Source organism: Tyto alba, unplaced genomic scaffold, assembly GCF_018691265.1.
Source record: "Tyto alba isolate M040663 unplaced genomic scaffold, T.alba_DEE_v4.0 Super-Scaffold_45, whole genome shotgun sequence".
Taxonomy (NCBI): domain Eukaryota; kingdom Metazoa; phylum Chordata; class Aves; order Strigiformes; family Tytonidae; genus Tyto; species Tyto alba.
Genome location: NW_024881321.1, coordinates 23,151,340 through 23,223,428, shown reverse-complemented (window position 1 = coordinate 23,223,428; position 72,089 = coordinate 23,151,340). Strand labels below are relative to the sequence as shown.

Sequence of the window (72,089 nt, the reverse complement as noted above, 5' to 3'; positions counted from 1 at the left end):
AATCTCTGGACATATGTCAAAATGTCATATCAGATTGATTAGACATTTATAATGCCCTTCATTAAATAGTCTTAGTATATAAAAAGAGCATGGGATTTTTCATCAGACATGAATCTATCCTGTTTATGCTTTGAGCAGATATAGTTTAATCTGCTCACACTTTCAGTAGACTAGGAGCTGCTGAATTAAAATGGTAACAGCATTGAGCATGAACTAGTGGCATTGAAGGTAAAACAATTCATGCTGCAAGTGAAGATTATGAAGTGAGATTTGGACAACTACATTAACATGGGTTCTGGTTGGTTTAAACCATGAACAGCCATACTAAGGAAACATATACCAAAATTTTAGAGGGTTAACCTCCTTCATCAGTTTTCCTGCTATACAGGAGGAGGTCTTCTGCATCAGGACTGACATTAAATCAGTCCACCATTGTTTTATTTTTCCAGAAAGGCATAAAATGAGAACTTGGAGCTAATAAAATGTAATGAAAACTGTAAGCATGTGTTTATAGTGCGTATACTATTCTTAAGATCTTACAGATCGTAAGAGCGTGCACAGCTTTTCATGAACAAATGGAGAGTTAAATGAGGCATACTGTTAAGATTTTAAGGTCAAGCTTTAGGGTGATTATTAACAAGACATTGAAAACTTAACTTCAGTTCTGTTCATTGCACTTGTTACATTTTTTTCTATTTTTAAGATCCTGGAAATTTTCATTGTGATATGTTCCCTGCAGAAGTATGCTCACCATATGTTACAACACATACTTTGCATGCTGTCTTCAGGAAGCATACAGTAAGTTACAATGACTTCCTTGCACACTATTTTCAGAACTGCATTATTCTTCTTGTTCCACAAGACCTTCAAAAGCAATTAATTCTTAAGAAAACTGGTTGAATAGCTCTAATGTTCTGAATAGTGAAGGCCCCTGTGAATGGAATCCTGTGACATAAAAGACTGTATAGAAATTCAGGATATATTAATTGTTCTATAAGTCACATAATTAAGCATGTATTTACCTGTGTATCCTATTGCCATTCAAATGTCAAAATGTATTATTTATTTTCCCAGATAATATTACAATTTTAAAAATTTGAGTATGGAAATCCATAAAAATATTATTCATAGACAGAAAGATTTGGACCATCTTTTTTATTTTAAAATTATAGTCAGCCATGCCATCAAAAGATAAAAGGCCTCTAGATATCTTTTGCAAGTTCTGTGTAACTGTAATCCTAGCTGACATTTGACAGATTCCATGTCAGATTTCAACGTTTTATCTTTCCCCTCTGAGGTTATTTTTAAAGTGTGGCTATGAAAACTGTGCTGTATAGAAAGCTTATTTGTAACTAGCATAGTGCCACAACCACATATGGAGGTGTGTAACATATTGCAATATTCCACAAATGTGAAGTACTTATTAGAGAAATCTTATTACACATATATTTAGCAACGCTCTGCTTTTCACAATGTAAGAGTCCATTTTAGGTCTATGTATTAAAAAAGTATAAGCTATTAGTTATTTAAACTAATGGATGCATGAATATTATTTCTTTTTAAGTTTGAATATGATATCTATTGATATTTCCATTAATATATTACACATATATAGATAAATTTACCTAAATCTCATCTATACATTTGTGTACCAGATGGGAATTGTCTGTCTACATCCCTAGGCTGTGTTACATTGAAGACATTAAAATTAATTAGATAACTTCCTGTTTAATTTGAAAGTTTTCCAGGCATGTTTAGAAATTCTTATCCTAAGGCAATAGATTTCTTTCCTCTATTTGGCAGTCCATTATATTAAAGATTTTGGTGGATAAGCCTAGTTAATTTGTCACAGTGGTACCATATCATCATAATATTCATCTGAACTTTGAGATACAAGCTGTTAAATTCTATGTAAAGACCTACTGCACAGAGGTTCCCTAACTATCATGCATCACAGCATTCTCCACCTTGCTGTTCCTGTAGAAGCCAAGCCATTGCACAGATACGTATGCTGAGGAGCTAAGATAGAAATCACTGACTACACACAAAAAGGAATATACTGGGTGCAGTTGCCCAGGTGTTGGCACAGGGAGGGATGCAGGGGAGACGCCTCCATGAGGAGAGGCCAGTGCTGCTCTGTGATGGACACAGCTGGTTCCAGAAGACAATGGACTCACTGCAGGACACAACTGAGGCCAGCAGACAAGAAGGTGACACCTTGGAGAAAACATGTTTAAGAAAGGACAAAGATTGCAGAGCAGTGAGGAGAGCACTGCTGGGGTTGTGGTAAGCTAAAATGAGTTGGGAATGAAAGAGTGAAGTTGATCTTGGGAAAAGGTGGGGACAAAGGTGTTATTTTAAACTTTTGTCTTTGTTTCTCACTGCCCAAATCCATTTTAATTTGCAATAAAATATATTAATTTTCCTTCAGTCAAGTCTGGTTTGCCCTTCACAGCAACTGGTAAGTGATCTCCCTGTTTTTACCTCAGTTTACATTTTTTTTCATCTTATTTTCTTTCTCTGCTCTGTTGACAAGGGAAAGAGTAGGTTGGTGTGCATTTGGCCATTAGCCAGGGTGGGTCAATCTTCCATGATCACTGGAACAGATATCTACACTTAAATCAATTATTTTAGTCTCCCTTCACTCTGAGAGGAGACAATGAGGCACTTACAAGGTATTGAGATGTGTTTCACCTTGTTTTAACATTGATTAGATAGAATCCTTCCCAAAGGTGCCTTTTTTTTTGTATTTGTTGACTGTAAAAGAAAGCTGAGGATGAATACCTCTGATTTTAGCCACAGAGTCTTCTATGAAAAGTGTGGAGCCTTGTTACCCCATAAATAGTTCCCCTTTTCTACCTCTCTATCAAAACCACATTACATTATTTGCAACAAGGCTGTGTGGCCATGTCATGGTTTGTGACCAGAGCGCCCCCTCCCCTGCTACCAAAAACTCCTGCCACACACACAAACCCAGCACAGGCCACAAGTGCTCTTGGGCAAGAAATTAAGCAAGGGCAGCTAAAGCTGACACCTCTAAGCTATCATTGGTTTCAACTGAACATGTAGTCCTGGACTTCAGTACCATATGTCAGACCCCTGAGCGATATGCTTGGGGGCTCATCTGCTTGTGCTCAAGTCTTCTCTGATCCAGAGCTGCTGTGTGGCCTTGGATCAGACTGCAGTGAAGAAAGCTTTGTGGGAAAATGTTGTGAGAAGGATCTTATTTCTTTTAGCTGCGTTCAAGTTCAGGCACTATCCTTGCCTGTGCTATATAGTAGTTATATGACCTTGCCTGTCTGTATTGTGTTGTTCCTGGTCCTGCTCTTTGACCCATTGATGTGACTTCCTGGCTTGATCTTGAGACCCACCTCATTGCTATGGACATTTCTGGCCATCTGGCCTTTTGGCTGATTGAGGTTACTGTCACCAAACTTGCTCAGTGACCCTTGCTCAGGGTCTGTGGGACTGCAGAGCTTGGTGAGGGCACTGTCCTTCCTACCTTGGGCCACCCTTAGCTCCTCTACCCTTACAGAGCAACCCACACTTGCTGCTCCCTGCCCCTGAGATGGGGATCTTCAGAAACTGCTGTTACTCTCTCACAAAGTGTTTTGGTCTATATGCTGTGGTCTGTGTGAGTGTTCAGGAATTCACTTTATAGATAAAGTCACGATGTCTATACTTATAAATAAACAGCAGTGAGGGACAAAGACCTGGCTCGGAGGTCTGATGGCACATCAGGCTAGAGTCTGTACTGTTCAATGACAGCAACCTGTATAGCAGATTCATTTTGGTCAAAGCTACTTAAAACAGAGTCAGGGAATAAACTAGCAGTTAAGTGATGAAAATAATAAAGAATATAAAGGTTACTCTCCCTAGTCCTGTTATATTTGCAGAAGTATACATTTCCCTGAGACAAAGTAGACTGAATCTCAAACATACAGAAGTTCTTAACACTTCCTACCTGTTTTCAAAACTCTTAGGGGACAGATCTATACTTAATTACAGATGTCTGGATTACACTCTGGAGACATAAAAATAGTAAGATCCTCTTATATCAATTATTATTTGTCACTGTAGGTATATTAATTCTATAGGGAATAATAATTATTATGAGAGCCCCACTGTTTTGTCTCTTTCTCTGAGCAAAATTAATTTCCTCTTCTCTGGTGCCATGCATGTAAATTAAATATCCTGCCTTGGCAGACTCTTGATTTAGAAGCTAAAGCTTCACCATCTATACTATATCTATACTATCTATATCTATACTATCAGTACTATACTAGTGGCAATTCTGATAGAAACAGAAATAGAGAGATACCAATTTTTTTGTTTCATATTTCAAATTATGTATATGGTCAGACTCCAGTAAATAGCAAACACCTCTTGTATTACAATACATTTCATTACAATAAGCTCAACATTATAGAATGATATTAATATCAAATAAGGAGATTTGAATTTGGGAATAAAAGTAAATAACCAATAATAAAATGTTATTAGAATCTTGATGGAAGAATAGAATTAAATAATTATTAAGGCTTATATTTTTGATACTATATAAGTATTTCTTAAGCTGTTTTGTTCTTCCAAATTGAAAGCACTGCGATTTAGTGCAACCTCAAAAAAATACAGCAGTAACTAAAATAGGCAGTTATCACTTTTATGAACTTGTTTTCATCTCATAGTTGTATATCTAGTAAGTTCCCTTTGTCACATACATACATTTCTTTAAGAAAATATGATTTCTAGATGAATTAGGAAACTTCTACTCCATAAACATAAAAGGCATGTAAGAATTCCAGTGACCAGGGCCTATTCATTGGAGATATAACAAATATCTTACTCACTTATTATATATATTTAAAAAAAAAAAAAATCTGAGAGAATCCTGCATCAATCTTTAAAAAATAGATTAGTTACAAAGTAACTTAGAAAATCACAAAATTATAATTACAAAATTATAAGTTACAATTTCCTCTCACTGGGTCTTCTTTTTTACAGGCTTCTTTAGAGTAAGCACATATATTTTTCCAAGCATATATACACAGCATACGTACATAGCATACAGAATGCACAGCAATCACTTATTGACTAATACTCTTTGCAGTTAGGTAGGACTAATATTGTATTAGGAGAAGCCTGAATACTATTAGAACTACCAGTGTAAATAATGCACAGGTTTTTGTTGATTTTGCTGATTTAGCAGTTGTCATTAAATTTGGGATGCATTGGTTGAATTGCTGACTTTTAATCCTCTCCTTTTTTTAATTAAGTTTTTATACTTTTGCATGAGTATTTTTCTCCCGAGTCTGTAATTTCTATGTGGTACTGTCTCAGCAATTCCATTTTTGTTTGCTGTAACTATTCTTATTTTAAATAGCCTTGGTGCTCAAGATTTTTTTTTCTTTTTCTTTGTTTTCAGTAAGGCTGATCTGAGTTTGCACTGCACACAGATGGACTTCCAGTCACAAGCAGTAGAATTTCTGGGCTTTTGGTTATAATATAGTCAAGAAATTTCTGACAATACCATTGTTTGACTGAAGATGCCAATTTCACTAAGTTGTAACTTTTTATAACACTGTATGTGCTTCAACAAAATTTTTAACAATTCTTGAGATGGAAATTCTGGTCAAAATCAGACAAAAAGTGGAAATTACTCCTGTAGCAAACACCACATTGACATAGGAATCACATATTGAAAATTACAGAAAGATTTAAATTGTATCTTTCTAATTCAAAACCAGGACAATGTCCTTAAGTCCCCCATATGACACTCGAGCAACAGAGTCACAACATTTCTAGTTATTTTTTGATAATTCTACATCCTCCTGACATTTTTATTTTCTTTCTACCTCCAAAAATGAAAGAAAATAGGACAGATTGAATAAAAGTCCTAAGGTTTCCTCTGTAATTAGCAAAGGATGAGAAGCTACTCTATATACAGAGCACTTAAATAGATGCTTGTTCTAAGCAGCTCTGTGGAGGAATCCATTTTTCTGCATTGCTTATATGAGAATCAATGCAGACTAGCCTTCTAATTTAGGTACATATACTTGGGATTCATGTGCCCTACTTTAGGTATCTGAAAGGCATATGAGTCTTAATTAGTCACGCTGGTCTCACTTTGTAATAACCACCAAGGACAATTCACTGCATAGGAAAAGGCATATGAGTTAGTCTCCAGAGATGCCAATATCTTTTTGCAAGCTATAGAAGAAGCTTTGGGTTATCAAACCATTATGACCTTAATTCTGTTGCTCATATAAAGGCACCTATCTCACTGAGGAGCACTAGGGCATCTGGGATATTTATGTAGAGCTAATAAGGATCATATAGGAAAACCATTCTCTTCCAGACCATCAACAGATGCCAGGCAGAATAATAACCTGCTAAACCTAAAATAGCACTAAGAATGTATATCATGTGTCTCATGTCCATTATATTGCCACTACAATTGAATGCTATTCCTGATTAAGACAAATTAATTTAGCTTTTAACATGTGTCTGGTTCTGTTGAAATCTCAGTAAGAAAGGTACTAACATTCAAGGCTGATTAGAGAATTTATTGCATAAAGGATGGAAATTATAGAAAAGTTGATAGCAATCTTCTGTCTGTCCTCATGTGAGGAACCCTAGATGCTGCAGCACTGGACAAACCCATCTCTATTGATCAGGGCATGCTGCACAGAGTCCCTGTCCGTGGTGAGATTCACCAGCACAAAGTTCTTGCTCACAATACAGATTCATCAATCATTAATAACGTCATTTATGCAATATTGACTAAGGTCTGAAGACTCTCTTGGACAACACACTCTAATATCCTAATCTTATAATAAAATTACAGTTTCTTAAGAGATGCATATAATATTTCCAGTGGACAATGCAATATACATAGAGTTATGGTTAAATGTACATTGAATGTATGTACATTAACAATTTATTGATTATATGTATTTTGATTAATTATACTATTATTTAGATACACCTTGATTAAACAGCAGTCATATGATACCTGTGATACACTGTAAAACCCCTGAATGGTCATAGGTAATGTCTACACATGAATTATATGTACAAATTTCCATTAAAGTCACTAGACTTCTGGGCACTTGGTTCACTTGACTAATGAGATATAACAAGTGCCATTTGAGTCCTTAACTATCTTTGCTAGACTCCAGCTCCTTCTTAATGGAGGCATGGATCTCCCATCTGTTTTCTCAGATAATCTAAGCAACTTCAAATAGCACTAGAGACAATTTTTAGGCAGAAGATCACACTCCCAGTCTGTGCAGCCTAGAAAGCAATTCATCACACCAACCACTATGGGTTAGGTTCAGTTGTCTAACTATAAGGCAATAGAGTCATTGTTGCTGCCCTAGGATATCTGAGAAATACTCACCTGAGTGATACAGGACTTACAAATTTCCTTTGACATGCTGGAGCAGCTGGAAACTTTGAAGGATAACTAGGATATGTCAAAAACTGTGAGACTCCTTTTTCAGTCAAGTGAATCAAACTTTATATGTCTACTTTACAATCATCAGAAATGCTCTTTATCCTCCACCAATTAATGTTCATTGACTGTATTGGGAGCTTAGACACCTAAATCACACAAAAACACCTGTATTGAGATGCTTAATCTTAATGGTCTGAAATGGGAATAGAATTATTTTTTTTTTTCCTTAAAACTGAGTGTATTGGGTCTGGCTGAGATGGAGTTTTCCCCATAGCAGCCTTTATAGTGTTGTGCTTTGTATTGGTAGCTAGAAAGGTGTTAACAGACTGGTGTTTTGGCTACTGATGAGCAGTAGTGGCACAGCATCAGGTCTGTCTCTCCAACATTCTCCCCCGACCAGTAGGCTGGGGGTGGGCAAGATACTGGGAGGGGACACAGCCAGGACAGTTGACTCAAAATGACCAAAGGGATATTCTATACCATATGATGTCTGCTCAGCAATAAAAGCTAAGAGAAAGGAAGAGGAGGGGGTGCATTCATTATTACAATGTTTGTCTTCTGGAGCAACCACTTCTCAGAAAGTGGCTGGACATCGCTTGCTGATGGGAAGTAGAGAATAAGTCTTCTGTTTTCCTTTGATTCTCCATTCAGCCTTTGCTTTTGCTTTATTAAACTGCCATTTGTTTTGACCCATGAGGTTTTTTGCATCATATTTTCTCCCCTTGTCCTTCTGAGGGTAGTGAGTGATAGAGCAGCTTGGTGGGTCCCTGGTGGCAGCCAGGCAACATCAACCCACCACACTGAGTAAAATGAATCCCATATAAAGTCAAGTGTGTATGTTAGTCAATGTGAATATCTCTTGCTGATTTCAGATCTCTCATATTGAAGCTGTTCTATTTTATATAGTAAATTCTATATTAATAACACTAGGAACCTGAACCTGATGAAACTACATTCCAAATAAATGGTTTCCAATTGATTTATTATTTTAAGGGAGGAGAGGTTTGAGGGTGGGAACAGACATCCAAGTTTTTATTCCTCTTGGTACAGACAGAAAAATATTAAAAATTTCACTAATCATCTCTCATGTAATTCTAATCTTAACACACATTAATGGTATTATAACCAAAGGATTGTCAGTGACTAGTATCACTTCCTGGATACACAAATATTTGCAAAAAAAAAAAAAAGATTTGCAAACATCTTTCTACCCCATACTTTCTCCTCTGCTTTCCAATGTAGATTAGCATCTATGTTATAGACTGCAGAAAAGAACATGGACCTATAGCTAAAATTTCTGTGTAAAAGTCTACCATCAAGCGGTCATTGGAATTAGGGTTATACAACACATACCTAACTTTGCACCACACAAAACTATGCACAGAAAGCTGTTCCTTTAGTTGACTCTGATGTGGGAATGGTATTCTGTGGCAGAATGGCAGGGTGGAAAATCATGAGTTATACCTTCATACATCTCCAGAGCAAGACTTGCCAGAATTTGGGTTCATGTTTTAATACAATATTTATATACTTCATTAATTTCAAATCACACCACATTGCTAGAGACCTTACACTTTATTAAAAGTATCTGTCTGCTTTTTTTTGATTTTTTTTTCCCCGAAGCAGTGCTCTGATAAGTTTGATTGACAAAACTGCAAAATATACTTACTGTAGTTATCTGGGTTTTCCTCAGCATCAGAAACACAAATTAAAATAACAAGAAGATTGTTTTTGTCTACATAGCCCAAGACAGAAACCTTGGGCGTCCCTGCAGGCTGAACCACTGTGGCCAGGAATACAAGTCAAATGGCTACAGAGCAAAAGAAAGTAAAAGACAGCTTTAACTCTGTATGACTAAGCAATTTAACTGGAAGAAGGTTGTTTTTTCCTCCCTACATTTTGATTATACTAATTCTTTTATTTTTTTGTAAGCAATAACAATGTAATGTAAAATTCTTAAACACTCCTAGAAGCAAAGGCTGGTAGCTAGCCTCCTGTTTTTCAGCACAGGAAACATCGAAGGCATTATAATGCAGCATTATGCTCCTTCTGAATCACTCTCCTCATAGAAAGGCATGGTCATTTTCTCTTTTGGTATACTGGATATTTACAATAATACAAACAATAATTTTTTCACTATAATTATGCTACAGAATGTTAGTTGAGACTGATTACGTTATATGAGGGGCAAAATCTCCAGAATTCACCCTTGGAAAATTATTTTATTTATATATAGTGCATAGAGATATTTCCCTGAATTCTGGAGCATTTATTTGCAAATAAGAAGTAATTACCACTTAATTTCATATGAAAACATACAGTAAAAGCCCACTCTCATAAACCATCTACATTTTTACTGTGTGGTATTTACATCTGTTAATAAAAGATTTTAATAGTGTCTTTCTAATTTGCATCTTAGCAAATTAACTAGGGTTAGGCAGTCTCAGATTTAAAGCCATATGTTTTGAGATTAATATATTATAGAAGAAAATCTACTAGATATAAATAAAAACCAGACATTAAGAGAACAAAATTTCCAGTTATTCAGAGCTGTCTACTTATCCCCTAAAACACATCAAAGACCATACAGAATGTATTTTTACATCTACAGAGATGCACTCACACATATCATTTATACATATATTATGGCCCATCGAATTTCAGCACTGCATCTTTGCTAGCAAACATCTGTTCTAGATACTATGGACCTAGATAAGACAAACTGTGTGCTGTCAAGTATTCAGCTGGTCATTATCTTTTGGCCTTACAGAACATACCCAGTAATTAAACTGTAGCTACATAACACCTTTACCACCACTTTTTTCTTCTCTTAAGACAGTTGCAACTGTTTTTTCAATGTGATTCTACATTAGTTTTTTATTTATTTAAATTTGTAACTGTTAATCTACCAGTATTTTATTTTGTTAAGCCAGTTTAAAATTGTCTCTCTTTGCCTTTCTGAAAAGCTAAGCATACTGGATGTGATAGATATATTGATCTTTTGGCAGCTATGGCACATTTTTAAAAAGAAGAGCCAGTTGATTGTTCACCTGTGTGTCAAATCTTCTTTTTTCATTTTTGACGGAGCTGACAACTGCAGGAGCATGACTCTAAACTGATTTCATCTTTCCAACATACCAGACAGTGTCACCTCTTTCATTCCACTCATCTGATATGATGTCTCATGGAAATCTACAAATATAATGCTTTCATAAAGAACTAGGATGAATTTATGCTAATATCCGGCCATCTTTATGGTAGACATTAACAGAAGAACAGTTTATTGACCATTTATGTTATACATGAAAGATAATCTCGGACAGGCTGTGCACTATGCATCATCATAAATGACAGTGGAGAGAGTTCACAATCAGTATTTTTGAAAGGAAACAATGAGAAATGAAAGAGAAATCTTCTATCCTTGAGTACAAATGACTTGTTTGTGATTGCAATGCTGCTTATTTTTCATTATATGTATAGCATACAGGTACTTTATTTCTTTTTGCTTTTATACTCCATCCACGTTAAACTTCAAACTAAGTATAATAATTTTAGAATGGTTTCCTACCCTATCCCAGTACTGAAAGTAAGGATTACATTAGAGAACACATATTCTTGGTGACTTCAAATACAGGTAGATAAACAAAAAATCAAACCAGTAAGAGTTAACAAATGAGACTTCAGCAATAAATTTCAGTAAAAAAATTCTTATTCAATATTATGACTTCTGGTCATAATCAGATATGATATTGACATAGAACATTTTGAAAATGAGACATGTTCTCTCAATCTGTATCTTAGTGGTAAGGGAAGTAATGTGAAAGATGATGATGAAAACTGATGTGGTAACAATAAGTTCCAATAAAGATGAACTTCAGAATACTTATTTTTTCTGGAAAGTTTTAATTCTGCCATTTCTAGTAAAGATATCAGTAAATTAAATATTTCACAGACATTTTGGGTATAATTAAGGAAAAAGTTTTCATAAGATCTCACTAAAGTAATCACCACAAATAGGATTGTAGTGAGAAATAATTCAGTGTTTTGCCAAGTGATTATTATGTCAATGGCAGTAGTGACAACTGCTATTGAGCCTACGGCAGATTTAAGCCAGATGAGAGCTTGACATATGTGGCAGCATACTATTTAGAAGTACTGCCCAGATGTTATCCCTGGGGAAGGTTTCATTTGGCTCTAGTGGTTTAAGAAAATGTTGAGAAATGCAGGTTACAAATTGAGCAGTCCCCAGCTGTGTTATATGCATTAGTGTCTAAGCCAATTACAGCTCTTCCATTTATACTTGATAAAGCTGTGTTTGCTGTTGTTCTGCTGAAGTCATTAAATATCCTCAGCATTGTGCAGTGATATTGCTAATTGAGAAAAATGTCATTAAATTTATTTTATTTTCATTTCAGCACATTACAGTAACAAATACAGTGCAGCTAGAGTTCATACCTCTGGCACATGCTCACAATTTCTCCAACTTCCAAGCTTGCTGTCATTTGATACACTCAAATTTTTATCATCATGATTTTAGATGTTACCCATAGGAACCAAAATTATGAGCAAACATTACACACCCCCTCTTATCACCATGAATCTTGTCAATGAGAAGGCTGTGAGTTGAAAAATTCATTAGACATATTTAAAGCACCACAAACAACACTCAGCTCTAAATCTTTTCTAAATACGGATACTGTTCAGTGACAAGAACTGTCTAAAAGCACTGGTTTTGTCAAGGGTTGTATCAGCATGTGGTTTGGGGAAACAATATTTAAAAACACTCTTCTGAAATAAATATAAGCACACCTAATTCACAGATTAGAAACTTGCTCTCCTAAAAAAGTAAAATAAAATAAAAAATATTAAAAGTTTTTCCTTCCTCTTAAGTGGAAAAACCTGGGAATATAGCAGGTATTTATTGGTTCCTATTCTTTTATCACAGTCATTTTTTTTTAGTGGTGTAGCATACTGTGCTCATAGTCTGAGGATTCAAAATCTCTGCTATAGCCTTTCAGCCATACAAATATCTAATAGCTTAGATATGTAAAGGAAAATCTTCTGGCTGAAATCTCACCTTTTCTTTTCAGTTATTTAGAGGCAAGAAAGCTATCTGACATCCCTAATGCTGAGAAAAGTGAGTGTCCGAACTACCTCCTGTATTTCACCATCAATAAGATATTCACTCAAGACATGTTTGCAAGATTTGAGTGAAAATGAAGATATTTTCTAATCTGGTGTTAAGGAGCCTGCATTTAAGTAAGTTTGTCTCATAGCCTGAGACTTAGGTGTCCATCATGATGAGCAGCCATATCTGAACTACTCAAAGAAAAGGGAAGATACAGGGAGAGAAAAAAAAAAAAAAATGTCACAGTGGAAGGAAAAGACAGAAGTAAGAATTAGAAAAAGAACAAAACTACTGAAGGTGAAGCAGATCCACTCTCCTTGGAAGATCCAGAAAAGCAGAAGACTAGAAAGTTTGTTTATAAGATTATACGTCAGGTTCCAGGAGTCAAGAACCTACTAGCTGTTTTTAACAAAGGAAAGAACTCATAGCTCCTCCAGATGGTTGGTTGGATGGAACATTTGCTGATCTGGGCAGTAATCTGTGCAACACTCGTAACCTGAGGGACTGCAACCAGCAAGTAAATGAGTGTGCTTATGTGTTGGTGTAGCATTTACAGCACTGTTTGCCTTCCAGCTTTTGATTTCTTTTTCACTGTGATCACAAACACCGTCTTTCCAAAAAAGGCCCCAACAGTAGCTAAAGAAGACAACAGTTAGGTTCCAAAACTGAGTGATGATTAGTCCACAATTAGGGAAAGTTTTTCTTTTTCTTTTCTATTTTCTTTCACTGTTACAGTGAAAATATTAACATCATGCCACAGCTGTTTGTATGAATTACCTCAATATTTATGTTTTAATTCAGGGAAAAGGTCGAGAAAATAAACACTGTATATGTATTATTTGTTTAATAACCTAATCGTGAAATCAGAATCAAACATAAGTATTCTGAAATGTTAAATACAAAGATTTTTTGCATTACCATTGGGGTCCATCAGGTTATTTTTTTAATGAATACTTCTGCTGAAGAATTTAAACTTTCCATATCAATCTTGGTAAACATAACTTATATAATAAATAAAATTTCTGCCAAATCATAGATATTTTTTTTCTGCAATTTTTAAAACCATGAATCAGGTTACTCCTGTTATTTTGCTTAAAAATGGCTCTCATTCTGTATATATATAAATATAAAAGAGTCTTGAGTTAAAATATTTTAATTGGAAAGAAAATGCCAAATAACAAAACGAAGTTTTATATATTGTTTATTCATACAAATAAATTTTGTAGTCTACTCTTTAGATTATTCAGATTTGAAGAATAATCTCAAAGTGAAATACTGTTTTTCAAATAAAAAAATCACAGTATATTCTCCAAAAACCCAATTGCTTTTGATTTTTAACATCTTGTTCTGATTATCAGCAACACTTGTTCCATGTTTATTGTATCAAATACCAAAATATTGTGTATCAAATATTACCTAAAATTTAACTGATTATTAGTCAAAAGAGTCTGTGTCCAAAAAATGAAAGAGTAGTCAATTAAAATCAGAAAGAGTAAAGATGATGTGCTGTGTTTGTGTGTGTGGTGGGGGTTTTTGGTAGCAGGGGAGAAGCTTCTTTAAGGTCCCCCAGCTCCATGTTGGACCTGCCTCTGAACCAAGGCCGAGCCAATTAGAGACAGTGGCTGCGCTTCTGTGATAATGTATTTAAGATGGGGAACTTGATAGCAGGAATTGGAATTGTGGGGGGTAATACCTATGCAAACACCAAGGTCAGTGGAGGAAAGGAAGAGAAAGGGCAGGGGAGGCATGCTGGTGCAGAAACCATTTCCTTGCAGCCCATGGTGAGACAACAGGGTTGCAACCCCACTGCCACCCATGAAGGTCCACGGTGAAGCAGACGCCATCCTACAGCCTGTGGAGGACCCCATGCCAGAGCAGGTGGCTGCTGATGAAGAAGGCTGGGACTCTGAGGGAAGAAGCCCCCATTGTCGTAGTTTGGAGCTGGGAGGATTGCAATACACAGGAAGGACCCATGCCAGAGCATCTTGGGAAGAACGCATCCTGTGGGAAGGACTCATATCAAATAAAGTTTGTGGAGGACTGTCTCCTATGAGAGGGACACCACATTGGAGCAGGGGAAGAATGTGAGGAGTCCTCCATCTGAGGAGGAAAGAGAGGCAGACTGACCGTAACCCCATCTCCTGCCCCCTGCAACACTGTGGGGGAGGAGGTAGAGAAATCAGAAGCAAACATGAGCCCGGGAAGAACGAAGGGATGGGGGAAGGTGTTTTTAAGATTTGGTAATGCTTCTCATTGTCCTACTCTGTCTGCTAGGTGTTGTTATTGTTAGTGTCTGAGTTAAATTTATGTTCTTTTTCTTCCACTAATGAGTCTGATTTTTGCTGTGACTGTAATGGGTGAGTGACACCTCCCTGTCCTTATCTCAATTCCCCAAGTCTTTTTACTTTATTTTCTCCTTCCCATTCCTCAGTGGGAAGGGGTCAGTGAGCAGCTGCACAGTGCTCAGTTGCCCCCTGGGATCAAACCACAACAGATGGTCTTTGGAATAACCAAATACATTAAAAGTGTAGATGCTGTGCAATAGGAGAAAATGTAACCATTTAAAATACACCACTGAACACTGTATTGGGTGTATATGTCAAGATTTTTGTACTGTGGGGTGTGTGGGGATGGTGTTGCTGCAAGGGGTGGGTCTTCTGTGAGGGGAGGCCGGGGCTGCCGTATGCCAGACACAGCTGGTTCCAGCCAGCTCCAACAGACCCACTGCAGGGCATGACTGGGCCCCTCAGCCATGGTGGTGGCGCCTTTGTGGAATATATTCAAGAAAAAGCAAAATGCTGCCTGGTAAAGTGAGGAAAATGTGTGAGAAACAAGCCTGTAGAAAGGATGAGAGAAAAAAGAGATGGAGAAGGTGCTCCAGGCACCAGAGTAGGGATTCCCTTGCAGATCCTGGGATAAGACCATGGTAGAGCAGGTGTTTCCATGCAGCCTGTGGAGAGGACCACGCCAGAGGAGGTATTCACAATGCAGCCCGTGGTAGATCCCATGTAGGAGTAGGTAGATACTCCTGAAAGAACTGCAGCCTATGGAGATGATCCATGCCAGAGGAGATTTTTTTCCTGAAGGACTGCAGTCCATGGGGAAAGCCCAGGCCAGAGCAGAGCATATGGCAGGGAAGGAGTGGCAGAGAGAAACTGCTATGTACTGACCATACCTTAATTCCTCCCTGTGTTGCTCAAGAGGAGGGTGAAGAGGAGTCTGGAGTGAAGGAGCTAAGTTAAGCCTGGAACAGTAGGAAGAAAAGGTGTTGCTTTACTGTTTTTTTTTTTTTTTGTTGTTTTGTTTTGTTTTTTTTGTGTTTTTTTTTTTTTTTGTTTTTTTGTTTTTTTTTTGTTTGTTTGTTTTTTGTTTTTTTTTTTTTTTTTTTTTTTTTTCTCACTACCCATATCTGTTTTAACTGGAAATAAGTTAATTTTTCCAAAGTTGAGTCTGTTTTGCCCACTGCAATAACTGGTAAGTTATTATCTCACTGCCTTTATCTCAACCTATGAGTCTTCTCAACCTATTTTCTCCCCCTGTCCCACTGAGGAGTGGGAATAAGTGAGTGGCTGGCTGGGCTTTCATCCCTTAGCCAAGGCTACCCCACCTCAGGTGTATTCAGTTTCTACATGATATGCTCACCAGGTATTTGCTTACATTTACCTTACTCTAAACATAAAGGTAGACTTTAGTAACATTACTTCATATAACAAAGGAAATGAGTTTTAAAGGAATTAAAATCAATTGGGATGTGCAGGCTACATGGTAAAAATCAATATAATAATATAGGTAAAGTAACAGTTAAGGATGTCAAAACATCCCGTCTCAAAGTAGTACAGTAACTAGGAATCAAATCCTTCTGTAAATACTACTGTAGAAAATAATCTTTAAATACATGCATTCAGCAACATACAACATCCAAATTGTATGATACAGAAATTGTCACTGCTAACGGTAATTTTTTAGTAACTTATTCCAAAATCAAGTAAATAAGCTTCATCTCCCATAATGTGAAGGCTTCTCCCGTAGTAGACATACATTTAATTATTTTGATAACTAAGTACCATAACAGTAATGTATTTTGATGCCCCTCAAAATGCCTTTGCAAGTACCTGTTGATGTATGAGTATTAGGTCTTCCCCATTAGTTGTCTACTGTGTATTAAAATAAAATTCATATATAGCAATATATAACTGAGAAGCAAGAAGGTAAGGCTAGTCTAGAAGACTTCTGATGATTTTCATTGTCAAACATGGTATTAGTTTTAACTAAAATAAAAAAACTCAGTCATGAAGAATTCTGCAAATCTACAGATAGAACCTACAATTTTTCATTTATTTCTCATACCTGATTCTTGATTTCTCCCTCTTTGATGCTTCTGCCCCTGCATTCCTTTTTTTGTCTTCCCCACCCCTTTTCCCTTTGTCAGCACACCATTTCACTTTGACATAACATTTTAAAATTTGCCTAGGATATATACACCACCAACTGTGTTAAAAGCTGGTAAATTTTCCATTGTTCGTGGCTAGTAAGTGCTGTAAACAGCAAACATTATCTCAGGCAAATATTAAGATTCTTGTCAAAGAAGACTGTAAAATATGAATGCATCTTTTCCTCTACTACTCAACACAAAGCTTAAAAAACACAGAAAAAAAAAAAAAAGGATTCAGTGCCTATGGTACCTAATAGTTCAGCTGGAACCCAGATTTATATTCCTTTAACTTTCCCATTGAAATGTTAGATGTTAATCATACCATATCAAGGTCTTTTGGAGCAGACAGACATAAAGAGGTTCTGCTACTGCATTTCTTAGTATGCTATATCTACTGGTTTTCTTTGCCTGTCATATTTCTCTGTATCAGTGATCTCCAGGTCAAAAATCATGGCCGTATGCCTCTCTAGAGATACTCTCCTGTTGCTTACAGTCATAAGACATTAAACACATAATAATAAGGATGAGATGTAACAAAAAAAATAATGTCATCCACAGCTTAATATTTTCTGATTTTATTTGGTCATAGGCCAGTAAAAGTAGCAAGTCACTATCATATACTTTTCAAATTGGGCTGGACAAGAAAAATATGCATAAATTATCTGAGGATCAAATACTCATGAAGTAAATAAAACATCTTATTGGGGATTAGGAAAGAATAACAGAAATCAGGACTTAGAGAGAAAATAAACTCAAAAAGAGTACCAATAACCAATACTCTGCCATAATTTTTGGTTTTACATATTGGAAAAAAAGATCAAGAAATTATTTAATTGAATATATGCTGACTGCATTGTCTTGGATAAAAATCAGTGGCACCTTGCCCTTGAATTCTGAAGTTAACTTTAGTAACAAAACAGTTGTTATGAATAATTACAATGGATCTCATGACTCCTTAGTTATAATGCAATTAAAAAGACTGTATTAATTTTTATAAGTTTCCAGTCACTAAGCATTTGGTGCTACTTTATTTAAATTTACGACCTATACAATATGTATTGTACGCTAATAAATGGTGAAATAAATTACATGAGAGGCAAAAGAACCATAAATAAAACTATCTCTCTACTGATACTGACATTTGTCTTATTTTCCAATTCAAAATAATTAACAAAAATACTTAATCTGCTGCAAAATATGATGAGGGCACTACATATGAATATTTTAAGATGGTTCCAGATGGCTGCCTACATTGACGGGAAGCAGGATCTACTTTCATTGGCTGAAGTGAAATGTTACCTGGCAATTAATTTTCCCTGTTGAGATTTTTATTCACACTGAAATATCTTAAAGTTGTGTTTCAACTATTTAGAACTAGTATCAAATTAGCATAAATTTATATGGCTACTTACATCTTGGTAAATCCATGCCAGCAGAATAAGAAAACTGAACAATTAATACTTTAGACGGATAACCTACATAGCATAACACAGCAGTGTATCTTCTCTGCATAACATCTCTCTGCACTGACAGTTGTGACACATCACTGCCACACATTGTTTTTGCTGGATGATAAGTTTGACATTTATGTTACAAAAAAATTTTCAGTCAAAAAAAAAAAAAAAAGGCAAAGAATTTTCAGTCAGCTAAGGCTACCAGAGTAACAGTCATAGTTATAACTGCTGCCTGTGAAACTGAGTAAGATCAAACAACGTGTAAGACTATAGTGAAATAATGTGACGGGCTGGGGTTGCACAGTGAGAAGGCAAGTTTCTGATGGTCAGCAAACTAAAAATGATGTCTGTTGAGAAGGCAAATCCTCAGACACAATCTTTTAGAGGTTTTTCAAGTAACCCTAATTCATCAGGTCTGTGGTTTGTTTTTTTGTGGGTTTTGTTGTTGTTGTTGTTGGGTTTGGGTTTTTTTTGTTTGTTTGTTTGTTGGTTGGTTGGTTTGTTTGTTGGTTTGTTTGTTTTTTGTTTGTTTTGTTTTGTTTTGTTTTTTCCTCCCCCCACTAAATACATTCTCTCTGCTCTGCTGGGTATTTGGAAGATGAACTGTGATAGTCCCATCTCAGAAAAACCTATGTAAGTCTTTGCTTCTGCTACTCCATCTCTTGCAACAATTTGTACTATACTAGCAAGCCTGGTACATGGAAAACTTGTAGCATATGAGTGTTAATTTAAATAGATAAAAACAACTGTCATAAAAAATAACCAACCAGGGGAAAGGAAAAGAAAAAAAAGAAAAAAGATATTCTCACATTTTAGTACTAAGAAAAAATGTTTCTACTAGATAATCAAAGAGCACTCTCCCATAAAGCATGTTCTTATTATCTCTTATGTCACTAGATCTTATAATTTTACATAATCTTAAATTAAAGATTGTCAGGAATAAAAACATGGATTATGGGACAGATCATTTTTTTTCATTTGTCTTGCAGTTCATAAAATGGATCATTATTAATGTATAAAATAGGAAATAAAGAAGGGCATCTTGTTTATGATACATTTTATTCTCAAGCTGAAGGGATCAGGAAGTTATCAATAGCTGAAGTAATGATTTAGAATGGAAACTGTCACATAACCTCAAATGTTAGTGTTGCTATTACTGTACCTATAAGAAAGACAAATTGAAGACATACTTTCATACAGTACCTTGAATGTCATGTCATTAGATTCATATGAGGAATTTTTAAGCTCATGCACTATGAAAATAGTGCTGTGTAGTGAAGGAGGTGATGTAGAAGAAAAAAATCACAGACTCAAATGTTAAATTTTTAGTCATATATAGTTTGCTTATTGTTACATTATCTTTAATTACCTACTTTAAATTAACAAAATGGTAAATTAGTTTGTTAACAGGCAAAAATTTCAAACTTTGCAGAAAACATATTCTCATAATATTAATCTAGTAAATGCATAAAATTTTAGTGTACTATTTAAATAACTCTTTTTTTCTGTTGCTTCATAATTGTCTTGAAAGTTTCCAGTATGTAATCAGACTATGTGATATCTGCTAATAATTCTTGATGGATTTTTCACTTTTATATGGTATGATTAAAAATACTTTGAGAATAAAATACATATATATGACAATTCTTTTTATAAGTAGCTTAAACTTTATTTCTCTCTGTGTTCTTGTGTGCAAAACAGCAGCACAGCTTCAGGCCCTGAAAGCTGAGATGAAAGAAAACTGTCCAGGAGAGTTGTGTTGGGGGTGTGGGTTGTGGTGATGGTGTTTGTTTTTTTGGTGGTGGTGGTTTTTTGGAGGGCATTTGGGCTTTGGGTTTTTTTCTAATTAGAATAGCCTTTCTGGTCTCTTTTTAACGACTACAGGACTAAAGTTCAGCAAAGTAAAGTTGCCAGAAAATTTTGTCCAACGGCACATACATAAAATGCTTGATAGATGAGCTTGTCATAACAGATAGAGTCATTGTTTCTGATTTTGCTTTCATCAATACCTCACTTAAATAATTTCCTTGTAATCTATTGAGCTTTAACAATAGAATGCTAGAAAGCAAAAACCTTTAATCTATTCTCGCTGGGCTCAATTTACTTTACCATCCACACAGAGCAAGGGACAGCACTTTACACTGACAGCTGACTGTACGAAATGAACTGTGCTCTAGGGTCACAAGTCATCTCCTGTTCAATTCTTGTTCTATAAAGAAGTCCTTTCAACTCTTCATACAGCTGCTTATGAGTTGCTGTCATGTGTTCAATTTGTGATAGTGACCAGAAATCAAATGAAGAGAAGCCAGGTCTCTCATATTCTTCTTTATCTTCTTCTTGCACACATGCTAGTAGGCTATGATTAAACAAACTTTCCAGTTTCTCTTCCACAATAGCATTCACAGTTGGATGAAGTACTAGCAGGGGACTTATATACATGGTCAAATTTATGCATAAAATTATCCCATTACTTTTTTAATTTGATGCTGTGTTATAAGAAATTGCAAATAACCTTTCTCAACTAGTTTTGTTCATACCATTCATGGTTGTATGAAAATCTGTCACTTCCCTCCTCAAACATTTTCTCTTTGCTATTCAACCAGGTACTCAGCACCCAGTACATACAAATCCAGAATCCATGGGAGTTTTGCTTTTGATTTCTGCAGGGACAGGATTTTCCCCACATGCTTTTATTAATCTGGCTGCAGTTTAGCATGAGGGCATGGAATAGTTTTATACCCACATATTTCTGTAGATTGGTTCTATTCCTTAGTTCTCTTTATACAGGGTGATACAAACAAATTCCTTCCAAAAACATATTAACAACCACAAGAATTGGTGATCCTTCTTACTTCTTGCATTTACTTCGTCAAGTATTTAAATTAATGTTGAACTCTCTACTACTACATGAAGCACACAAATAGAAATTTGCTAGAAACAGTTAGTCTTGTAAAAGTTTTGCCTTTTGTATGGGTGCCTGATTCTGGTTTTGCTTGATTCTGTCAAGGTCAGAAATACTCAAGAGGCTCAGAATTCTAAAGAACTGTATTTTATCACTTCTAATATCCCTCCTGCCCTTTTTAGATAATCACCAAAAGCATAGCAAATTTGGGTCATTCACTGACAAATATTGCCCCAAATAGCTAAGACTGAAATATCTAATTTCTGTATCAATATTGCTTTACCATTTACTGTATTACATTATTGATAACTGTAACCAATTTCTTACAACCTTAAATTTCTTCCACAAACCTACATGAAACAAGTAAAACTAATTCAGGACATGCAATAAGAAAACCACTGTAGTAATGGCACTCTTTAGAGAGGTGTGCTGCTTACCATGGGCTCGTATCAGGGATGTCACCAAGAGACTACCGAGCCTCATACAGTCCACTGGCCATTATCCACTGCTGTTTTTTTCACATGGGCACCAGTGACACAGTCAGGAGTAGTCTGAGGAGTATCAGAAAGATTACAGAGCCCTGGGGGCAGCAGTAAGGGACTCTGGAGCACAGGCAGGTTTTTCATTGATTTTCCTGGTCAAATGGAAGGGGTTTGAAAGGGTCAGTTGAATCCAGCAAATCAACAATTGGTTGTGGGACTGGTGCTACAGCCATGGGTTTGGCTGCTTAGACCATGGGATTCACTTTGAGAAACCTGGTCTATTGGGGGCTGATGGGGTCCATCTGTCTGAGAAGGGGAAGAACACCTTCGGTCATAGGCTTGACAAGCTGGTGAAGAGGACTTTAAGCTAAAGTTGCCGGGGAAGGGGAACCTCAATCCATCCCACTCTTACCATTTTGATGCCAGTGTCAGCAATAGATGCCCAGAGCCTGGAGAGGAATCACAGGTCAGCAGGAGAGTACCTGAAGAGCAGCACAAAGGAATTCCAGCCACTCCAGCCAGAAAGTCAGCTTCATTGTGGGCCCAACTTAAATGCATCTATGCAACACATGTACTATGAGGAATAAACAAGAGGAGTTAGAGACATTCACATGCCTGGTAGGCTATAATCTTATTGGCATCACAGAGACATGGCGGGATGGCTCCTATGACTGGAATGGTGGAATGGAAGGATACAGACTCTTTAGAAAGATTGGGCAGGGTAGACGAGAGGGGTCACCCTTTATGTCAGTGACCAGCTGGAGTGCATGGAGCTCTGCTTGAGGATTGATGAGGACCCAATCAAGAGCTTATGGGTCATGATTAGAAGGAAGGCAAGGACAGGTGACATGATAGTAGGGATCTTCTACAGGCCACCTGATCAAGAAGACTGAGCAGATGAGGCCCTCTATAGACAGATAGGAGCAGTGTTACATTCACAAACCTTAGTCCTCATAGGGCACTTCATCCACCCCGGTATCTGTTGGAGGGACAATAAAGCAAAGCACAAGGAAACCAGAAGGTTCCTGGAATGCATTGATGATAACTTCCTTCTCCAAGTGACAGAGGAGTCAATGAGGAGAGGTGCTATGTTGGACCTTGTTCTCACCAAAAGGAGTGGCTCATGGGGAGTGTGAAGCTCAAGGGTAGCCTTGGCTGCAGTGACCGTGAAATGGTGAAGTTCAAGATCATTAGGGAAGTGAGGAGGACACACAGCAAGCTTGCTACTCTGGAATTCAGGAGAGTAGACATTGGCCTCTTCAGGGATTTGCTTGATAGAATAGTGTGGGCTAAAACCCCAGAGGGAAGAGGGGCCCAAGAAAGCTTCTTAATATTCAAGTATCACCTCCTCCAACTTAGGAATGATACATCCCAACATAGAAGAAGTCAGTTAAAAATGCCAGGAAGCCTGCATAGATGAACAAGGATCTCCTAGACAAGCTTCAGCACAAAAATGAAACCTCCAAAAGGTGGAAGCAAGGACAGTTAGCCTGGGAGGAGTACAGAGAAATTGTTTGAACAGCCAAGGATTAGGTTAGGAAGGCCAAAGCCCTGACAAAATTAAATCTGACCAGGGACATCAAGGGAAACAAGAAAAGCTTCCTTAGGTGTATCAGTGTGTCATGGTTTAGGCCCAAAGGGCAACTAAGAACCACACATCCACTCCCTTCCTCCCTCCCTCCTCCATCAGAGATGGGGGGGTAGAATATTGAGCAGGAATGGGTCAAAGAATCCATCTAAAGACCGAGAGGAGTAGCTCACCCATTATGGTTACTGGCAGAAGACAGACTCATTAGGGGAAAAAAAAGAAAACATCACTTTAATTCAAATGCTATCAAGACAACACTTAACAGACAAGATGGGGACAGTGAGAAGCTCCACCATATCTATAAAATGCCTGCCCTGCCCCTCTCTTCTTCCCAGGTTCAGCTCTGCTACCCATCTCTCTACCTCCTCCCTCAACAGTGCAGGAGGCAAGGGATGGGGATTACAGTCAGCTTGCCACTCCTTCCTTCTCGAGAGGTGGGGTGAACACTGCACATTCCTCCCCTGCTCCACGTGGATCCCCTCTTACTGCACACAGTCCTCCATGAACCTTCTCTGGTGTAAGCCTTTCCCACAGGTCACATCCATTCCCATGCTGATCTGGTGTGGGTCACCCCTGTGTGTTACAGTCCTCTCAGCACTGAACCACAACAGCGGGGACCACTTCTCCCCTCAGGGTCCCGGGCTATTTTAAGCATAAATGCCTGTCCTGGAGTGGCTTTCTCCTCAGGCCTCAAGTTGACCTCTACTTCACCATGGACCTCCACGTGTGGCAGGGCGGCTAGCCCTGCCATCTCACCAGAGGATACAGGGGTCTGTTCTCTAGCGCACCTCTGCTATGTCCTTCTTCCTTCCACTTACCTCAGTGTCCATCATTCTTGCAACTCCCCCTTACAAGTCCCAGCCCCCTCTCAGGTTCCCCTTCTTAAATACGTTATAGCAGAGGTGCAGCTGATCGGCTCGGACCTGGCCAGAGGCAAGTCTGACTTGGAGCCAGTGGAGCTTTCAAGAAGCTTCTCACAGGGGGCACTGCTGTAGCCCCCTCCCCTGCTACAAAAAAAAAAAAAAAACAAAAAAAACAAAAAAACCATACCACAGAAACCCAGCACACAGTGATTAAAGGAATAGTAGGGAAAATGTGGACCCTCTCCAGAAGGAAACAGGAAACCTGGTTACCCAGGATATGGAGAAGGCTAAGGTATTTAATGGCTTTTTTAGCCTCGGTATTTACCAGCAAATGCTCCAGCCACACTGCCCAAGGCTCAAAAGGCAAAGTCAGGGACTGGGAGAATGAAGAATTTCCCACAGAAGGAGAAGATCAGGTTTGAGACCATCTAATGAAACTGAGGGTGCACAAGTCCATGGGACCTGATGAGATGCTTCCCTGGGTCCTGAGGGAATTGTCAGAGGAAGTCTCTAACTCAGTCTCCATCATACTTGAGAAGTTGTGGCAGTCCACTAAAGTTACCATTGAATGGGAAAGGGGAAACATAATCCAAATTGTTAAAATGGGACAAAAGGAAGACTCATGAACTACAGGCCAGTCAGTCTCACCTCTGCGCCTGACAAGATCATGGAGTGGATCCTCCTGGAAACTGTGCTAGGGCACATGGAAAATAACGAGGTGATTGGTGACTGCAAACACAGCACCACTAAGGACAAACCATGCCTGACGAATTTGGTGGCCTTCTACAACAGTGTTATAGTGTTGGTGTATAAAAGAAGAGCAACTGACATCATCTACTTGGACTTGTGCAAAGGATTTGTCAGTCTTGCACAAAATCCTTGTTTCCAAATTGGAGAGACATGGATTTGATGGATGGGCCACTCAGTGGATAAGGAATTGACTGAATGTTTGTACTCAAAGGGTTGCAGTCAACAGCTCTATGCCCAAGCGGAGAACAGTGACAAGTAGTGTTCCTCAGGGGTCCGTATTGGGAGCACAATTATTTAACATCTTTGTTGGCAACATGGACGGTGGAACTGAATGCACCCTCAGAAATCTTGTTGATGACACCAAGCTGTGTGGTGGTGTCGACATGCTGGAAGGAAGGGGTGCTATCTAGAGGGACCCTAACAGGTTTGAGAGGTGAGACAGTGCAAACCTCATGAAGTTCAACAAGGCCAGGTACAAGGTCCTGCACACAGGTCAGGAAAATACCAAGCACAAATACAGGCTGAGTGGAGAAGGGATTGAGAACAGTCTTATGGGGAAGGGCTTGGGGGTGTTGGTTGATGAGAAGCTCACCATGACCCAGCAATCTGCATTTGCAGCCCATAAAGCCAACTGTATCCTGGGCTGCATGTAAAGAAAGATGACAAGCAAGTTGAGAGAGGTGATTCTCCCCCTCTACTCCTGTGAGACCTCTACTCCTCTCTACTCCTATGAGATCCCACCTGGAGTACTGTGTTCAACTGTGGGGCCTCCAACATAAGAAGAACATGGACCTGTTGGAGCATGTCTAGAGGAATGCTATGAAGATGATTAGAGGGCTGGATCAGCCTATGAAGACAGGTTGAAAGAGTTGGGTTTGTTCAGCATGGAGAAGAGAATGCTCCAGGGAGATCTTACAGCACCTTTCCAGTGCCTACAATGAGGCCTACAAGAAAGCTGTAGAGAGGCTTTTTACAAGGACATGTAGTACTAGGTCAAGGGGTAATGCCTTTAAGCTGAAAGAAGATAGATTTAGATTAGATAAAAGGAATAAAATCTTCACTGTGAGGATAGTGAGACACTAGAATAGGTTGCCCAGGGAAGTTGTTGATGTCTCCTCCCTGGAAGTGTTCAAGGTCAGGTTGGATGAGATTTTGAGCAGCCTAACCTAGTGGAAGCTGCCCCTGCCCATAGCAGGAGGGTTAGAACTAGATGATCTTGAAGGTCCTTTCCAAACCAAACTGTCCTATGATTCTACAGTTCTACAATTAAACACGATTGCTCTTGAACAGACTTTTATGACTTACTCTGTAAAACAAAGAGGTGATCTTAGATATGAATTTGGATTTTCAAGATGTCAAAAAAAAGTCCCCCAAAACAGTAACTCACAAAAAGGAAAGTACATAGAAGATAGAAAAACTAAAGTTGTTTTTGTTTATTTTTGGAAAAGATTAGAAAAGTGTTTAATGGGTATTTTATTAAATGCTTAGTATTCCCAGTACTCTTTGATAGGAACAATAGGGCACTGGACTTCACAGTTCTATTTTTACCTCTGCTGCTCTGAGTCTGACCATGGGAAAACCATCTCAAATCTCTTAAATTCCATTTTTTGCTTTTCATTCTTTCTTCTCATCTCTTTATATAACAAACTAGTGATTCAGTGCAGCAACTATACCCTATTGAAAGTAAAACATCTTGAACTACAGATATTGTTTGTTTAAAATGTCTATACTATTATACACCTAAGTATACAACTTCGTATTGCTTTCTCTATTTTATGTTGGATTTGGTGCTTTAGACTCACAAATTTTCTTTTGTGAGATAGGATTTTTCATAAAAGAAATGAAATGGTTAAAAGTTCTTATTCATAAGGAAGCTACCAAATATCTCTCTCATTTAAATTTTAACTGTATTTCATATTTTCAAACTCAATTCAAAATGGAAAAGGGTCACTATTTGGTTAATCTCCACTCAAATGCAACATGGGTGAGTTACCACTCTTTGTTCTTTAGATGTCCCTGTGACACTGTGACATAGATATTGTGCTGCAAATCCTAAGAAACTGAGATACTCATGACTTAAGAGTAAACATGCCAAAAAGGGTTTTGCATGCTCTATGATGCAGAGTTGAACACCTTTTATTGGTATTTGGTCAGAAAAATCCCAAACACCTAGACAAAACACACATGGAAATATTCTCTTGAAAAATATTCTCTTGTGATCTTAATGGATTGATTTACCACTTAAAAATAATGAAGTAATGCTTAAACAATGAAGTAGGTGAGATTTTATAACAGGTCTAAGTAGATGGGGTAGAATTAAGTGCTTAAGATTCTTATTCAAGAACTGTACACTTGATGCTGGAAACGTGGTCCATAAATAATTGTGGTAAATAATAGCAAGTAACGTCTGTGGTCACACTAACTCTGGAAAATATTTTACAAGAGTCATAAATTTTCATGTTTTAGGGCATAAGCTGATCACCAGCTGACATCCACAATCTCCCTCATGGTGTCTTACCACACAGCAAAGGAGATTACAAGCTTTTTTGACTTTGGAGCAGCAACCAGCATTGAACACAAGCATTGATAAAGTGCAGGACTAAGGAGTTCATTGCTCCAGCCCAAGATTACAATACTTAAAATACAAGTTGCATCTTGCTTGTAAATTTAAGAGTGATCAAATGTTATGTTACCCACTGAAGCTAATTAATCAGTCTGTACTGAGAAAAAATATATATTAAAAAAAGGAAATTCAAGGCAAAAAAATAAAAATCTTACTTAATAGAAACATTTAGGTTTAAAATCATACAGGACACACTCATCCAAAGAGGATAATATCAGGTAATTATTTAGATCATTAAAGGAGATTTTTTCCTTTCACTACAATCCCTGAAAAGTAATAGTAGCATGCTTCCTTGAGAAGAGTTTAAGCTATATAAGTTTTCTCAGTTAAATTATAAACTGAGAATGTTATTTAGTTTAACTCAAATAAATACAGGGAATGGGTGAGTTAGCTTTCTGTGGTAGAAACTGGAACTTTTTATTCTATCTATCATACCAGCTGGGAGGAAAAAAAAAAAAAAAAAAAAAAAAAAAGTGAAAAGTTTGTGTGTTGGTTTAAATCAAGGCTTGCTTTATAGCTACAAATTCTCATATCTTCAATGTATTGTTTGTGTAGGCAAAGAACACTGTAGCTCCAGAGGCAAAGTTCTACTACTATTGGAGCAAAAAGACTGGGCTTCCTAAGGAGTTGGATAGAAAAGGGGAAAGCTCCACATATGTCAGGCTGCTTTTCTCAGTTGCATTTTGAACGTAATGACCTATTGTGATTCTCACAGGGGTTAAAACTGGAGTTCATTTTGAGAAGGAGAAAAAAAAAAAAAAAACAAAACAAAAAAAAAAATCAAAGGGTAGGATCAGCAGAATTTAGGGATCATGAGAGACTGAATTTGAAGTCTCCAGCATCATCCTAATAAGCATTTGATGAAGAAAAAAAAAAAAAAAAAAGCATGTAATATGGTTAGAACTATATTAAAAAAAAATAATAAAATTAAAAGATAAGCTTAAGTACTGCATATATTATACATCTTTGCAGATGTCTAATGCCTTCCATGAGTTAAATTGTGAATAATTTGGATTTAAAGACCTCTAAACAATTGGGGATCCCTGCTATATGTCATAGATTAAATTAATTGTGTAAATCTCCTGTGGTTGATTTATACTGGTGCAAGACACACATTGTTGAGGACTGAATGAGACCTTGTTATATTTAGATGAAAGCAGCATGATCAGGCTTTTCTAACCACAAATTAGGTCAGCATAAGAAACATTCCAGAGGTCTGGCATTCTAAGTGAAACCTTGAATGTCATAAAAGAGAAACTATAAAATATTTTAGAAAACAACTGGTTGATTCCATCAACAACTCTTAAAACCCAAGACTTCGATTCTTACCCAATTTTTTTTTTTTTCATCGTAAGGTAGATGATCAACTTCTTTTACCTGCTTGTATGTCTCTCTCCATGCAAGATTCATGGGTCCAGAAGAAGAGAATAAACAGAGTAACTTAATGAAATGGCTCCGTGAGAAGGAAATAACTGCAGAAGGATGTGCAAGAACTTCTTTAGTCTCCTTTTTCTAGGGACTATTTCTGTTCTTCTTTTTTATTATTGTTTTTATCATTAGGATAAAGAATATTAGGACCATTTGGAAAAGACCTCATAATAAAAACTTTTTGGCTATTAGTTATCAACCAGAAAATTGCATGTGCCCATGAATGCACCTGGGCACTGGGGTCAGGTGGCAACAAGCAGTGAGCATCCAACTAGCAAGTTAGTCTCCACAGCTGGGTGCCTTTATGCAGAACTGCTCTTGGAATGGTCCCTAGCAAATTCGAAAGCTTAAGGAGTGTCCATGCCAAAATCAGCCAGGGGAATTTTCTAACAGTTTGTTAGTATAGATTGTGTTCCAATGCTTGAGAATGTTCCCAAGTACTGTTTAATTTACTTGTACAGACACAGCTTCTAGGAAGAAATTCTCCCACAGATGTCTTCTGTATTAGGAGCTCCATATTCACATTCCCTCTTGCTCATTCAGTTCCATGTATTTTTGGTCCCATAAACTTTGATGTCTTTTTGCTGCACAGTGAGCCAGAGTTAGTGGGAAGAATGCAAGAGAACTTCTTGCAAACTGTTATGTGGCTTTGTTGCTTTTTTTTTTTTCTTTTTTCTTGGCAAGATAAGCGTTCCCTCAGGCTGAGGTAGAGCTAAAGCTCAAATTTCTCATCTGGGGTGAATTCATTTACCAACAGAAGTTTATGGAAAAGGAAGTTTCTTTTGCTTTGTAGCCAAGGGAAGATCAGGCATTCTGAATCCTGACTGCACAGGAGGGATTTACCACATGTCTCTGAATCAGCTACCTATTCTGATAAAGCTATTTATTTAACTTTATCTATTGTGTAGTTATTGGTCATTTCTGAGTTGCTTGCATTTATCACCTGAGGTCACTGAATTATTGTATGCCAGTTCTCTATGCAGTCAGAGACGAAAAAGGAATTATCTAATTCAGCTGTCTTGAAACATCCTGTGGAGACCTGTACTTCTCTCCTTTGGATGTAGCCAGTTTTCTTAGGACACTTGGATTAGTCAAATGCATGGCTTTAGATGCCACATAAAGGATAAGTTAACAGCAAAAAGCAGAGATGAAGCTCATCTTGTACTTTACCTTCTGAAAACAGATATAATTCCACTGAGAAAGGAAACACATTTTATGGTGTACAGTGCACATCAGAGTTTCATCCTGCTTCAGAAATGTCACTGTATTTTTCTTCTGCCCTAAAAAAAAGAAGCCCTTTAGAGTGCTTTTTTATTTCACAAATACTATATCGCAAGCAGATGAATAGTCAATTCCCTCTGAACCTTCTCTTTCTTTATCTTTGTGTTAATATATTTATACTTATAATATAATATTCATTCCAACTCTGTTTTTCACTAATCAGAAGCTTTATTGTTATATTGATATTATAGCTTCCGAAAAGGGGGGGGAGGAAGGGAAAAGAACTTTTCTTAACTGTACAACAGGTGCTTATTTTTCAGAATCCAATTGTCACCAGACTAATTTTTATTAGAAAATATCCATAGGAGTTTTTACTATCCTCTAAAAAATGTATGTTAATATCTTTGTAAAAAACATGTCGCCATTATATGATGCACAGAGCTAGAACAAAATCATCTGCCCAAATACTGAGAAAAAAACCCTTTCTAACAAGTAACAATAAGATTGAACTAAAGAGTGCCATTTGTTATTAAAAGAAACAAAATAGAGAATCGAAGTAAAACAAAATGTATTCCCAAGAGACAAACATTTCATGCTTCAGATTGTAGCAATCGCAGCCTAAGAGATCGAAAGCATTTCCAAACAGCTTTATGTTCACGCTTAAAAGCAAATGGCTTGAGAATGGCAATCATTACTGATGTAAACTGGCTTTAATACTGAGTATTGCTGTCTCATGTACAATTCTGGGAGTTGGGCTGTCTTTTTAATCTACTCTGTAAAAACACTGGCAGAACACAATTGAAAAGTCATACTCTATTTTTGTCTACATAAAAAGTGATCCGATACTTCAGTCCTTCCTTAAATTATTATTTATTCAAAAATTTATTGCTTTGCAAAGGACTAGGACCAACGCTGAATCAATTTCTACACATTTCTTATATCTGACATTATTTCAAGTATTTAAATGAGTGGTTTTCTTTAGCACTAGATTATAAATTAAATCTTCATATACTGGTAAAACAAACTATGCTGTTCAAAAAAGAACTACATCAAAAAAAACCCTCTTTCACTTCTATATGTAGGCTCAATAACATGGTTTAGTCATATTTATACTATAGCATACATGCATAAATACCAATGGCTTTTTGGACGCAATGTCAGATAATAAATATACCTGTAAAAAAGCCACTTCGTATCTATATACAAACCTTTATTCACCAACAAAACTAGAGATCAATTTATCTAGAAAAAAATTCAAAATATTTGGTTAAGTTACCTTGAATTATCCTTAGTAGTACATGTACCACTCTCATGGTTTGAGCCTGGTCGGCAGCCAAACACCACACAGCCTCTCTCTCCCCCTTCTCTTCTGGCAATGAGAAGGGACTGATAAGCTAGGCTTGGGGTTCAAGATAGAACTATGAGGGGAATTAAAAAAGAACATAGATTTATTACAGATACTAACAACACTTAACAGAGTAGGACAGCGAGAAGCATTGCCACATCTTAAGAACAGCTTCCCCACACCCCTCCCTTCTTCCCGGGCTCAGTTCTGCTCCCGATATCTCTACCTCCTCCCCCAGCAGTGAAGGGAGAAGGGAATGTGGGGTGCAGCAGTTGCTGCTTCTTCCATCTTCAGTGGGGAGAGCTTCTGGAAGTTCTTCCCCCTGATCCATTGTGGTCCCCCTCTCACAAGTGACAGTCCTACACAAACTTTCTCCGACATGAGTCCTTCCCACAGGCTCCAGCATTTCCTTACACTGCTCTGGCATGGGACACAGTGAGGGAGGTAGCTGCTAAGATCACTAAAACAATCTGCAGGAAGTCATGAAGTTTAGCAGTCATAAATGACATAGAAAAAAGGGAATAGAAGGTGAGGAAGTTTTCTGATAATTATTGAAGAGACTAAAACTGAAGGCCAAATATGAATTATAGCAGAAGATTCATATAAGACTTAGTGACTATGCAAAAAAAAAAAAAGGTGACTGAAAGGTGTACTGTAGATAAATGTAAAATATTGCAAATAAAACAAAAAGCATCACTATAACATCATAAAAATTCCTACTTTGCCTTAATACTGATGATGAATGACTAAGTAGTTAGGAGTTCTTTAGCTTATGGCAAACAAATGATGGACATGAGATATGATAGCATGAGGACATGAATGGCAGAGTTATTTTCCCAGTTAAATAAATGTGAAACATCAGAGATGTCAGTTTCAAAACAAACAAAAGGAGGCAGCTCTTTATAAAATCTTTAGCTAACCTGTAGGACATCATAAAACAGGCTTTTATGTATTTTAAAAGCACTGAGACTCAGTGAAAGATCAGACAATGATGCATAAGAGAAATTGTTAGAAAACTGTTAAATATGAAGACATCAGTTTGAGTTTATAAAGTATTACACTGACATAGTCTTATAGGCTGAGATGATATGCTGGGAAACCATCACTGCATGCCTTTCCTTTTTTTTATATTTTTTACTAGGCTTCCATGTTTGATTTCTATTAGAGATAAGATCATGAGCTAAACATACTTTGGTGTGATGAAATATGGCCATCTTACTTTCTTATGCCTGGTTGTGTTTCAGTTAAATCAGATGAGGATGGTCAGGCCTTTATATAGGATCTATATAGACAGTGTAGGGAGTTACCCAAAGATGATGAAAAGGCTTTTAGATTAAAACAAACAAACAACAACAACAACAAAAAAAACAAAAACAAAAAACAAACACAAAACCAAACCCAATGTTATTTTAATTAAGCAATAAGGATAGTTATAAACTGTAAATCCCTAGGGATATGATATAATCCTATGCTATATCTAATATTTTGCAGCCTCCTGGAATAACCAACAGTCCTCATAGGAGGATCAGCTTGACAATAAGTTCCACATGATCCAGTCAATCCAATTGTTAATAAAAGTCTGAAAAACAAATCACCTGCCTTTTACAGCTCCAAAGGATGAAAAAGTCTGAAATAAAAATAGTAATGAAAATGGACTTTTTAATGCTCTTTTTCTGAACACAGATTTTTCTTCTACAGAAGAATATTGTTTAAAGGTTAATCTTCCTAAAAAAAATTGTCTCCACTCATGTGTACTGTGGGTCTTTACAGAAAAAAATTAAATGAAAATTAGCACTTGGATAAATGAAAGAAGGGAAGAAAGTCCACAAAGTAAATTATCAGTAGAATTAGACAACACTGACTTTTAATAGAATTTAGATAATTTCAATTAATTTTGGATATCATATACTAGATATATTGAAAGTCTTGAGTTATCTAATGATAGTACCCCAGTGGACAGAAGAAAAAATTAAAAGGAAAAAAAAAAATAAGTCTTTGTCTTCCTATCCAAACATTATACAAAAGGGAAAATTATTTTGTGGCATGACAGAACATGGTACTGATAAGGCATTAAAAATAATGGAAACCCTTTATAGATGTTTTGTAAAACTGTTTAAACTTCAAAGACTTCAGTAAAAGTGGGAAGACTTATATTTCGTAAGTCTCCTAGATTTTGCAGCAATGAAAAGAAACCATCAGCAGTTACACAGTAATGATAAATTTGATAAGGGAATGTTGTATTTTCAGGGACACTTTGAAAAGGTCTTTTTTGAGTGAGATTTGTTTGTAGCTTAAAGAACAGACACATCCAAAAAAGATTACTAGGAGATGTTCAGGTCACATTTAAAAGAGCTGTAACTGAATCACATTAAATGATTATTGCCTCTAAAGACATATGGGAAATACAGGGCCAGTTCCTTTCAATTGAGACAATATTTGTTATTTTAAAGTAAAATAAACATGGAAAAGGACATGCAGTTCTAGTACTCAGTAAATTGAAGGCTGTATGTATTAGGTAAGTCATTAAACAGGGAAGTAGGTAGGTAGAATCCAAATATGGTGTTGACATAAATAAAACACATCTGTTATATTTTAAAATCAGGCAAATTAGGTCAAAGGATAAAAAACCAGGGAAAATAGACTTTATAGTTCTGGTACAGAACTAAATGAGACAGTTGTGTTTTGTCCCAGCCTTTCCTTAATGGGAGAAAGACAGGAAACGTACCTTCAAGATTAGTTTTTTTTGGGGGGGGGTGAGGGGGGAGGGCTACTGTTTGTTTATTTAGTTTTGCATGGGATGTAGCTATATTGTGTCTGTATTAGAACACAGTTTCCATGTAAGAGGAAAGTAAAAGACTGTTTTGAAAGCTTGTTTTGCCTCTTCCTTCCCTCCTGTTTTCACATACCTTTTTCATTGTAAAAATTAAGAGGAGCGTATTGTAACATCTTCAAGGAAATAAAATTTTTCTGTCAACAGGTCTTTTATAGAATTCAAAAATTGACTGTAACAGCATAACAAACCAGAAGTCCTTATCTTAACCATCTCTTCAAATAATAACATAATTAGGATAGTCAATAAGAATAATAGTTTTACCTTCTACAAACTGTTTTTTCTGTGACGCGAATAGTCAGTGTTCACCAGGAAGGTCTTTATTTTGTTGATTACATTTCTATATAACCTCTGTTGGTAAGACTGATTATTTTCCCAAACTGCTTTAGAATCTGCTCAGTTCCATTTTCAAACAATCTTGCCTTGGATTTGAGAAACAGTAGTTGTGATGAGGTAAACCATTTCTGGATCTTATATACAACAAGATCACATATCAGAAGAAAAAGAATTTCAATATCCACAGTACAGAAGAGTAAAACATCTAGTTTAACATTTAATTGTCCTTACTGTCCTGACAGTACCTGATAAAAGTATGTACTTGTTATATATATTCTATTTTTTAAAAATGAACTTTACATTCTGTTTGTAAATCACATTTTCCCTCTATAAAAATCTGATACACAATAATCATCAATTGTCCTTCAACAAAAATGATTCACCCTCCAACTGATTTCTTATGATGGTCTTCATATACACTCTCAGATGCCACAATACAATGCAACTAAAACTTCCTCTGAGAGACCTCAATCTCTTCTGAAAGGGTAAATTCCAAACTCTAGATCCCTGATGAAGTCCATACAAATACTCTGAGGCAGATATCCAGCACTAAGCAAATGAAGGCCACAGAATGAACTCCAGAACTATATGGACCTCATTTATCTATAATGCTTAACTGCTAGGGGATCTCCTGGATCAGTTCTAGTCTCCTCACAGCTTTTGCAAAACATGTCAGAACAGGACAGCCCTCAGTGATCTGAATAAGAACCAGCTGTGCCACATGACCTTATGAAGATGGAGCACTTTCTGACCTTCTCTGCTTTCATAGCATGGACATAAAGAGGGGAGTACTTTCCATGCCATGACCACGGCATGGAAACATGGACATCTATGGACTGTCGGTAATCTTGCTTACAATCACCGTCCCCTACCCTCTCCATCCCTATCTTTGGTTTTATGATTTAAACTCAATCTGGTTGTTAGCATCATCTTTGCTTTGTAAGACATGCATTACTTTGATACAGCTGTTCAGTGCAGCCTTGTGCTGTATTGCTTTTTCATTAGTAATTTATGTTGCAAAAAGATAACTAGGCAGCTTCACATTATCTCCAGCTATGGCACTGAAATAAGAGGTGAATGTGGCTGTGTTCAAAGCTCTTCAAAGATAAGAGTTTACTTTTTAGAACTATCCTTTTCAGTTGTATTACCTTCTCTTACCATGACCTTTAATGGTGCATATTCTGTTTCTTTTCACTGAGCCGGTGGCAACATGGGGTAATAGGTAATACTTGCTGTATTGGTTAATATGATAATTATTTTCCTTTTAAAAATGAAATCTTGATTACTGTCTATTGTTTGTGGTATTCTCTATTAATCTAACCTTTCTGAAGATCCCCAGGTGTACTGGAACTAAAAATCTGACAGTGCTTAGACCGGAGGACTACTTTTGACATAAACCAAGCAATTAATTATTATATATTCTTCATATATTGGTCATCATGGAATTTCTAAAATCTAGCTGTAAGTGGCTTCAGTCTGTTTTTTTGTTTTTTTTTTTTTTTTTTTTTCACCTGTGCAAAGTCACAGGAGAGCATAAAAAAACTTCCTTAGCTAATTCACCTGTTCTACTGATATAAAAAAATGTGTCTTTGCATCTCTGCTTCATTACATGTATGGATTTTTCCCTCCACCTTCCATTTTTTTCCCTGTGTTTGTGATGGTAACTTTTGATATTTATAGTGTTTTGGTCATTGCAAAACAAATTTGCAGTACATTCTGAATGAAAATGATTCAAGCATGACATACCAGCTTTAAATCTAAACATCACTATGACTACAGTTTTATCTAGCTGGAACACTGATACTACTTCCGCTACAGCAGTTAATTTTGCATGCTGTGCTAAATGTGTATTATATCTAAACTGTTCTGGTTCTGGCTGAATAGAGGAAACCCTCACTAGAAAACTATTCATAGTAGTGTCTATTTGGACAGGAAGAATGAACTACACATATAGACACAGTTCAGCTCTCACAGTACAATGCACTATTACATCCAGGGCTAATCTCTGGAAAGTGTTAACTGCACTCTTATGTATTTCACCCTGTAGGCATTCAATGGTTGTTCTTCCTACTTAGAACATCACTGGTAGAGGTGAAACTTCCTAAGCAGGGCATAATTTGAAGTGTGACTTCTGTCATAATAATATCCACCTTGATGATCCTGCAGAAGAAACAGAACCAACTCTAATTTTTACTTATATATTTACTTACTAATTTTCCAGACAGAATTTTAAGAGAATGTTGGAATTCACTTCCCAGTTTTTCTTAGGTTCTTATTTTAACATTCTTTCTCTGGGTCACTTTTTGGGGCTACTTTTAGCATATGCATAGATACTACAGAAATAAGTTATATGGAATTTGAGAGTACAAAGAAATCATTTATTGGCTAATACACACAGCATATTGCTAAGATAAACTAACTACTACACTGATCAATAGTGTGCTAATTAGTCAATTACATAGGGAAAAATGAGCTTTTGTTGCATTTTGGACTGGGATGACCCTCAATATTGCTCAGTTGCTCTCTTCTAATTGATCTCCTGTTTTGGGGAGGGAGGGCTGGATAGGATTTTGGTGTCAGTATTTTTACTCTTGAATAGTTGAGCTACTAATTATCCTCATTTTACCAGCTACCCTTTTGTCTGTGTTCTTACTTATTTTTTATGAGTTTTAAAGCACTTACTTCTTTGTACCTTAGCAACAATTTTCTCAGTAGAACTCATCCAAGGTCACACAGCTTCTTTGAATGAAACTAGGCCTTGAATCACAGACAGCAGAATAGGGTCAAGTGTGGGGCTATTTCAGATTGAACTGAGCTGGTTCTTCAGCTAAATAGCAGTCCCGAGTATCCAAGTCATTGTAATGATTCAATTGTGCAAACATGGATGTCTAATATTCTGTGAGATGTCCTAGCATATCCACCTGGCTTTGGGGTATCAGTCAATATGAGTGCTGCATCCTGTGTATTCTGACACATCTGACTGCTTTCTGTAGATTATTTGAATTATAAGGGCCTCTCAGATATCTCTGAACTTTACTCAAAGCTTGAACACTTGATTTATATTTAAACACCTACACTTATACTCTTAAATTGAAGTATGCAGAATCTGCAACTGAATCGCATCCTTCATTTTTCCTTTCCCTTAGATGAATCCTATTCCCAGTCACAGCATTATGCTGTAAATATTAGTTTAAATAATATCCTGAGAAGTTGAAACAAAAAAGGCCCAAACAATAGGCCTCAAACCAAAGTTGACTTCTGAGTGAATTCCCCGACCAGCAAGGAGAATCTTATCAGCAGCATGAAGCAACCAGCATCTTATCAGTGCAAAAATGCAACCCTGGGAACAACCCCTGAAAACTCTAAGTAAACAACAGGAAGTAACTATAAATCCCAAATGTAAAGAAAAAAGGAGACTCCTCAGACGTGCCCGGATCCTGGCCAGATCCGGACACACCTGAGTGAGGCATGTCAATCTACCAGATATCTCCTGTGCATTTTGTATAGATTTGTTTGTTAAACTGTACAAAAGCCGGGCCCTCTCACAGCACAGACGGAGACGTCACCTACGAGTGGACGCACTGCGTAGGACTTGCCAGTTGCCGGGAAAGGCTCTCCGACCCTTCGCTGTGACGGGGCTCCCCAGCTGATACACGGATCTGGATGATGGTAAAGTATGAGGGCAATTGGTGATGTATCTTTCTTAATCACTACAACTAGCTTTATGTAGTAATGACTAGGTGCATTACCTTGCTTATTCTTTCTGGTGCTTTAAACTAAAGTAAAATAAGCTTATTTCTTTAGCTCGGTGCCTGTGTCCTTTGTGTTAACCCCGTCAGTTGGCAAAACAGAAGTTTATTGTGCAATGCATATTATGCACGACAATGAGAAATTTACGTTCTTTGCTTTTTCTGTCAACACCATAGAGTTTAGCTTAAAACTTCTGGCACTGCAGCACACCAACCCTATGGTGCTGATTTAACGAAAAATGGGGCATCTCTTAATAACTCTTTCCTTTGTTCTGCAACCAGTTGTCAATGGAGGTAGCTATGCTGCTTCCTTCATCAGCAACTGTGACCAATGGGCACATTTAAATTAAACATAGACTCATGAATGCATGTCATTATCATTTTTAAAAATATACTGCAATTTCCTCAATTACATTTGGTTTATATTAGTGACAAATTTGCAGACTACCTATCTGATGGCAAGCTCTGTGGAACAATGATTAATTCTTGTTCATTTTTTTAAATAAGACTTAATTCTCCATGTAGTTGCTATATCACAAAAAAAAATCCTAGAAACTTTCCTTCAGGTCATCCTAAAAGAAATGGCATAAAAAAAAAATAGTTATATTTTTTCTAACATAAATTTAGACAAACTTTAATATTTATTATAAAAATAAAACATGGATCTGGGAATGTTTACCTCCTAGATAATTATTTGCAATTGCAAAGTTTACAATTTAAAACTCAGAGATTAAGCATGGGCTCTGCTAACAGCTCTTCAGACCTAGACAATAATACAAATTCTGAAGACAAGTGTAGGACAAAATAAAGGATATGACTTCACAGAAAATCTTCAATTAACAAATACAAAGTAGGAAGAGATATTATTTGACTTTTTAAAAATTATTTTTTAGAGGACCATAGTGCAAATATTTTTCATCTTAAGCATAGATACATGCTATTAGTGTTAACTGATTCCAAAAGACTTAGTTCAGTCTCATGGGGTTTTTTAGAAACGCTTACTCAAATTTTTCAGCAGTCATTACATTCTGAAGTAATTTTTACTTTTCCAAACTTCTGCCAAAAGTTTTATTTGAATGTTATAAGAATCACTGTCAATTTGCTTATGCCTTAAGTGAATATCATCCTTTTAATATTTTTGTTTTCCTGAAGTGTGAAACACTCTGGCACTTCCTGCAGACTGACTAGAGAAGTACTGAAGCTGAAGGATAACACTCACTACAAGGAACATTTTCAGTCTGCAGAAAAACTCTGTCTGCTACTTTCCATGTCAAGTGCATGAGCTGCAAAAACTTATCTTTTGTCTGCTCTGTCCTGGAAAAGGAAGTGACAACTGCAGCATTTTACAGCTCATAATAGTGTTGGAAACAAAGTCAGTAAGGAAGAAAATACCGGGGGAAAAAAAAATCCCTCACAATGTGAACTACATTGAAGAGAAATAAGAAAGAACAAGAAAACATCTCTGCAGTAACAGCAAACACATGAAAATAACAACAGAAGGAAATAGAAATAAGGAAAAGCAAAACAGAAGATGAATCATAAAAGAAAAGGGTTTTGGTATATGTACTTAGAAAAATGTGCACGCAGCTAGAGAAATAAATGCTCTTGGAAACTGGGGAAAAGCTTGGGAAATTTAAACTTAGTGGAAGTTTAGATTAAGAGCTAGACAGAGAGGGAGGGACAGGTTCTAACATAATTCAGTCTTTAACTGGGAAAAAAAAAAATCAAACAGCATTCACACATATTTCACCACTCTGAAGGTTAGTTACTCTGACTATGGATTATCCAGGTTTAAGTAACATCTTATGTGCTGTATTAAAATCTATCTCAAAGCAGTTTATTTCCGTTCATTTGCAGAACTACTTGAAATATTGTATCCAAAAAAGGAAAGAATCCAGATGATCAGTGTGAGAAAAAAGCTCATGTATTAAAAAAATGTTTTATTGGGGACAAAGTCAGTGGAGCAAAGAATACAGCGCTGGGTGCAATGGCACGCAATCTTCCCCAGCAAGGGCTTCTTTTTATAGAGCAACCAGGAGATTTCACTGGTTGAGCGAAAATGGCAAGTTTTCTCCTTTTTACACCTGCACAGTTCCTTTTTCTTGGTTTCTCCCAGACTGCCTCTCTCAGTACTTTTCCACTGAGTCACTATCACTTTCCTTCCCCCCCACCCCCCCTTTTTCTTTGGCGTTTCCAGTTGTTCTCGGTGGGGGCGAGGTCCAGGTTCTTCTTCATCAAGAGTTTTTCACTCGACTGTTTTCTGCTGGCTTCCATTCCTCCCCAGCGCCCCTCATCCAAGTGCCCCTTTACGTGATACCTAACCACAGACCACCCCCCATCCTCTTGATTGCCCAACTCCCCACAATCCCAACCATATGCCTAACTTGTGATCAAAAAAGGCTTAAGTGTTATAATTTTAGCAACACTAATTTAATAACAGCTTTAGCCTAACTCAATAAAAATAATTGTTTAATTACTTTCAGCAAAAGCGAAATTCTTCTCTTACTTTTCACAATCAGCATCAATAGAGGCATTTCTGTTCACTTTAAAAGGCTTTGAGCCCCTCATAAATTAAAATGTTTGCACTGGTGCATAAGTATATAGACAATAAAGAACTATTTATTTGTTTATTTTTTAAAGATAGTTCCCTGAAGGAGGCTTCTGAAAACCAGTTTTCTGGTACTGAAGCAATAGCAGTAATCCAGTCTCTGATTCCATCCACGCCCAAAAAAGTTTTGCACATTCTGAGCTTTGCTGCTGTTTCATACAAAGAGTTACATCCTGTATTAGATTTCAGAATTGGTTCTGGAAAACTGGTTCATTTATTATAGTATGCCTATCAGTGGCAACCTTTATAGGCCTGGAATCTCTAGCCTTTTAGGTAAATCTAAGGATTTGAGTCTGATCTGAAAATGTATAAAGTATAGCGATTAAAGTGGTAGGGTAATATGAAGAAATGTGTTTCTGCCAGTTAGGTCAGTAAAGATACAAAATTATCTTTAAAAGCTCACTTGTCATCTTATCTTTTAGGAAGCTTGTGCTTATGAATGTCACCCTAAATGTCTCTGTTGCAGAATAACATGTATCTTCAGATTCATGAAAAGAAGAGAAACATCAGGGAGCCTGGTTACTGCTTATTAATAAAGATTATGAAAATTATATTATGTGGTTTGCTGAGAATGTTAATAATCAGATCTATGCAAAAGGAAAATATAATGGAAGGTATATGCAAGAGCAAGCTTATCTTCTCCCCTGAACATAGAGTGCTATTTTGACATGTTAAGACCCTAATTAATGAGAAAAATCATTTATTTTATAAATAATTTTCCCCAAAATCAAAAATTGGTACATATTCCAGCAGTACTCAGAAATGCAAAACTTAAAATGCTCTTCTGGGAGAAGGTGTATGTATTTGAGCATCTGGGTATATTGTGAATTATTTGAATCACATTCCTCAAATTTGCTTGCATAAGAAATTCTCAAAGAAAAAAAAATATAAATTTATGTTAATAGCTAATAAATGAGCAAGTCCTTATGATTTCTGTTATTTAAAAACTTACAAAGGGTAGAAGAGAAGAGCATTTTGAATTTGTATTGTTTAGTAATAAATTTGCTTATAGCAAGCAAGTAATCTAGCAAGTAGAAAACCTGCAATTTATAGAAGTGTGATATTTGGATTTATGCATTATAATGAAGTCATTATTCTTGTTTATGACAAACAAAATTAATTACCAGGATCCATATGAACTGGCACCAACTAGAAGAGAAAATTTATGCAAAAATCATAACTTTATATGTCCTATAATTTATCCTGTTAAAAAAATAAAAAACAATTAGTACATAAATAACAGCCAGTGGTTTGAGAAAGATTTTGCCTGAAAGCTTATTTTGAAAACAACTGATAGGTATAGACTTAGAAGAGAAAAAGAGTGCGCACCTTAAATAGAAAAGTAAATGTTAAATTCTGTCTTTCATATGGCGGAAGATATGTCTCTTCATTATTTACTGGAAAAAAAAAATCATACTAAAGAGCAACATTACTGCTAATTAAATATTATGTATTTTTGGTGCATATTCTTTCCATAGACTCAAGAAATTAAAAAGAACCTGATACACATTAGAAATAAATATTTTGCCTCTCTTGTATGAGTTCTGAGTGAAAGACAAGAAATGTGCCACTGGCTGTACAACCAGGAGAGGGAGCATAGAGAGCGCACTCCAGGACAATTAATTCAGAATAAATTTCAGAGGCTGCCATGAATCAAGACTGAACAGCCTCCTTGCTATGAAATGGGCAGCAGAAGGGAAGACAGACAGACCAGCAAACTGAAATGGTTTCATTACTAGTGCTAATGCTATTAAGTAAATGGAAAATTTCCATCTAATTTAGTTAATTCAATGTTCAGCCTACTACAGAAAAGCTAGAGAGTTCTCCATCTCATTCCTCAGAGCTGGTTATGTGTAAACTAATAGAGTTTTTTTGTATGCATTATCAAATGTGGGTGCTTCCTATTACTCCATTATTACTTCCACCCCAAAGACATGATGACAGGTGAGACTGCACTACTTCAAGTGTTAGCATGATTGTATTTTGGGGGTTACCAATGATTACTTCCATTCTACCATGAACATCTTGAACTATGTTAATCCATAAAAAGTATGTGGTGAAGAATACTTGCAAATAAGTGCCATTTTTATCTAAATGTAAATAGAGACTAAAGAATCAATATACTTATGGTTAAATTATTTCTGATATAAAATATATAATTCAGTGGTATAAGAATTCTACTAAGATTCTTGGAGCACTGGAGCAAAATGGGTCAAAAAAAGTAAAGAATAACTAATATAAGTAAATAAAATAATATTCATTAGAAGTCAGCCTGTACTGCTGAGACTGAATATCTGTTTTTATTTTTACATTAATGATCGAGATGTTCAGAAAGCTGTGCTCTGAAGCTTCACATAGATTTCACAGCTGTCAGAATATAGCTCATATACCTTACCAGCTATAAAGTTGAGTGCTAACTCATACAGAATCAAGTACTGAGTCATGTTTTTAAAATCAAAGTTTGTGCCAGTGAACAAAAAAAAAAAAAAAAAAAAAAGGAGAAAAAATAAAAGACAAAAAATAAATTAAAATGGTGATTACACTTACCTAAAATACAGGACCAGTACCATTATGGAGAAGAAAATGTATCAGTTGCCTGAAAATCAAGCATTCATCTGTGAAAGATAACAGCCATGAACTTACCCTGATTTAGTGATGCCTGTTGACTTCCAAACTCCAAGTCCGAAGGTATCATGTTACACTCATACAAATGAACAATATTTTGCCTGAGGCAGCGTCTTCCAGCCCTAACCTACTCCAGTCCTGAAACTGCACACATCTTCCCTTTCTGAGAAACAGTAACTTCCACTTCAGTCTGGTGACCATTCTGAATTCAGCCATTTTAGTCAGTTGCAGAAATATGTATAAGTACGTGCTGAAAATCAAGTTAAAAACTCACAGCAGAGTGTCTCATCTCATACAGCCATCAAGATCATTAGCTCTAATACCCAGAATTTCCAGACATTGGGGTTTGGTTTATTTTTTGTAGAAACATATACATGTGAAATAGATGACTAGCATTATTTAACGTTTCCACTACAGTAATTCCTGAGGACTATGTCCAAAGGGAATCCTCAATATGGAAAATAAAGAAGAATAAAGGCATTCCTAGTCAGCTGTTTAAAGGCAAAGTGAATGTGTTAATCCTGCCCATATAACAGAATGAGGAAACACAAAAAACTGCATGGACCTAACTCTGTACATCCACACAGTTTGCTGCAGTGGTCAGAGGTGCAAGTCTGGGCTAGAAGCACTACAGTCAAATAGTTGAGGACTTGGATCAATACTGAGGTATAAAATGGACATACTGTTTTTCTTTCTGGAATAGGCACATATCAGATCAATCTTTTCTATGAAACAGGGTAGTGTAGCCATATTGAGTGGAGTTCACCTAATGACATGTAGGTATCTACAACATAAGCATAGACAACATCTGCATCACTCATTCAAATTTCACTGTAGAGTTGTAAATTGGCATTTTTGTTCTATTAAGCTCAGTCTGCAAATTGTACAACACTGTTCATGTTAGTCTAAATTCAACATCTAAACCAGGTCAGATTATCTGCATTGATTATAAAAGGTTCTTACATTGACTACCTCAGAAGCAGACATCTAAACATAGCTGAAATTAATTTCACTCAACTTTCTGTTTTGCAGAAAGAGTAGAATTCATTTCAGCTATGTTTGGATGTCTGTTCTGTGAAACATGGAAGTAATATAAATATTTTAGCAAGTTTCAAATATGTTTCAAGGAAGTTTCAAAAATATTTATTTATTTTTAAATTGTTATTGTACCTCCATTACTTTACATCATATCAAAACAAACCAAAAAAAAAGTATATGGGAAGTTCAACAAGAACTACAGAGTGTCATAAAAATACTTATTTGAAATTTTAGATCTGTTACCTTCCAGTATTTTGCCCTGGAGCATATCTTGTTCAATCTGACAATCAGTAGACTTGCACAAAATATAGAATTCCTCTCATGTGCTTGTACACTGACTAAATATCCATATATAACCTTGGTATTTTCTCAGGATTATAAGGAAAGTAATCAACTGTAAAGATAAGCATAAAGCCTGATTCATTCCTCTTCAACTGCGTGCAAATAGATCTAATGCCATCAGTTCCAATATTATCACCACTGACACATCTGCTTGAGAAGAATCAGACCTCTCATTTCACACATTTGCATAGACCAATTGTAACCAGGCAAACCTCACTTCTATTACGGTACTGAGCCCAAATACTTCAGATTTCAATTTGACACCATCTATCACAAACTCATATTCACAGTACCAATCCTACAAGTGATCCATAAGCAAAGATGATAATTTCTAATCACTATACAGGGACCCAAAAGATATAGGCTGGGTTTCGGAGCTTTTAGCACTGATACAATTTCCTTCTGTAATCTTGGGGAGGCTATATTGTTACTGTTTTACAGTTCCCAGCAAAATAAGGGATATTGTCTCCCCCTTCTCTCCATTTTTTTCCATGGGCTTCTTTTAAATAATTTTGTATTATTGTAATTATTCAACTAGATTTTTGATCTATGATATTGATATAAGAACAGGATATTCTAAACTAAACAGCCTTTAGTTGTAGCATCATAAAAATGTTCTTATAAAGTATTTAAATTAGTACAAATCGAAGAAGTTACACTAATTTAACTACACTGGTATAATTAGGACAATAAAAATATTGACTTTCATACTTACACAAAACTTTGCATCACAAACTCTCTCGAGAAAAGATTACATAATGTTTTATGAGTTTAGGACAACAGTGATTTCAAATGAGGGTGAATTTTCTTTTTATAATTAAAATGGGTAAGATTTTGATCATTCAGTGTGTTTGGTTTAGGGTGGTCCATAAAACCAGCTGGATTTGAAAAGAATATTAATGTACAAAGAATGCACAAAGTTCTAATTTCCTATAGCACATATGAAAACAAAGCAGATAAATTATATTTTTTCCCTCAAAGAGCTAACTTCCTCTGCACACAAAGCAAAACCCTTTTCTTCATTGTTTTCCGACTTATGTTCCAAGTACCTACACTAAACTGACCCACAGTAACTATCTTTCTTCATGTCCTTAGCTGAAGTCCATATGCTTCATAAAGTAATTTATTTCCATGTGAAGTTACTGTGGGTTATGTTAAGACATATCTTCTCACAGTTACTGCTGGCTTAGTCTACTTTTTTAAAAGATAGGCAAGTTTTTTAAGATAATCTGTCTCTCTTGTAATTATATGGAGTTAGTTTATGAAATCCATACCTCAGTTGCCTGTAGCTATTTTTCAGGTGCAACAGATTTAAAGTGTAGCACTTTTTGGCCTTTGTGTTCCAATTGCTACTCTGCATCTATGAGTGTATTCCTTCTTTATAGAGAGACACTCTGGGAGACAGCATGCTTTGAATTGACAGTATGTATTTTGTTCCAGTGTTTACTGAATGACAGGATTTCCTTTACTGTCTTCCTTGGGTCACTGACAATTACCAGTGTTCTGATGACAAGCAGTAATTTGTTAAACCATTGTAAACTAGTTGCATGCCTTTTCCTTCAGGCTTTATATACTATTGCTTCCAGGATCTGCTACCATCATAATGTCTTTTTTTCCCAATCTCTCTGTGGTTTCTCACACAGCTTACTGATTAATGTTCTAACCTATGTGTTTGTTCCTAGCGAAATCCCCAGAGTCACCCAGCTGAATTTCTGCTCAAACTGTCTTAATATGTGCTTAGTTTGGCAGTCTCTTCTTACCTTCTTACATAAGAAAGACTAATGGTATTTTAAAATTATTGTAGCTCTAGAAAGGTGGCTAGAACTCCTGATAATAAACAAAAAAAAACCCAAAACAAAACAAACAAAACCCTACCCCCTCAACAACAGTAATAACGAAATAACCCCAAGGGTATTTTTTCTGTTGTTTTTTAATTTGCTTGTTTGTTTTATTTTGATTTGTTATTTTTTTCCAGCTAGCTTGGTATGATTCTTCAAGGATAGCCTTGTTGTTGTAGCCTAACTGAGTGGTGGCAGACAAGCTTTACATTTTCTTCCACCTTTAAACTGAACGGAATCTTTATTTCCTTAAGAAAATTTCATTCAATTTATTAAAAAAAAAAAAGTTCAAATAACTTAATGTATTTTAAATCTCTTTTACCAATACATAACAATAAGAAACAAACCTAATTAATTTAGCAAAATTAGCTTGATTTGTAAAGGTTATTTGGAAAAATCTTTCCTCAAGCATATTAGGGATGGAGGAAAGTTCACAAATGACATCATGAGACAGATGGGAAGAGAAGAACACACCAGATTGCTATTGTCTTCTTATATGAGATGGGTTAGGAAGGATTATATCAGCTGTTAGTTCATTTGAGGAAATTATAAAAAATTTAATACCCAAGTGCTTCTGAGAAACACTGCGTTTTGGGGAATTTGCCATCTACAGTGTATGCTTATATCAGTGGTAAGCATGTATCATGTATCTCCCCTTTGTGCCCAATCACAGAGGATAAGAGTCTTTTCTAGCCCTCAGCTAGAGACTTAGTCTCTTCACTGAAATTATAGAGGACTATGACTTAAGCATTGAAAGTCCCTAGATCACAGCTAAGACAACAGCTGTTGCACACATGCTCACGTAAAAAGAAAGAACACCGCACAGCAATAAAAACAACAATCTAGTTCCAAATAGGAAACAGTATCAGACAGTGGGCTTTGACAAAATGAAAGCTAAAAACAATGCCTTTCTCCATCCTCAGGCCACTTACTATGCTTTTTAAACAGTTTAGACCATGAGAGAATATGAAAAAAGAATGTCTTGTATGAAATAAACCTATCAGAACATTTGCCATGTGGGCTCACTTCCAGAAAAGTATAACCTGTTGTGGTTTGAGCCTACTCAGCAGCTAAACGCCACACAGTCGCTCACCCACCCTCCCCCCACTTGGGAAAGGGGAGGGAATCGGAGGGGCAAAGGGAGACTCACGGGTTGAGATAAAAACAGTTTAATAACAGTAACAGAACAATACGCTGACAGCAGTATCAACAGGTAATGTACAATACAGCTGCTCACCACCCACCCACCAACCAACACCCACCTGCTCCCAGCCAGCGATCCCAAACACAAAGGCACCACAGCAACACTCCAGGAAGTGAGAGCCCCTCCTGGCCCACTCCTGCCTTTATATAGTGAGCGCAATGTCACATGACATGGGATATTGTCCAATCCGGGCCCAGCCCTCCAGCTGTGCTCCCCCCGCCCCCGCACACAGGTGAGGGCACTAGGACCTGGGGAGCCCCTGGGGTCTCAGTGTGCTGCAGCACTCCTCCCGCAGCCAAACCAACAGGAACTCTGATCCAGCCCCAACCAGGACAAACCTTTTCAAAATTTCAAAAGCCCTAGTTTGCAAAAGGAAGACATTTAAGTGTGAAAGGTGATTGAAATTAGGCTCCTAAAATATTAGGTCATGTATTCAACAGGACATTAGGCTTTATTCATGTGGAATTTGCAAAGTTACCGTAAGGAAAGCAAATCAGAGAAAACTTACTGTTGTACTCCAATTTCTGGCTTGCAGCTTCCATGAGAAGGCTTCTGCAACAAGATACAGGAGAGGAAGAAGTTGGTATTCAGTAGTGTTTTGCTCTCAGAAAGAAAGCAGAGCTCTGAATCCCTAGGAAGCTTCATCAGCTTCCAAATTTCAGATTCACGTTTCATACAGGGATGCTTAACATGCCAGCACTCAGCATGTTGGCTGCTTTGAATAATAATATAGGTTCCTCTATTTTGTTTATAGTTATATCTAGGCACCTAAACCGGTACTGAAAATTCAGTTTGGAGTACCTACACTTTAGGTGTTGCAGCGCTAAGCATCACAATGTCATCTGTTGAATCACCAGCTGAATAATTTTTCAAAACAAGATTTGAGACGAGAGAGAAATAAAGGAGTAGGTATATAAAGGAGCAGTAGAGTATGTAAATGACATATTGGCCAGTCTGTGCCTAAGTAATGCCTATCCTTGATGGATGCAAGATACATTAAGATTGTCTGTGACCAAAATGTTTTCTGTGTTTCCTATATATTACAGTTCTCCTACACATGCTTAGTTCTTGTCTAAACAGACACCCAGGATCTGTTCCATATAAAACTGTCTCTAAATCCTGTCATCATACCTAACAAATACCAATGAGAAGACACCAGTTATATTTTTGCATTGCTTGTTTCACAGTAACAACATGACTGAAAATAGTAGCAGTACCATACCTTCCTTTTTGCTCATCACCTATGACCCAATGCTTAAAGAATTCTTCTAGGAAACACAAATTGTATCTTGGCAGCCCAAGATGATTTTTAATATGACTCCCTTACTTGCTGTAGGGAATGTTCAGCTACTAGGCTTGTTGTTTTCATATAGATATTAAAAAAAAAGAAAAAGAAAAAGCCAAACAAACAAAAAAACCCAACAAAACAACAATCAACCTGCTATTGTTATTCCCAGATGAAAAATAAGCATAATTATGTCTTTCTCCCTTTCAAAACATTTTGAAGGGACTATAAGTTTTTAAATGAGATCTTATTGTTATTGCTGTTATAATATAATATAATATATTATTACAGCTGTTTTTATTAAGACCTTTAAATGTATATAGTTTTATTCATATGCATTATCTTGGTCTAAAGACTAGTGTTGTCTTTGCTAATGGAAAGTATAATATTTTTAAGCTGAGATGAGTTACTTCAGGACACCTACCATTCCTTCCAATCACTCTGGGAAAAAAAAAAAAAACAAACACCACCAAACATGGTAACTTAATGTAAGCTAAATTTGCCAAGCTCAGCCTACATTTGTACTTTGTGTTCCTAGCTGAGGCAGATTCCAGTGTTTAACAATATTAAAATAAAAAGCTGTTTCTTTCATTGTATTTAAACCTTATTTTGCATAAAATAAAAATCAAAACTCCACAATTCCAGTATGTTTTCAGTGAACCACCTAGATGATGTGGAACTGCCAAACGTAGGGAGTACTTGGGGTATCTCAGGATGCTAGTAGCTGAAATACAGAACAAGGTCTCATGTGGTCTGTCTGTGGAATAATTTGGGTTTACAGTGTCATTCGTGTTTCCTTAAATAGAAAGAAGTGATTTATTATGTTAGAAGGGCAAGTCAGGCAAGAATCTCACCAATTTTTTTCTTGCTACAAATAGCTTCACAAATGATCTGAAAGCTCATTATAGAGATAACAGAAACATTTTCATGCATTTTTTTAAAAAAACAATGGACAAAAACATTACATTATATTTAGCTGTTTCTGCATGACTGTTTGGGTTTACAGTATTTTTAGTGAGACATTGCAAAATACTGTAATTTAGCAGTCATGTTATACATCGGTGATACTGCAGAATCTTCCTACATATAATACTACTGCAAACACTAATGAGTGCATGCAGAGCAATTGAGCAAGAAACATCTATTATGTAAATTACAGGCAGTGTATTTTGGGTAACTAACTGCTGCTTATCTACTTAGCAATAAAATATCTACTCAGCAATAACCTATCTACTCTGCTAAATAAAAGAAGCTCATGCAACAAGATGATGCCTGATTATCCAGGCTGCTTAATTGTCAGGTCACTTTCTGGACCTCTTGTGAACAGCCTTTAAATGACAATCTTCTAGAAAGCCTAGGAGTAGTTAAGTTCAGGGATGACCGTGTTGTAGTTTGAGCCTGGTTGGCAGCCAAACACCACACAGACACTCACTCCTCCCTTCTCTACCAGCAATGAGAAGAGACAAATGAGCCAGGCTTGGGATTTGAGATAGGACAGGGAGGGGTAGATCACCCATTCATGTCACGAACAAAAAGCAGACTCATTAGGGGAAGAAAAAAGAGAACATACATTTATTACAGACACAAACAACAACACTTAACCAAGTAGGACAGTAAGAAGCATTGTCGCATCTAGAGAACACCTTCCCCCCACCCCTTCATTCTTCCTGGTGTCAGCTCTGATCCAGATATCTCTACCTCCTCCCCGCAGTGGTGCAGGGGGCAGGGAATGTGGGATGCAGTCAGTGCTGCTGCTTCTTCCATCTTTGGTGTGTGGAGCTTCTGGAACTTGTTTACCCTGCTCCAACGTGGTCCCCCTCCCACAAGAGACAGTCCTCCACAAACTTTCTCCAACTGGAGTATCTCCCACGGGCTCCAGCCCTTCCCAAGCTGCTCTGGCATGGGACACCCCTGCATGCTGCAATCCTCCCAGCGCTGAACTACAACAGCGGGGTCTACCTTTTCCACAGGACCCTGACTTTGGGCACAGACACCTTGATCATCCAGGCAAAACACAGGCCATAAATCAGTGTCTGCTCCACTGTAGATCTTCATGGGTGTCAGTGGGGGGCTGCCCTGGTGTCTCGCCACAGGATGCATGGGGGTCTCTGCTCCAGCATACCTCCCGCTGTCTTTCTTCCTCCATTCCTCCACTGATGTTAGTGTTCACACAGCTTCCGCAACTCCTCCTCATCATGTCCCTTCTTAAATACATTATTGTAGAGGTGCAGCTGAATGGCTCAGTTTTTGTGCAGAGGTGGAGATGACTTGGAGCTGGGGGAGCTTCAAGAAGCTTCTCACAGGGGACCACCCCTATAGCCCCCTCCCCTGCTACCAAAAAACCTCACCACTCACTCAAACTCAGGACAGACTCCCATAGACAATAGGCACAAAAGCGTTCAAGGGTTGGATCCCTTCATGCCACATCTCTCTCCAACTTTAACACAAAGTGCTTTGTACCTTGTGCTACTACTGCATGTCCTTTTCTAACAAAACAAAGTATGAAACATGATAACTCAGTTTCACACTAGGAAGGAAACAGTCAACTGAGTTCCTTTTTTTGACCTGAAAAAAAAAAGAAAGGAGAAAAAAACAACCAACCAACCAACCAAACAAACAAAAAAAGAAAAAACAGTCCCAGGAAAATAATTGTCTTTATTTGGGTTGGAATAGAGTTAATGTTCCTTTTTGGTAACTAGAATAGTGCTGTGTTTTAGATTCACCATTGGGTTTGGTATGAGAAGAATGCTGATAGCACACTGATGTTTTCAGCTGCTACCTAGATTTCAAGGACTCTCCAACTCCCCATGTCCTGCCCGTGCGCAAGGGCACAGGAAGCAGGGAGGGAGCACGGACAGAGCACCAGACCCAAACTGGCCAATGAAATATTCCATATCATGGAACGTCATGGTCACTATATAGAGGAGGGGCAGTCAGGGAGGGGCTCTCTCTCACTTCCGGGATTGTGATTACGGGATCTTGGTATTTCAGTATCGCTAGCTGGGAATGGGCTGGGTATTGGTCAGCGGGTGGTGAGCAATTACATTGTGCATTGCCCGTTTATATTTTCTAGTGCTGTCATTGTTTTCATTTTGTTACCATTATTAAACTGTTTCTATCTCAACCTGCGAGTCTCCCTTTACCCCTCCAATTCCCTCCCCCATTCCCAGGTGGGATGGGGAGGGCGAGTGATCGGCTGAGGGGTGGTTGGCTGCCAACCAAGCTCAAACCACAGCAATAATTCTTTCTTAAAATCATACAGCTCCTATACTGAGTTCAAGAGCACTTCCAGAACCAAATGCTATGCAGTGAGGATACAGCAATCTGCTCTACAGGCTGTTGGTCTTTACAGTGGGAGAATGCTGTTCTATTTATCAGTACACATAGCCTCAGTGATATGGCTATCATGAGGTTTCCTTCCACATAGTTAACAGTGAAAATTCCTGATAATTATTCTTACCAGTGATGTGACCATATTTTTTGTCCTTTCATTAAAAAGAAAGGACCAGAAGATAACTAAAGCAGTAATCTGTTTTGTTTTTTTTTTTTTCTGTAATCATGCCAAACACACTCCAATATACTATGGTACATATTATACTATCTGAGCTATAGTTCTTTCTTTCCCCATAGGGTTATTTTGCTTATTTAGCCTTTCTTCTTAGCTACATGAAAAGACAGTATTCTGTTGTTAAAAGTACAGAGTAATATAAGCTCTTGTTTAAAAGTTTTTTTTTTTAGTGTTTAAAATGTTACTGTCTGCTGCTTTTTGAAGAACTTTTCTTGTTGCAAGCGTATTTAATTCTTTTCACGCTGATAGGCTGACTTATCTTTCTGTAATAAATAAGGTAGCTACATTGCTAAATTTGGCCTTTATGCTTGCAGTGTCTGGAGGTTAGTTAAAGATGCATGCACTTGACAATAGAACAATTGTTCGTCAATTCAGGTGTCTCTGTGCTTGAACTAAAGACAAGTGGAAGACTTAAAAACTGGAAAAGGAAAAAGGACTTGCTATATATGGCTTAAAGTTGCTAAGCAGTGCAAGACTTAAATGAAAATAATAAGAAATAAGAAAGAAGCAGAAAAAGCTATGTTTTTACATAGTAAAAATTTCCTACACCACTTGTTCCTCCCGCTTACAACCCTGTACTTATGTCTCAAGTCTTTCAAAATAGGCTAATGTATTTGATATCTGGGAGAAAGAAGAGAAAGAGGAAGGGAAAGGGAGAGAAGAAGAAAGAAAGAGGGAGAAAGGGAGAGAAGAAGAAAGAAAGAGTGACAAAAAGGAGGGAGGGAGGGAAGGAGGGAAGGAGAAGGGAGGGAGGAAGGGAGGAAGGGAGGAAGGGAGGAAGGCAGGCAGGAAGGAAGGAAGGAAGGAAGGCAGGCAGGAAGGCAGGAAGGCAGGAAGGCAGGAAGGCAGGCAGGAAGGCAGGAAGGCAGGAAGGCAGGAAGGCAGGAAGGAAGGAAGGAAGGAAGGAAGGAAGGAAGGAAGGAAGGAAGGAAGGAAGGAAGGAAGGAAGGAAGGAAGGAAGGAAGGAAGGAAGGAAGGAAGGAAGGAAGGAAGGAAGGAAGGAAGGAAGGAAGGAAGGAAGGAAGGAAGGAAGGAAGGAAGGAAGGAAGGAAGGAATGTATCTATTCAGTTTTTTGAAAAATACAGATAAGACATGCATGTATGTATCTATTCAGTTTTTTGAAAAATACAGATAAGTTCTAAGACAATCTTTCCTTTGAAAGGTGAAGCTTATGCCTCATATTATAAAGCTGATTTACCCTTTTAAGTAAGGATGTGGAAGCTGGAAACTAGAGTGCATTTGATGCAGGAATGTCTGATACAGAATGATACAGAGATAGCCTACAAACCAGGGAAAAATGAGCAGAGCATATGAATATACCTCCTGTGAAGTAAATGACACTATACAAATAATTGAATGAAAAGGTAGCATTATCACCAATAGACCATAACAAATCTGTTGAAAAAACCTAATTTTTATCACCATTCAAATAACTACAAAGCTTTTAATGCATAATTATTTTTATATTCTAATAGCAATTAATAACCCTGTAAAAGATTGTGGTCATTCAGTACTAAACTCTTCAGGTGTAACTAAGAAGGTGTAATTTAATATACAGATATACAATTACCTTAGCAATAACTTCTGTACAGCATTGGTTAATTCTCCCTCCCCTTGAGAACCTTTCTTTCTTTCTTTCTCAAAAATAGCAAAGTCTGAGAAGATTTACTTAAATCTTGAATGTTGTAGGAACAGTGGCACTTCCTTGCAGTTGGCAGGCTCAGTGAAGAATGACTATATCTATGAAAACACTGGGAGGACAGTTCAGAAATATATCTGACAAATCAGTAAAAATCTGGACTCCCTGTTCAGGCTGTCTTGACATCAGGTCATCTTTGGCATTACAGATGCAATATGAGGACTGTCTTTTGAATAGATGTGAGATTCTCATTACATTTGAAAATAAATATTGATAATGGCAAATGAAGAAAGTTCCTTGTTGTCATATAACTATTGGATATCCTAATTTGAAAACATCCTGCTTTTCACGTCCTTGGTTTTGATTAACAAAAGTAAGGGAAAAAGGCATGTCGCACCTTATCATAGCAAGGTTTTCATAATGAAATGTAAGTATTGGTTTGTATTTTGTAAATGGTTTATCTTAATTAATTCAAATAAGTATTTAGGAGCCTATTTTTATCTCCAAGCTAATTTCTTAATTCCCATTGCTATCAATGAAAGCAATATGCATGCAAGAAAAGAAAAATATTTTTTTTCATATTGTTAAACCTCATTGTTAGTATTTTTATGGGTAAAAAAACATATAATCCTGTAGTTCTATAGTTTAATACTCATAGTGCAAAGAAGGTGATTCAGGAACCTAGCTGCCATCACTGAAGGTTTAATGCTGTATCTTTCTGCTGTATTCATGAATGCACTCCAAAACACCTCTTCAGAATGAGACCAAAGTAAAAGTCACTTAATTTCACTTTTGTCACAAAGATAGATTTATTTTCCTAAAGCAAAGACTTGTCACGGATTCAGATGTTGCATTCCTTCCCCTAGAGAACACATATGTCACCTCCATGCTGCCTCAGCCCACTGATGGAATAATAATTTTTAATAAGATTGTTATAAAAAGACATTTTAATTTGCATGTGAAAGGTTCTGTTATGAGAGCAATTATAAAGAGCAACCATGATTACAGATGTCAAAGCAAACAACACTGAAAACATTTAACATTTTTTTGTCTGGACAACATCATCAGAAGACTTCCAAATTGCAAAGGTAAACATGGTATGTCAGTTGTTTACTGATGAGATGGAACACAATCAAAGCCAATTCCTACAGTTATGGAAGCTCTATAGAAACAAATGTTCTTTGAAATAAATAAAACTGACATATTTTGAGAAAAATAATATATACTTGCATTTTTATACCTTTATTTACACACTAAAATTCTCTTTGTTCCAGAAAATACTGTTATGTCAGATATGGGAGATTATATACCACTTGTGAAATCAAAAGATGACTATATATATTTTTTTTCTGTGTTCAGAACTTGATGGCATGTCTTCATTTCATTATATCTTCCACCAAAAGAGAGGGCACAATGAAATATTCCTGTCAAAATTTTGTTTTTCCCACTGGTAGAAGAACATGATTTTATATTTTACACCATCGGAATTTATCATCACAGTGTTAAATGTAGCAACCTCTGTCTAGAAGAGAACAGTTGGAAATAAAGTAGAACATCATAAACTGTCCTTGCCTGTCAAACACATCTAGCAATGCATGTCAATAGAGACTGAGAGTCTGTTGAAAGAATGGTATTTTAATTGAAATTTTTGGATTCATAACAATATGTAATTACATCTCCATAAAAAGTATAATTAAGAATTGCTAAGATAACATTCATTTGTCAAGTCATTCATTAAATATGCTCATACCTACTGGAAAACACTTAGATGGGCAAAATTTTGACTGAGATACTCTCAAAAGCACTGACCTTTTCCCAAAGAGTAATTGTAGGCTTATTTCAAAATAAACATCCTACTAAAAGCATACAGTTTAGGCTCATTAAAAGTCTTTGGTTTATATCCTACAAAGTTTTCTTAATATCTTCAAGAACATTTTCTAAAGGAAGTGATACTCTGTCTAAATCAAAGTTTTCTGTTACCATGGTACTTGTACAAATCATAACAGATGCTTTTATGAATTCAATAGCTGAAACACACAGGTAGTTGCCTCTAAGATAGATATGCTAAAGAAATATAGCAACACATAATCTTTTAGATGAAATTGCCTCAATTCTGTAAAATAGCTCTGCAAATACTTCTGAAATAAGTCAGTTCCTATTTGTCAATTAGATGTGCACTTCTCACAGTTCAAAACCCACACTGGATGTTTGGTGACATGAACTTATATTTATTCCTTGATAAGATTTTTCCAGACATCTACTTCTCCTAGCTATTTTGAAAACTATTGTTGAAATACAGCATGAGACACTGTTATTCTCTCGTGAAGGAGAATCCTTCTACACCTGGAATAAAAATAATTTACTGTATGAAATGACTATTCCTGTGTATTTTGCCTTAACTAGTGAGAGAGACCCTTTCCAAAAGCATTTTGAATTCTTTCTCACTTTTTCTACTCAGATAAAAACATTTTCCTAGAAGTATTAATACATCCTTTGTGATGGAAAATGTTACCACTTCCCTTGAAATATCTTGCTTACCAAATGCTAAACAAATGACAGTCACTGTATATGATATATATTTCTCAGGGAAATATGCAACTTTGCTTGCTTACTTATCAACTGTAGAAAAATATTTGCAGACAACCATTTTAAATAAAACCTCCTACTGTGTACAGTAGGAAATCTGTCCTTATACAAGGCATTTCAGTATTTCAGAGCCTATAAAGGTGAATAACTTGTTGTGTATGTGTATGTATTCTATATATTTTTATAATGTAATGACTAATTAACATAATGCTTACAATTGTTATATGTTTTCCTGAACATTAAGATTATCTTTTTGTTCACCAGTTTTCGAAATGCAAGTATTATAGACATCTAATCAGTGTTTTTTAAGTTATTCAAAAATGTTTTCAAATTCTTTAATTCTCACATCAATCAATACACCTATTAGTGAGACCAGTGCCCTTACATATTTTTAACCCTCTTTAGCAACCACATAATTACATAAACTCTATCTTCTTTCTAATTCATTAAAAATGAATTAATTAATACATTTTTTAATGGCAAATATCTGTCAACCCTGAGTTTCTTCATGTTATTTCTTCTTGTATATTCGATTCTCTTCAATGCAGACTCCTAGCCCATTGCCTTGTTCTACTTAAATTTAGTAAATGTCTCCTGTAATTTCAAGCTTATAATTCAGTTATTTTTGCTCAGTCACTGTTTAATGCTGCTATAAATGCTACATTTGGGCTAAAAATTCTTTTTTGTCTGTGTTGTGCATTTTTTTCTAGATATTGTAAATCCTTACAAAACCCATGGTAATTCTCATGTCTTCCAAACCACTGGACATCTTGTTTTGTATAATACTGCATGTTCCCTTTGTTTTGTCTTGATATTTGTTTGTGTGACTCCAACTCTGAACTCAAAAAACACCTCTCTGATTCTGTTTTCCTTTAGTAATTTGGATTTATCATTATTACTACAGGACTGGAGCATCACAGACACTGCATATGTTTCAGTCCAGACTTCATGACTTCTTTGCTTGGCAAACTCAATTTTAAGGGGTTATTTCTGGGTCTCTCATATGATTTTGAGTGTTTTGTTCCATTTTAATCCGATCTGCCATTTAAGCTCCCAGATTCCATGAGACTGATTCTTCAGTCTTATGTCTGGGACAGATTCCTTTATGGTTCTGTATCCTTGTTTAAAAAAACATTCATCTATCTTGTTTAAAAACATGGAACTATTTCTGTAACCTTGTTTAAAAAACATGAATCAATCACAAACATTTCAGTTCTGCAGTACTCAGATTTTAGCAATGTCTCCTGTGACTGTGTGTAAGGAATTGAAGAAGTTAATACCTCAAACGTTCATTGATGCAGAAAGACTCAAGGACAAGTTGTGGCCTTTGTGATTAGCTGAAGGAAGCTCAGAGTGTATGGAAGGATGCCTCAAAAGAGAGGGACATAGACTGAGTGAAATCATAGGTTCAGGTTAAGGCCTACACTTTAATTTATGATTGTACCTCTGAAGGACAAAAGATGGATAAGAGATATAAATAACTAGCAGCAGATGGAGCTAGAGGCTGGATAATTGCCCAAGAAGAAAGGTGGTAGGGGGAAGCATGACCACTGACTCAATTGGATAAGGGGGTTGATGCACCCCACCTGCCCTCAGCGCACACTCAGAACCCATGCTCCACCTTTTCCTTGACTCTCATGGAAATGAGTTTGTGGAATACCTGTCTCTCTTTGTCCTGTATGTAAATGAGCTGATAGGATGAACTCAAAAGACGACAGAAAACTTTACTGGGTGTGCACCCGCCACCCAAGATTATCGGACTTGGGAGAACTCTGGAACCTGGAGTGATCATCTACATACCTTCCCTTCCCTTCCCTTCCCTTCCCTTCCCTTCCCTTCCCTTCCCTTCCCTTCCCTTCCCTTCCCTTCCCTTCCCTTCCCTTCCCTTCCCTTCCCTTCCCTTCCCTTCCCTTCCCTTCCCTTCCCTTCCCTTCCCTTCCCTTCCCTTCCCTTCCCTTCCCTTCCCTTCCCTTCCCTTCCCTTCCCTTCCCTTCCCTTCCCTTCCCTTCCCTTCCCTTCCCTTCCCTTCCCTTCCCTTCCCTTCCCTTCCCTTCCCTTCCCTTCCCTTCCCTTCCCTTCCCTTCCCTTCCCTTCCCTTCCCTTCCCTTCCCTTCCCCTCCCATCTTCCTCTCCTCTTCCTCTCCTCTTTTTCTGTTCCCTTTCTGTTCTCCTTTCTGTTCTCCTTTCTGTTCTCCTTTCTGTTCTCCATGAGTCCACATTGCTTACTATTCTTTTCCAAGTTTAAGTTCTTTCTACCTCAAGTAAAACATCTTAACCACTCATTTGGTATTGTTTTACCTTAATTTAAGCCTGAGGGGATCAGAAAAACCTTTACAACACCCTGGGCTCCCAGTATGGGTTGTAACACTCAATTAACTTAAAATTTTGAAGGAAGAAAACCCAGATAAGTCCATAATAAACTACTGCAAAAATAGCATTAACTCTTTTGCTGTCTTGGTGCCACTGCTTGAAAATGTAGAATAAAATGTTCTGAACTTGTGCCAGCTGCCCTCTCCATATTTACAAGTTATTAAAGTTATTAACTGATCGAGTTATTGTCACAAAATATTTTTTGTACAGCCATAATTTTTGTACAGTAATAATTTTTGTGCAGTGTCAAGGAACATAAGAGGAAGTACTTCATTGTCTGGGATTTAACGGATTCATTAACTGAGATTTAACTAAACTCATGTAACCAACAGTTCCAAATGGCTCCTTGTAAAGGTGTTTTATGCTTAGAGTTCCCATTTCCAACTAGTCGTGCCTGCTAATTTTTTACAGGTTCAAAGGACACTAATAATCACAGCTGCTCCCCAAGTCTAGTAATTTTGACACAGTTCCATAGTTTTCAGTCCCAGAACCATTTCTATTCAAACATATGTGGTCAACCTTTTGGGAGTATCATGAATTAGCACAGGTGAGACTTCCACAACTGTTCTTGTGTTTTGCATCCAGAATAGTATCATATGTGTGTGTGTTTACAGAGAAAATCAAATGCAATTAAAGCTGAATATGAAATAAAGTGAAATTTTTCTCGTCAGAAAAAAAAAAACAAAAACAAAAACAAAAACAAACATTTACAGGAAGTGTATCAGTCATTTTTAGGCTGACAATAGTCAGGATAATGTGAAACCAAAAATATCATGTGCCTTTTTACTGATCTTGGATACACCTATTACAGTTCTTAAAAATAATTTTCTTACTCCTCTAGCAAGTAAAACAGAGCAGTCGCTTGAGAGGAATGTCTACCTTTTCAAAGCTGTATATATCTTATTTCTGTAAGTTTTCAAAACTGAATTTGAATGTGCTAGAATATCACAGAAAACAAAGATAATCAGTTTGTTAGTTTGTTTGTTTGTTTGTTTTTTAACAAATGTTTTGTTTGCTAAAGACCATAAGACTATTATCTAGTTCCATGACTCTGAAACAGACTGGGAAAAAAATGGGAAGCTGAAATTTTAAATCCAGATTTAGAAGATCAAAAGCTTTTGAATTATATCTTCACAGACTTTTGTTTTCCATAAATTCCATTGAGTATCAACTGGGTTGAGTGAGTAACAAATATAACCGTTTACCTACCAGGTTAATGAACAGCTTGCTGTGGGACTCTGGAATGTTAATGAACATCTGACTAATTTTCTAGTGAATCATATACATCTGCACATGGTCAGGAAAAGCTAAGTACAGGAAACAGCTAAGTAGATTCCCTAGCTATTAAAATTACAAAACCATGTCAGTGTAAATTGGTTAGTTGCTGCTTTGTTTCAAATGCAGTTAACTTCCGCAAATGCCCCTAGCAGAAATCAGGTCAAGCTTGGATGTTACAAAATTTCAAATATGTCCATGTTTTACAATGCTAAGCAGTCAAGTTACTTTAAGATACAATTAACACAGTAAAAGAAAAATGCACTAGAGGAAAAAAAGTCCCAACTCTGAATGAACACTAATAAGCATATTTGATATTTGAAAAACTGTCAGATTAACATCATCTTTTAGGTGACTGATTTTTTTTACAGTGCTTTCTGCTGGCCTTAACATGAAATTAAGCTGCCATCTAAAGTTCAGTAGGTAGAGAAATCATTTGTGATGAGGATGCTAGCTGCTCTTATTTCTGAAAGCACTGGAGTATGCTTGACTTATGCATGGTATTGTTGGGATCTTTTCAGGAGTCAAAATTGCTGAAGCATCCTTCAAAACTCTGTATATTGAGACATGTTACAGCAAAGAAGCTGTCTTCCAGTGTAGTCTTGTTTTCGCAGCTTCCACTACTGGGGGCTCTGCTAGAGCTGACAAGATGCTGCTGTGAGGAAGCTTGTAGCAGTCCTGAAGCACAGCTGCTATTGGATAACATAAGCAGATATTGAGAGGATCCATGATTTTAAAACATTTGGAAAAAATAAAAGAAAATAAATAGCAGGACATAAACTGAGCTGAAAAAAAAAAAAAAAAAAACAAAAAAAAACAAACAACTAAAAGGTTATCTTAACTTTTAAAATATTCCTCTTTGAAGATACCAGTGACCAAGGAGAAACAGGTGAGATAAATTACCTAATCATCTGTAAATTGAATCCTAATTTTGAGAAATCTTAGGAATAAGACTTAAAAAAATATCCAGAATTACGAAGAAAATGTAAGAAAGCTTATTTCAGTTTACCAATAAACTAAATTTAATACTGTTAGATTGTAATAAATGGGGGGTGGCAGGGGGGGTGGCGGGGTTGAGGGGGTGGCGGGATGGTGGTAGGGTGTGTGACAAAGAGAAAAGAGAACATTCAGTGATACAAAAATTAATAGATATCAGCTCAGATGAGATTTTTATTCTATAAAAAGGCTATAGCATGGATTTCATCCTGCAGAAAGTCTTTAATTAACACAATCCTTTGAAGATAAAGACAGGTTGTTTTTTCCACTAACCACGTAATAGGAAAAGGTGATCTGTGTCATAATATCATTATTTCTCCACACTATGTTATATCACATCTCCAAGTCTACACGTCTTATGAAAACAAGGCCTGTGATTACCATTGTTCACAACTTCTTTACTTGATATCTTGCTTTTAGGGCACAACCCCCTATAATTTACAACTGCAAGAGGAATAATGGAATGCAGGGAGAACTCCTCTACATTAAGTGGATGCTCTCTGGAATTTGTTAATTTTTTTTCATACTAATTGGAAAAAACAGAAAAAGTGTTTTAAAGATACTTGCAAATAATAAAAATGCACTAGCATATTCCAATATAAATTCCTGAACAAAGATATTAAGTTTTGAGCCAATCTGATACCAACTTCAGTCTCTGAGTTTCTACACAATCAGTTGGGACTTTAATCTTGAAAGCTTTCTTCTTTCAACATCTTTTTCTCATCTTAGACCTCAAATTAAGCCTATCTTTCCTGCGATATGCTAGAATTATGTGACTGTCCTAATTAACAAATAATGGCAAACTAAGGAAGGTCAGGCTGCTTTCCCTGATGCACAGTCAAGCCATACATCTTGGAGAGAAAAAAGAGTAGCCATCTGAAACATCTGAACTAAATGTCTGCAAGGTCTCACTAGAAGTTGTAGTTTAACAGTGAGTCATTACAAAACAAAATGTTTTCTTAGTTTCAGTAAACCAAAATATATGTATGTGTGGTGAATTCTCATGCCCGTGCGCAGCCTGGTCTCATGTCGGTGATGGAGCCAATCCCAGATGCCAATATGGTGTGCAGAAAGTGCTCATTTATTAAGCCTCAGTGATACATATTTATCTTATTTTGTGTTCCGTACACGCGCCGAGCATGCATACTACATTGCGATTATAGGCTACTAATTACATATGTTAGTTTGTGATTGGTGCTGCAGGCTGACCACTCGCTGTTCACGTGCCTTAGAGGATTGGCTGCTGCTTTCCCAAGTCCGTTGCCAGCTTCTTCTCTTAAGTGTTGAACCATCACTTTTTGTTTCCTTGTGTCCTTGGTTGCCTTGGAGACTCTTATCATAGGTCCTGATACGGCCACTGGGCCACATAAACCCCCACAGTATGTTTATCTAGCACAGAAGTAAAGATGATATTGTGAAAGTTCCATTTCAATCTAATAGTTACTTCAGCAGAAAACACTTTAGATTCCACTCTGGATTATCTAAGGTGATTAATCATCACTGGATGACTGATACCAACCTGACTTATGCATTTATTGTGAGGTATCCTCCCATCACACATATCACCACACATATGTGAAACAAATCCCATTTTTATATTCCCAAGCAGAGAAGCCAGTGGGTAGCATCTGAGACAGAACATTTTGTCACAGCTGTATCCCAGAAAGCTGTACCTTATTTTGAAACAATGCAGAGTCTCCTTAGTAGCAAGTAGTACATAACATGAACATGACTATTTTGTTCATGTTTTCATGATCCTCTAATAGTATAGCACAGCATAATGCAACAAAAAAAGACCCTTTCATTACCCTGCATAGTACAAGACCAGAAGATATTTACTAGTATCATTTAAGACATAAACATTGGGACTGAGGAAAAAAATTGCATCTAACTTCAGATATGTATATATACAGGGGCCAGAAAAAAATTACACATTATTTGAGACAAATTTTGACTCTTAAACAGTGGTATAGAGAAGAACTTAATTGTTGTATTGCTTTTGAGTTGCCCTCTGACATTTCACAAATTTCATCATTTCATTTGTCATTAATGTTTTTTTAATTTAATTGAATGTATTTAAAATATTTTTTGAAAATAATGAAGAAAGGAAAAAAAAAGGATCCTAATAACCATATTAATAATAATAATATCAGCATTTAAAAAAATAGTTGTTTCTTGGATGATTCACAAAAAACGTCATTTTCTTTCTAAAGTGTGTAAGGCATGTATTTAAAACATGGTTGTTAAAATAAACTGAGATATTCTAAAGCCAAACAGGATCACAGTGATTAATATTTGACTCTGTACATAATGTAGCCCAAGGAACTCCCTTGAATAAAGTATTTTGCAAGGAATTCCACAGAATTAGAGAACAAACCCCCAAAACCTAAGCACATAAATCTTGTCATATCTCCTTCAGCATCACTCTCTCCCAGGAAGGATGCACTAAGTCTGCCTTAGACTCTCAGTGCCTAACCTCATGATCTATTAGGATATCAAAAGAGCAGAATTTAGGCATGATATAGAAAGCTATGATACTTAAAATATCAAGTATCACCAACAAATTCTGGAAATTCTTGAATTCCACGAGGAATTGACTTTCTTTGCTTTTTTAGTGTCTAGCCACAGATTTGCAATTTCACAGGACTGCATCAGAAATAATGGATTGGCATACTACTGGAAATAAGAACAAAAGAAGGCTGCACAGCACAGACCTTATCATTTCCTGTGCCTGCAAGCACGTGCAGAAGAGCTGGTAGAGGCTAGTGAGAACACAGAGAGAGATCACCTCCTTCGCTGGCTCAGGAAATAGAAGTATGGATTATTTTACTGTTGCATTTGATCAGAATCCAGAAATGAACCATTAAACCTCCTTTCACCCTTATCACTAGCTGTAGGTTATTCACAGTGCACCTGTCTTCTTCTGTAGAGGAGGGAAGCTTTCAGTGGGGATCAAGTGGCAAGACATTATGAAGGCATGGTAACACATACTGACAGAATCAGACATCATATGTAGTGCCTTCTTCTTTTAAAAAATATGGAGAATGTAAACCTCTGTTTTAAGGAATAACTTTGGGCTTAAAGCAATGACCAAGACAACAAATGATCAATATCCACTCTGTCTTCAGTCGTTTAAACTATTTTCCATCTCTCAAGAATATTCCACTCACTTTCATAAACAACTTAAGGTGTCCATTTTCTAGTGTGGTGGTGCTGGGACTGAAAGAATGAGGGAGATAACTTGCACTCCTCCCTTCAAATAAGAAGTTGACCTTTTTAGGAAAAACTTGTCTAATTCATATTTCTGGTTTTGGTTTTTGTTTTGGTTCCTGCTTTGTTTTGTTTTGTTTTGTTTTGTTTTGGTTTGGTTTGGTTTGGTTTGGTTTGGTTTGGTTTGGTTTGGTTTGGTTTGGTTTGGTTTGGTTTGGTTTGGTTTGGTTTGGTTTGGTTTGGTTTGGTTGTTTTTCCCCACAGTTATTCTCTACTGGAAAGGGAAGGACATGCATTCTTGTTTTAAGTCTGGAATTTATCTTGGATAACATTCAGCTCACCATATCAAAGCATTTGTATCTGAGCTAGCCAGATTTATGGGCACTTTTATGGATCAACTAATCTCATCCTAAAGTATATTGTTCATTCTTTTCCACATACTGTAGCAGTCATTTGGGGTAACTTTTTCAGATACGACCATTTATATTCAGGATATCTAAAGTTAGGCAAGATGAATCTGACCCTGATGATTTTTGTAAAATATAGATATTACTCAAGGAACATGAAAGTTTTGCTCTCTCTTTTATCTGGTAAATCTTGTGGCTATTTTTACACAGTGGACTTGCTTCAACAGCAGTGGTATAGACTGATCCCAAAACATTCCTAAAATGAGCAGACAACCATATCTTTCCAGGGGGGATAACAGTAGGTGCTAAATTTTGACTTTCCGTGCAGGAAGATAACACAAGTTCCTAAAAAGAATATTTGACGACATTTTTAAAGGGCAAATTTCATACATTTCTTAAGGAAAATGGTAGAGGCATTTGGGATTGGAGAGCAACATCTAGCCTGTGCAGTCAATCTCTTGGTCTAGGTCTAAGAAACCATCTCAGTATTGAGTTAACTTGGGTTCTGGGGCACCTCATATCTTTTTATGTGTTGTATAAAGAACCTGGGCAGTTAATATTCCTATTTCATGACCCCTACTTGAAATTGCATTTTGTTACCTGATAACTGTTTAATCTTTAAATTACTCAATATCAATCATGTCAATATTTCTCAAATGGCATATCATGGAGCATGCTAACAGTGTCAAACAAGCATGCAAGTAGAATCCTTCAGTACTAAAAGCAGTGTAATTCAGATTTTAGTTCTCATCAAAATAGATATTCAATCAGTTTGAAAAGATTTTTTATTAACTTTTATTAGTTACTGTGTTGGGTTTGTGTATAGAGGGGTTTTGGTAGTGGGGTAGGGGGCTACAGGCTACAGAGGTGGCTCCTGTGAGAAGCTTCTAGAAGCTCCCCTGACTCCAAGTTGGAACCACCTCTGGCCAAGTTTGAGACAATTAGCAAAGGTGGCTGTACCTCTTTGATAAAGTATTTAAGAAGGAGAACCTAGGAGGAGGATGAGTTGTGCAGGAAATATGTATGCAAACATCAAGGTCAGCTGAAGAAAGGAGGAGGATGAGGGGATGTGTGCCAGAGCAGAGACTCCTCTGCAGCCTGTGGTGAGAGAGCAGACTGTCCCCTTGCAGCCCATGGAGGTCCACGGTGGAGCAGACGCCCACCTGCAGCCCGTGGAGGACCCCACATTGGAGCAGGTGTCTGTGCCCAAAGAAGGCTGGGACTCACTGGGAAGATCAGACTGGGCAGTCTGTTGCTGGGAGGACTGAAGTCTGTAGCAGGGACCCACACTGGAGCAGTTCATGAAGAGCTACAGCCCTTTGGGAAGGACACACATCGGAGGAGGTTATGAATGACTGTCTCCTTGGGAGGGACCCCACACTGGATCAGAGGAAGAGTGTGAGGTGTGGTCCCCCTGAGAAGGAAGGAGCAGCAAAAACAGTGGGTGATGAACTGACCGCAACCCCCATCCCCTGCCCTCCTGTGCTGCTGGTGGGGAGGAGGTAGAGGAATTGGGAGTAAATCTGACCCTGGAGAGAAGGGATGGGTGAGGGGAAGGTGTTTGTAAAATGGGATTGTACTTCTCACTGTCCTGCTCTGATTTGATTGATTATTGGTGGTGGCGGAAGTGTTCAAATTAAATTGATGTTCTTTTTCTTTCCCAGTCAAGCCTGTCTTTTGCCCATGACCATAAATGGCGAGTCATCCCTCCCTGTCCTTGTCTTTATCCCCAAGCCTTTTGTTTTATTTTCTCCTCCCCATCCTCGTGGGGGAAGGAGTGAATGCAGGGTGCTCAGTTGTCCTCTGGGCTTAGACCATGACAGTTATAAATGATGTCAAACATCATGAGCTGCATTATCATGCTTGGGAACAGAATCAGAATGAATAGCCTGTAATTGTGTAGGTTGTCTCACTTGCCTTTTATGCAGAATTAACTTGGTCCTTGGCAAAGTATTTTAAAACTTTAGATTAAACCTTTTCATAGCTTATAATTTTCAAAAATCTGATTGTAATAATCGATATTTTATACCCTGCTATCTGATGTGAGAACAGAGCTTATGTTGTCATTGTAACAAATACATTTTTCCAAAGCTTTTCTCCAAAAGCAGGTAGAAATTACAGAACACTTCTTCACATGCTTGATTATTGCTGCTAGCAGTTGAACAAGTGTCTCATTTCTTTAAAAAGAGAAGGCAAGTGATCTACTTAGAATAAATACACACTTTCGACAGCTGGAATTTTCCGCAGATCCAATGGATGAAGATCCAAATGGAAGAGAAAACAGCAGCTAATTTATAGCAATGCATTTTAAAACAAAAGTAACTGTCTTAATTGCCCCGATTTTATTTTAAAGAGTAAAAAGGGCACTTTATTCTCCCCAGTAACGAAATGCATCCTAGAAGGTAAAAAAAAAAATGCCTTCTATATTTGAGAGTAAACACCTCCCTCTTCTGGGACTTTCTGTGAAATGCATAGCAATTAAGATGCTGGACGCTGCATGGAGTGCTGTTTAGTTCTCTGTGCACATATCATATAAGAAAGCTGGCCATTAATTCTTTTCAATCTAGTGTGTCATTAGCTTGAAGAAGAATAATATCTTATTTTTTTCCACTTATTGTCCCTGATATTTTTTATCTCCCAAGAACCTAATTTTCTTTATTACAGAGCTAATCACAAACTGCAAAAGCAAGGCAAAAGGAACATATGTTTTTAGGATTTTTCAGTTATTAGTGACACATTATTAACATACTGCAAAATCCTATCCCGTTTGTCTTTTAAATTATTAAACACTCTAAGACCAAATGAAAAGGCACTATCTCTTTATCAGACAGCTGCATGCACTGTGTTAAATGGGTAGCCATTTTTTATGAATTATTAATAAACACAGTAATTTAGCTGAAAGTTCATTAATGTATAAAGGATTAATAATTACAGTCTGGCAACCAGTCACGTGATCTCTGAGGAGCAAGTACTCCCAAATTGTACCTACTGACAGCAGGTGCATTATTCAAATTTTAGGTGCGTATTTCTAGTATGGTGTTCACGAAGTATAAACTGGTTCTTAAACTTATCAGCAACTGCCACAGACAATAATACTATGTTATTATAGGCATTGCTGCCAATCAAATCATCACAGGTGCAATAGTACCACATTATGGAAAACCACTTGTGACTATGTTAACAGGAAGTGCTGCTAAAATGACAAGGGGCACAGACTTTTATCTAGAGTGTTAGTACTGACAATCATAATTTATGGGAGTAATATCTTCTAGCAGTGAAGCTTTCAAGATTTATGAAAAAAGTCATTCTGAACAGTTCTCAAGTATATGTTGTAGTCATTTTCATACAAAACACTGTAGAATCTTTCATGAATACAAGGAGTGCAATTATATCTAATTAAATATTTCTGCTTATGTGTATGTACACAAAAATATATATTTACATAGACCACACAAAATACAGTCTGTAAGAAAGTATTTTTCTGTGTGTATAGATACATGAAATGAGTATGAAATGAAATTAGTATCATGGAAAAAGTTTTATTTGGGAATTCAATGTATGTGAACACATGGAGAATGCACACATAGACTATTGAACTTATATACATACTGGATTAAACATTTAAAGAAAATAATTTATCGTCTACATACCATGAAAGTGCTTATGTTATTTTGTTTCATTCTTTTAATAAAAGTAACTAATTTTGTAGCAAAACTAAGCATAAAGTATATTTAAAGATACTGTAAATCTGTTTTGCTCATTAACTGACCTAGAAAGGATACAATGGTGAATATGGTAAAAGCTTATTATTTTTGCAAATAACTTTTCTCTTAATTATATATTATTATTTATAAAAATTATGGACAATACTCACTAAAAATCAGAGGTTGGGGGGGTGTTCTTTTTTATAAATTATGACCTCATAACAAGAGAAAGGCCAGTATTTCCAAAGCCAGTAACCAACTTACCATGATTTATCAATGCACGTTGATTAGACCACCTAAACCTCACTTAAATAAATGTTACTTCATGTAAAGAATTCCAGAGCAATCTTTTTAATCACTGAAGTAATATTCTTAAATCTTCTAACTATCACTGTCTTCTCTGGAGTTTTTCAGCATGGATTTAAAATGTCTAAATTTGGAAATCTCCTTTGAAATTTTTCTCTGTAATTTTTGAAGTAAGAGTGTTCTTTATCCTCCTCTGACCAAAGAGTGTATTTAAAATCAATCTCTGAATTTTGGAATTAATTTTGTAATTTTGTACCTTATCAACCCTGTAAAAAATCGAAGTAGTTGTCCCCTCTGTGAAATATATATATATGTAATTAAATATATATACACATACATAATACATACTTATAACACATTTGTAAAGATTACTGCAACCTTAACAGCACTGTATTTCTTATACCAAACCTATAGCTAGTTAATTCATAGACTACAAATAAGAGTACACTATTTATGGGAAAGAATTAAAGGAAGAGATATATCTTCAGAATCTATACTAAAAATAAACCAATAAAAAGGATACAAGTATTTTGTATGGTAAGTGTTCAAATGATCCAAATACTTTTTTTTTTTTCTTTCTTTCTTCAGAGAATCACAGAATGGTTGAGGTCCAAAGGAATATCTGGAGATCATCTGGTCCAACACCCCTGCTCAAGCAGACTGCCCAGGACAGTCTCCAGATGTATTTTAAATATCTCCGAGGTGGGAGACCCTACAACCTCTCTGGGTAACCTATTCCAGTGCTCAGTCTCCCTCACAGTAAAAATGTGTTTCCTGATGTTCAGAGGAAACCTCCCATGTTTCAGCTTGTGTCCTTGTTGAACTTTATGAGATTGCTGTCAGACCATTTCTCCAGACTGATGAGGTGTTTCAGGATGGCAGGACTAGATCCTGGTGTATCCGTGCAGTTTTGTGTCACCTACAGACATGCTGAGGGGACATTCTGCCCCATCATCCAGATCATTAATGAAGACATTGAACATGATTGGACCTACTATTGATTGCTGGTGTACACGACTAGTTACTGGCCTCCAACTAGACTTTGTGCCACTGATCACCACCCTCTGGACCCATCCCTTCAGTCAGCTTTCCATGCACTTCACTCTCCTCTCATTCATTCTTTATTTCATTAGCTTGGCAGTAGCACTGGCAGTATGTTATTGACAGTAGGATTTGTATTGACAGCAGTAATAGTAACAATAATCCAAATAATAATGTTGTTTCTTAACTTAAACTTCTAACACTCAACTTTAGAATTTTAAAACATATTGTATTAAAGGGAAATCAGAATAGTAGTTCTCGGGGCATCCTGGATTTTGTGGAAGGACCAGATTTACATGAGAAGAAATAGAAAACTGTTAATTTCAGAAAGCCAATGCAGTGTGAGACATGGTTTTACTTAGATCTCTGTGATTCACTGTAGCACAATACAAGAAAATAAAACCAGGCATGAAGAACCTTTAAGCCACTAGTAAAATTCACATGTGCCCATAAAGAACTGCTTGGAAATGCAGGAACAAACGAGTTAGGTGAAACTTCCTTGTCCCCAGGAGCTACAGTCATAATCTCTTTATAAGCAAACAGGAACAAACTTTTGGCATTTGAGCAACCAAGGATTGTTGCTGGCTTAACTGAAATCTTCAGTATCTAACCAAATACTATTATTATTAATGCTGTTATTATTAAATAGGTATTATCAAAATAACAAGTTACTTAGGCTAAAATTAACACCCTATTAATTAACCTCCTTATTAATATTTTGAAAAGTGATCTGCAAAGAAAAGTGACCATCACCAACCCTTCCTCACTGGTGTTATACATCCTTGTCCATGTCCCTTGGTCCCTCAGGCTAATGGTGTCAGTTCCCCTCAGACCAGGGCAGTGAACGCTGCAGGGAGGGTCAGCACCTGTTGGTCCCCTTCCAGAGCTGGGTGCCCACAGTAGGTGTGGTACCCTTGGCCCAGGGACCCAATTGGGATACTGTGAGTGTGTTGCTACCCCCAGCACCCCTCCTGAAATCAGGATGGTCTCATCACTGTTTCCCTGCCATTTCCTCAGAAGAAATTGCAACACCACCACAGGGAGCACCAAAAAAAGAGCTCCTGATTCAGGCCTGTGTCAAAACCTGAAGCCTTCTGCTTTCTCAGGACTTAGGAGGAAAAAGACTTTCTCTTATTTTTACTTGAAGCAGCAATACTCCCCATATTAGTATAGCTTATTGTAATATGAGAAATGAAAGAGTATCTTTTATGCAGTGTGATTTATAACAATGCAATAAGTGCAAGACCTATTTTTTTTCTAAAGTGGGTCAATGTTTTATAACTGAAAAAAAAAAAAAAAAAATTACTTACATTCACAATAAGCAAGCAAACAAACAAACAAGAAAACCCAGTAGTGACACTTCCCTAGGAGTTTAAATTATTTTCTCTCATTATGGATCAAAACACTATTTGGGGGTTTGACTGTGTTTTCACTCTCTGATGTAAGTTTTATTCTA

General features: G+C 36.8%; 1 long non-coding RNA gene across 1 annotated transcript; it reads right to left on the bottom strand.

Moving 5' to 3' along the window:
• Positions 1-34,751: 34,751 nt before the first annotated feature.
• LOC116959015 lies at positions 34,752-48,349 on the bottom strand. The gene is made up of 3 exons (XR_004405600.2): positions 48,304-48,349; positions 43,746-43,794; positions 34,752-34,975 (listed from the first exon to the last, which is right to left on the bottom strand). It is a non-coding gene; the product is annotated as an uncharacterized LOC116959015 (long non-coding RNA).
• Positions 48,350-72,089: the final 23,740 nt, after the last annotated feature.